Source organism: Carcharhinus amblyrhynchos, unplaced genomic scaffold (assembly GCF_965287045.1).
Source record: "Carcharhinus amblyrhynchos unplaced genomic scaffold, sCarAmb.v2.hapA chromosome_161, whole genome shotgun sequence".
Lineage (NCBI taxonomy): Eukaryota > Metazoa > Chordata > Chondrichthyes > Carcharhiniformes > Carcharhinidae > Carcharhinus > Carcharhinus amblyrhynchos.
The window spans coordinates 134,945-207,033 of NW_027649901.1; the positions used below are offsets into that span (position 1 = coordinate 134,945).

General features: G+C 49.1%; 2 protein-coding genes across 2 annotated transcripts; one reads left to right on the forward strand and one right to left on the reverse strand.

The window, feature by feature from the left end:
- Positions 1–8,514: 8,514 nt before the first annotated feature.
- Positions 8,515–9,048, forward strand: LOC145338746 (epidermal differentiation-specific protein-like). Its single transcript, XM_080183134.1, has one exon. It carries the CDS (start codon positions 8,515–8,517, stop codon positions 9,046–9,048), a length of 534 nt encoding a protein of 177 aa, XP_080039260.1.
- Positions 9,049–14,754: 5,706 nt separating this feature from the next.
- Positions 14,755–31,228, reverse strand: LOC145338747 (putative G-protein coupled receptor 139). Its single transcript, XM_080183136.1, is given in 4 exon segments — positions 14,755–15,550; positions 15,553–15,993; positions 24,622–24,669; positions 30,742–31,228. Coding segments are annotated over 4 exon segments (1,443 nt in total). The 3' UTR covers positions 14,755–15,083.
- Between the last annotated feature and the right edge of the window lie 40,861 nt (positions 31,229–72,089).

The window sequence follows — 72,089 nt, forward strand, 5'->3', positions numbered from 1 at the left end:
ATGCTGTTTGCTCTCTTACCTCGAGGTGAAAGGACACTTCGCAATTATTTTCCCATTGTCTGTTTCACTCGCTCCCTCCGAGCTTGACTGGTAAGGTTCTGGGATTAATATCCTTTCTAGAGCTGCGACCATCAACTGCCCAATCGAACATCAGCTCAGGATACGCTGTGCTCCTTCACCAATGACCGTCTGACAGTGAAACACACCCTGAGTATTGACCCTGTGTCAGTGCCACACACGCTGAGTACTGACCCTCTGATAGTGCAGAATACCCCCAGTAATTTCCCACTGACAGTGCAGCATTCCAGCATTGCAATCCCCCTGACCTCCTCAGGACTGATATTCCGACAGTGCAGAGCTCACTCAACACTGACCCTCTGACAGTGCAGCACTCCCTCAGCACTGACCCTCTGACAGTGCAGCACTCACACGGTACTGACCCTCTGACAGTGCGGCACTCAATCAGTACTGACACTCTCACACTGCAGTATTCTCTCAGTCCTGACCATTTGTCAGTGACGCACTCCCACTTCCCCCACTCAGTGCTGACTATCTGACAATTCAGCAGTCTGTCAGTACTGACAAGACGACAGTACAGCGCTACCTCAGCACTGACCCTCTGATCATGCAACAGTCCCTCATCACTGACCCTCTGACAGTGCAGCGCTCCCTCAGCACTGACACTCTGACAGTGCGGCACTCCCTCAGCACTGACCCTCTGACAGTGCGGCGCTCCCTCAGCACTGACCCTCTGACAGTGCGGCACTCTCTCAGCACTGACCCTCTGACAGTGTGGCACTCCCACAGCACTGACCCTCTGACAGTGCAGCACTCCCTCAGCACTGACCCTCTGACAGTGCAGCACTCCCTCAGCACTGACCCTCTGACAGTGCAGCACTCCCTCAGCACTGACCCTCTGACAGTGTGGCACTCCCTCAGCACTGACCCTCTGACTGACAGACAATAGTTCAGTACTGAACATCTGACATTTCAGTGCTCATTCAAGTACCTGCTCTGTGACAGTGCGGCACTCCCTCAGCACTGACCCTCTGACAGTGCCGCACTCCCTCAGCACTGACCCTCTGACAGTGCTGCACTCTCTCAGTACTGACCCTCTGACAGTGTGGCACTCCCTCAGCACTGACCCTCTGACAGTGCTGCACTCTCTCAGTACTGACCCTCTGACAGTGCGGCGCTCCCTCAGCACTGACCATCTGACAGTGCAGCACTCCCTCAGAACTGACCCTCTGACAGCGTGGCAGTCCCTCAGCACTGACTCCCTGACAGTGCGGCACTCCCTCAGCACTGACCCTCTGACCGTGCGGCGCTCCCTCAGCAATGACCCTCTGACAGTGCCACACTCCCTCAGCACTGACTCCCTGACAGTGTGGCACTCCCTCAGCACTGACCCTCTGACAGTGCACCACTCCCTCAGCAATGACCCTCTGACAGTGCACCACTCCCTCAGCACTGACCCTCTGACAGTGCGGCACTCCCTCAGCACTGACCCTCTGACAGTGTGGCAGGCCCTCAGCACTGACAATCCGAAGTGCGTTACACTATTCTACTGACCATCTGGCAAAGCAGGGGGTCCTCAGTACTGACCCTCTAACTCGGTGACAGTGCAGCGTCAGGATTGACGATTTAACAGTCCAGCGCTCCTGCAGTTCTGACACTCTGACAGTGTGGCACTCCCTCAGAATTGTCTCTCTGACAGTGCAGCACTCCCTCCGCACTCACCTTCTGAGAGTGCCACACTCCTGCAGTACTGACCCTCTGACAGTGCGGCACTCCCTCAGTCCTGCCCCTCTAACTGTGCAGTACTCATCATGAAGGATTCAGAATTCAGACCATTAGACCAGAAACATTTTGGAAGAATTTGAGAAATGATTTGATGCAGTGAGTTGCTGCGATCCTGAAATCAGATTCAACATTAACTTTCCAATGGAACGGTACAATCCAGAAGGAAAACATTGAAAAGGACATGTGGGTAGAAAAAGTGCAGCATTCCATCATTGCAATCCCTCTGACTTCCTCAGTACTGATATTCCGATAGTGTAGAGCTCCCTCAACACTGACCAACGACAGTGCAGCACTCACACCATACTGACCCTCTGACAGTGCAGCACTCACATGGTACTGACCCTCTGACAGTGCAGCACTCACACCGTACTGACCCTCTGACAGTGCAGCACTCACACCGTACTGACCCTCTGACAGTGCAGCACTCACACCGTACTGACCCTCTGACAGTGCGGCACTCACACCATACTGACCCTCTGACAGTGCGGCACTCCCTCAGTACTGACCCTCTGACAGTGCAGCATTCCCTCAGCACTGACCCTCTGACAGTGCGGCACTCCCTCAGCACTGACCCTCTGACAGCGCGGCACTCCCTCAGCACTGACCCTCTGACAGCGTGGCACTCCCTCAGCACTGACCCTCTGACAGTGTGGCACTCCCTCAGCACTGACCCTCTGACAGTGCGGCGCTCCCTCAGCACTGACCCTCTGACAGTGCGGCACTCCCTCTGCACTGACCCTCTGACAGTGCGGCACTCCCTCAGAACTGACCCTCTGACAGTGCGGCACTCCCTCACCACTGACCCTCTGACAGTGTGGCACTCCCTCAGCACTGACCCTCTGACAGTGCAGCACTCCTTCAGCACTGACCCTCTGACAGTGTGGCACTCCCTAAGCACTGACCCTCTGACAATGCGGCACTCCCTCAGCACTGACCCTCTAATTGTGCAGCACTCGTTGTGAAGGATTCCGAATTCGGATCACGAGAAAGGAAACAATTTGGGAAGAATATGGAAAATGATTTGATGATGTGAGTTGCTGCAATCCTCAAATCACATTCAACATGATCTTTCTCATCGGAATTCGGTGCAATCTAGCGGGGAAACATTGGAAAGGACATGTGGAGAGAAAAAAGGGATTGTGATTAATGTCATGGACATTTCACATAACCAGCACAGCTACAAAGGACTGCCGCACTGTCAGAGGGTCAGTGCTGAGGGAATGCTGCACTGTCAGAGGGTCAGTGCTGAGGGAGTGCCACACTGTCAGAGGGTCAGAACTGTGGTAGCGCTGTATTGTTAGATGGTCAATCCTGACGGAGCGCTGCACTGTCACCGAGTCAGAGGGTCAGTACTGAGGACGCCCTGCATTGCCAGATGGTCAGTACAATAGTGTTACACACTTCGGATTGTCAGTGCTGTGGGCCTGCTGCACTGTCAGATTGTCAGTATTGAGAAAATACAGCATTGTGAGAAAACCAATTCTGGGGGAGTGCTGCATTAAAGACAGTAAAAAGTCTGACAAAGTCTGACTGTGTTTACCCCAGTCCAACGCCGGCATGGCTACACCAGGAGTGCTGCATTGTCAGAGGATAAGAACATAAGAAATAGGAGCAGGAGTAGGCCATCTAGCCCCTCGAGCCTGCCCCGCCATTCAATAAGATCATGGCTGATCTGTCGTGGCTCAGTTCCACTTTCCCGCCCTCTCTCCATAACCCTTAATCCCCTCTCCTATCAAAAACCCATCAACCCGCGTCTTAAAAATATTTAGCGAGGCAGCCTCCACCACTTCAACGGGCAGAGAATTCCAGAGATTCACCACCCTTTGAGTGAAGAAGTTCTTCCTCAACTCCGTTCTAAACTGCACCCCCTTTATCTTGAGGCTGTGCCCCCTAGTCCTACTGTCCTTTCTGAGCGGGAAGAGTCTCTCCACCTCTATCCTATCCATCCCATTCACCATCTTATACGTCTCAATGAGATCTCCCCTCATTCTTCTAAACTCTGACGAGTACAAGCCTAGTTTATTCAGCCTCTCCTCATAGCTCAACCCCCTGAACTCCAGTATCAGACTAGTAAACCTCCTCTGCACTCCCTCCAAGGCCAAAATATCCTTGCGTAAGTACGGCGCCCAAAACTGCACACAGTACTCCAGCTGCGGCCTCACCAGTGCCCTATACATCTGCAGCAAGACCTCCCTACTTTTATATTCAATCCCCCTCACTATGAAGGCCAGCATCCCATTCGCCTTCCTGACCACCTGCTGCACCTGCAAGCTGGGTTTTTGCGACTCATGCACAAGGACCCCGAAGTCCCTCTGCACCGTCGCCTGCTGCAGTTTTTCGCCACGTAAGTAATAATCCTTCCTACCATTATTCCTACCAAAGTGGACCACCTCGCACTTGCCAACATTAAATTCCATTTGCCATTTCCTGTCCCATTCGCCCAGCCTATCTAGATCCTTCTGCAGACTCTCCACACCCTCCACACAATTTGCCGTTCCGCCAATCTTGGTGTCATCAGCAAATTTCGACACCATACACTCGGTTCCCTCCTCCAGATCATCGATATAAATGGTAAATAGCTGAGGCCCCAGCACTGACCCCTGGGGCACTCCACTAGTCACCAACCGCCAATCCGAATAGCACCCATTGACCCCCACTCTCTGCCTCCTATTTGACAACCAATCCTCTATCCACGCTAACACCCTACCCCCAACTCCATGTCCCCTGACCTTCTGTAATAACCTCTTGTGAGGTACCTTGTCAAACGCCTTCTCAAAATCAAGAAAGACCACATCTACCGGCTGTCCTCTATCCACCGCCCTAGACACATTCTCATAGAACTCCAGTAAATTTGTATCTGTAGTCTGTAGTCAAAGAGAACTGTTCGGTCAGACAGTCGCTACTGAGGGACATCTCCTGACCTTCTGTAGAACATGTCAGCTGAAGTCAGTGGGTCAGTACAGATGGGCTCCCACACTGTCAGAGGGTCAGTACTGAGGTAGTGCAGCACTGTCAGAGGGTCAGTGCTGAGGGAGTGCAGCACTGTCAGAGGGTCAGTACTGAGGGTGTGCCGCACTGTCAGAGGGTCAGTGCTGAGGGAGTGCCGCACTGTCAGAGGGTCAGTGCTGAGGGAGTGCCACACTGTCAGAGGTCAGTGCTGAGGTAGTGCCACACTGGCAGAGGGTCAGTGCTGAGGGAGTGCCGCACTGTCAGAGGGTCAGTGCTGAGGTAGTGCCGCACTGTCAGAGGGTCAGTGCTGAGGGAGTGCCGCACTGTCAGAGGGTCAGTGCCGAGGGAGCGCCGCACTGTCAGAGGGTCAGTGCTGAGGTAGTGCCGCACTGTCAGAGGGTCAGTGCTGAGGTAGTGCCGCACTGTCAGAGGGTCAGTGCCGAGGGAGTGCCGCACTGTCAAAGGGTCAGTGCTGAGGTAGTGCCGCACTGTCATTATATCCCTACTTTTATATTCCATATTTCTGACAATGAAAAAGAACATTCCATATGCCTTCTTTACCATCTTTTCTACCTGTTCTGCTACCTACAGGGACCTGTGCACCAGCATGCCAAACGCTTTCGCTTTATTTACCCCTCTCAATATTTTCCCGTTTATTGTGTACTCCCTTTTCCTGTTTGACCTCCCTTAATGTATTACCTTGTATTTATCAGAGTTGAACTCTATCTGCCACTTTTCTGCCCACTCCACCAATCCATTGAGATTATAGCTATCCTCTACACTATCCACCACACAGCCAATTTTTGTGCCATCTGAAAATTTCCCAATTTTGCCTTTCACGTCATGTCCATGTTGTTACCATATAAAACAAACAGTGGGTTCCCAACACAGAGCACTCCTGAACATCACCTGACACAGCCTATGTTCAGAGAATCATGGAAATTCTACAGTGCAGAAAGAGGCCATTTGGCCCATCGAGTCTGTACCGACCACAATCCAAACCAGACCCTACCCCCATATCCCTACCTATTTCCCCTCTAATCACTCTAATCTGCGCATCTCAGGACACTAAGGGGCAATTTTAGCATGGCCAATAAACCAAACCGTCTCATCTTTGGACAGTGGGGGGAAACCGGAGCACCTGGAGGAAACTCACGCAGACACGAGGAGATAGTGCAAACTCCAAGAGCCAGTGACCCAAGCCAGGAATCGAACCCAGGCCCCTGGAGCTGTGAAGCAGCAGTGCTAACCACTGTGCTACCGTGCCACCCATCCTATTCACAATAGCAGTCATCAACCACTACCCATTGTTTCCTGTTACTCAGCCAACTTTGGTTCCAATCCACCACATTACCCTGTTTCCCATGTCAAACACCTTACTAAAATCCATATAGACAACATCCATTGTTCTACCCTCATCGATCCTCCTTATCGTTTCCTTAAACAATTCAATCAATTTTGTACAGCCTGACCTTCCCTTAACAAAGCCACACTATCCCTGATAAGACCAGGTTTTTCTGAGTGAAAGTTTCTCCAATCTCTCAGGATTGATTCTAATAATTGGCCCATGACTGAATCAAGACTTTCTGACAAATCATTGATGGCAATTCTTTCATACCATTCTTAAACTATGGAACCATAGTTCCATTCTTCCAATCTTCCGGCATCTCACCTATGTTGAGTGATGATTGGAAATTCATCCTCAGAGCATCATTATCTCCAGCCTGACCTCCTACAAAATCTTAGGACACAATCCATCCGGCCCCGGCAACTGTTCCCCCTCCCTCCCCCCGCCACCACCCCACCACCCCCCACCCCCTGCCCACCCTCTCCGCTCACTCTCCCAGATCCTAAACACTCTTTTCTGGGTGAAGCAGTGTTTCACATGCACCTCCTTTAATCTGGTCTATTGTATTCGCTGCTCCCAATGCAGTCTACTCGACTATGGAGAGGCCCATTGCAGACAGGGTGACCTCTTTGCAGAACACCTTTGATACATTTCAACACACCACCCTCCTCTCCTGCCCACATGTCCATCGTTGGCCTTTTGCAATGTTCTTGTGAGCCCCAATGTAAACTGGAGGAACAGCACCTCACGTTTGGTTAGGCATTTTACAGCCTTCGGAATGAACATTGAGTTCAACACCTTCAGAGCCTGAACTTGTTCCTGCACCTTCACCACATTTCCATTTATTTTGTTTCACTTCATTTCATTTATTATTCTTATTGTTTGATTTCTTGTATTTAAATTTTCATTTCTTCCGTTGTTTCATTTTACCAATTCTTTCAAATCTCGCTTTCCAAATTATTCCCCTCCCCACCCCACTAGGGCAATCTGTTCCATGTCTCAAGTTGTCCTTTGCCAATCTGCTTACCTCTGTTCTGACATTTACACATTCTGATCTCTTCATGGCTGGTATTAGCACCCTTTTTAACTGTGGTAACTACTACTTACATCCCCTTTGCCTTTTTGTCTATAATATCTTTGACAATTAACACCCCTGCCTCCACCCCTTCATCCCTCACCCTAACAGTATAAACCTTGTGCTATTTTCTTCATCTTCAACTCTGACGAAGGATCATCCAGACGTGAAACATTGGCTCGATTCTCTCATCACAGATGCTGTCAGACCTGCTGAGGTTTTCCAACATTTTCTGTTTTTGTTTCAGATTCTAATAGCTGTAGAAATTTGCTTTCACCTAGAATCAGCTGCCTGAGCTGGGGCCTGCAAGACTGTGTAGGAGAGCAGATCTGGATCATATATCATTGTGTCCACATTCTAGGGCAGCTCCAGGATTCATCTGGAAGGCACTGATTAAAGCAACACCCTGGGCTGAAAAAGTTTCGCTTGTTTGATTCAATTGTGCAGGATTCATCATCACTGGAAAACTGAAGATTCTTATCTGATTTCAATAGACCTCTAATGGTCTGTTCCCCTCCCTCCCTGCTAGAATTCCTGTGCTGAGTGCGATGGGAGAATTAATATCTCACACTTCCAACTCCTCTGGAATGTGAATGGCAGCAATAGCTGAGCTGATTTACTCAGATTTTTAGCACAAGGTCTGACAGGTGGTGAGTGTTCAGGTTTGTCCAGCAGAGCTGTGACAGTGGCTGAATGTGTAAAGGAAAATCGGAGCATGGGGACTGGAGGAAAACCTCCCCCTGTCAGTTTCTCAAGCGCTTCCACATTCTCTGCTGTTATAGTGCTGTAACATTGTGGGCTAAACAGAGGTGAATAGCCACTTGTTAGTGACAAACTCGCCAACTTATTTTGAAGATTGTGACATGGTCCGACGCTGCCACTGTCCCCAGTACTTTCAGATCGACACAGACACAGGATCACAACACCAATGTTAAGGTGAAAGTGTGTAACTTTAATGCAGCCACCAACACAACAATTCACACATTCGGAACAGTTCACTAGACTCGCTCCCAGCCACCAGAGGGTGTCAAACAGTAATGAGCTTGGTTTCTGAGATGTGGGTTACCCAGGGTATGCTCTATTCTGAATTTTTACGGCATATCTGTTTCAGTTGTGAAATGCTCCAAGTAAAGGTGGGTCACCCTTTGGGAGTTTGTGTTTTGTGGGTGGATTCAGTAGCTGCTGATTGCCTATTGGGTGATGATTATTGATTATATCATGTTGAGTCAGCAGAGGGAGAGAGTATAAAAACCTCACTCTCACACCAAGAAACCATCGTTAGATTTCATTGCTGCTCATCGCACTGAAACCTGACAACAGAAACACAGCCGCTGACACCATGAACAAGATTGTGCTGTACGAAGAGCCAGGTTACAATGGCAAAAGTAAGGAGTTGACAGACAGTGTCTTCAATCTCGAGACTGAGATATTCGCTAAAACTGCTCGCTCCCTGAAAGTGGAGGGCAAACACTGGGTTGCTTACAAGGACAAAGACATGAAAGGGGATTTCATGGTTTATGGGCCAGGTGAACACAACAACCTTGGCTGCATGGACAGAGAGATTATGTCATTGCGCCTGGTGAAGGAGGAATTAAGAAGTCCTCACATCATGCTATATGGAGATGTAATATTTCAGGGTGAACCTCGAAACATCCATGATCGTGCTGATGATCTGAGGAGAGCTGGTTTCAACAACCTGGTCTCATCCCATAAGGTGAAGGAAGGTGTGTGGATTCTATACGACGACTTCAATCAGACTGGGAGACGCATGATTACATTTAAGGGTGAGGATTGTTCTGACTACAGGCAGTTCGGCTGGGATGGCAAACTATCTTCCCTCAGACCCTTACTGAATAGAGATTATGAAGTGTGAATACTTCACCTTGTGAAGAGTTTGAGCTGGTCTATCCCAGGCTGATCTGCTTTGACTGCTGCCTACCCGCTGGTGATAGACTGCCCTCCCTGTCGTAGCCGCACTGTCTGTAAGAGAGACTGAGCCTGCACCGAAAACCTGTACTCAAACAACCTGCTGCTCCCAGCAAACTGATTTCAAATCCATATCACCCTGAAAAAGCGAATCCTTGTTGTTCCTCGGTGCAAGATGAATTATATTCCTTTGTTTTTATATTCTGTAACACTGCTTTGCTCTGTCAGTGAATAACCAATCAAATAAAATTCAAATGCTGCAAACTCATTGTTAATGTTTCTGTTTGTTAGTCTCCAATTTCCTGGAAATCTTTGGTTAAAGTAACAGGAAATGTGTGAAATTTATGATTAAAGGCTGTGATAGTAATCAGTAATCTCTAAACTGTCTGTGCTTTATATGCTCTGTCTGAGGCCAGAACTCTCCATTCACCTGACGAAGGGGCTAACCCCAAAAGCTTGTGAGTCTATTATCAAATAAATCGGTTGGACTAAAACCTGGTGTTGTCAGACTTTTTACTGAGTTTTTGCAGTGACAGAGTATCTTTAATAACCAGATACAGATGGGAGTCAAAGGTGAAGAATTACATCCGGGGACAGGATCCTCACTCTCTGAGCTGATGAAGCTCATTCCAGAGACATTGAGCCACAAGACTGGTCTCTCTAACATGATCCTCTTTCTAATTTATGTTTTATCTGAACAACAATATTTAAACTAACTTCCTCCAGACCCAAGCAGAGGGAATCTGTGGTGAGATTTATTAGAGGGTTTAAAATGAGAAAGGATTTGGGGGAAAGATTGGGTTTGTTAATTGAGAGAAGAGGTCATCAATTATAAACTTGTCATTGTGACTGAGGAGAGACACAGAGGGTGTGGTCTCCTCCATTCAGACCTCCAACAATAAGTGCGAGGATCGTGCAGAACACTCCCAGAAATTTCCCACTGACAGTGCAGCATTCCAAAGAACAAAAAACAACCCAGCACGGGAAACAGGCCCTTCGGCCCAACGAGCCCACGCCGCCATTTTAACAAAGCATTTTCCTACACCTACCCTGCCCCGTGTGTATGTGAATGGTACCCCTATTGTAGCCAGATTCAGGGGAGAATAGTGTAGGGTCAAGTTGGTACACCAATCAGCCTAAGAGCACAGCTTTGGGGTGTGCGAGGAAACCGGAGCACCCGGAGGAAACCCACGCAACCACAGGGAGAATGCGCAAACTCCCACAGACACAGGCCCAAATCCATGTATCTGCACAGCTAGCAGTGATAGTCACTGAGCTGTTGTGGTGCCCGTCTGCTGGTCCAGGTTTAAGCACACACAACGACACGAAGTACTAGGCCACTCTCGAAACATCCAACAGCAGCCCACGCACGACCCACCGTGTGCACGCCCCTCGTTTGACAACAAGGTGGACCGACACCTGTGGACTAAAGGAGACAAAACATTAACATGTAGTATTACATTTCCAGTATCGACCTGAGGCTCTGACCCTTTTTAAAACCGTCTCCTATAACCCTCCATCCCTGTTTCACTCCTGTGTCTATCTAAATAAACCTTAAGCAAGTCCAGCGTGCCTGCCTCCACCACCTTACTTGGTAGTACATTCCATACCCCCACGACCCTGTGTGAAAAACCTCCCTCTAGTATCCAAATTATACTTCTGCCCCCTCACCCTTAGATCGTGACCTCTCGTGATAGTTGTCTCCAATCTAGGGAAAAGCCTGCCACTATTGACTCTATCTATACCCTTCATTATTTTATACACCTCTATCAGATTCCCCCTTAATCTCCGTCTTTCGAAGGAGAAGTGCCCCAATTTTCCCAATCTTTCCTCATAACCCAGTCCTGCCATACCAGGCAGCATCCTGGTAAACCTCCTCTGCACCCTCTCCAGGGTCTCCACGTCCTTCCGGTAGTAAGGTGACCAGAACTGGACGCAGTACTCCAAATGCAGTCCAACCAACGTTCTGTACAACTGAAGCATTAGACAACAGCTGTTGTACTCTTTACGCCTTCCTATAAAGGCTAGCATTCCATAAGCTTTCTTTGCAACCTTCTCCACCTGTGTTGACTTCTTCAGAGACTTGTGCACTTGCACTCCCAGGTCCCTCTGCATTTCTATACTCTTAATTGGTCTACCTTTTATCATGTAACTCCTTCCTTCACTATTCCTTCCAAAATGCATCACCTTGCATTTATCAGGATTAAATTCCATCTGCCATCTATCTGCCCAGTACACCAAACTATCTATATCCTGCTGTGTCACCTGACAATTTTCCTCAGTATCCACCAATCCTGCCATCTTGGTGTCATCTGCAAACTTGCTGATCACACCACGTACGCTCTCTTCCAAGTCGTTTATATATATTACAAAAAGAGGTCCCAGTACTGAGCCCTGCGGCACACCACTGGTGACAGACCTCCAGCCAGAAAAGGACCCTTCCACTACTACTCTCTGTCTCCTGTCGCCTAGCCAGTTTTCAATCCATCTAGATACCTGTCCTTGTATCCCTCTGCATTGTATTCCAGCATTGGAATCCCTCTGACTTCCTCAGTACTGATATTCCAATAGTGCAGAGCTCCCTCAACACTGACCCTCTGACAGTGCGGCACTCTCGCGGCACTGACCCTCTGACAGTGCGGCACTCCCTCAGTTCTGACCCTCTGACTGTGCAGCACTCCCTTAGCACTGTCCCTCTGACAGTGCAGCACTCCCTCAGCACTGACCCTCTGACAGTGCAGCACTCCCTCAGTTCTGACCCTCTGACTGTGCAGCACTCCCTTAGCACTGTCCCTCTGACAGTGCAGCACTCCCTCAGCACTGACCCTCTGACAGTGCAGCACTCCCTCAGCACTGACCCTCTGACTGTGCAGCACTCCCTCAGCACTGACCCTCTGACATTGCAGCACTCTCTCAGCACTGACCCTCTGACAGTGCGGCGCTCCCTCAGTTCCGACCCTCTGACAGTGCAGCGCTCCCTCAGTAATGACCCTCTGACAGTGCAGCACTCCCTCAGTACTGAACCTCAGACAATTCAGCAATCTCTCACTACTGGCAATACGACAGTGCAGTGCTACCTCGGTAGTGACCCTCAGACACAGCAGCTCTATTTCAGTACTGACCATCTGAGAGTGAAACAGAGAGAAATCCCACAACACCAGCTTAAGGTCCAACACATTTATTTGTAGCAAATCCCGCAAGCTTTCGGAAGAGGCTGTCCCTTCGTCAGGTGGCTGGGAGTTCTGATCACAAACAGGGCACAAAGACATAAACTCAATTTACATGCATAATGATTGGAATGTGAGTCTTTACAGCTAATCAATTCTTAAAGGTTCAGACAATGTGAGTGGAGAGAGCATTAAGCGCAGGTTAAAGAGATGTGTATTGTTTCCAGACAGGAAAGTTAGTGAGATTTTGCAAGTCCAGGCAAGTTCCGCACACGTGAGAACGGCCTCAACCGGGAACTTGGGTTCATGTCACACTATCTGTAACCCCCACAACTTCCCCACAACCAAACAATTTTCCAGTCTCCCCAATGTGAACTGGAGGAACAGCATCTCATCTGCCCTTTCCGCATTTTATAGCCTTCGGGGCTCAACATTGAGTTAAATAACTGCAGAGCCTGAACTTTCTCCACCATCTTCATCCAACTTCCATTTATTTTATTTCATTTCATTTCTTATTTTTATTAGTTTATTTCTGTAGATTTAAATTTTCATTTCATTTTACCATTTTTTAAAATATCGCTTTGCAACTTATTCCACCCCCCGCACAACCAAACAACCCCCGCACCACCCCCCTCCCAATCTGTTACATGTCTCAAGTTGTCCTTTGCCAATCTATGAACTCGCTTCTGGTATTGGCACCCTTTCTAACCATGGTAACTACCACTTGCATCCCCTTTGCGTTTTTCCCTATATCCTTGACAATTAACCCACCCCCTACCCCCCACCCCTCCCCCATTCCTCACCCTAACAGTATAAATCTTGTCCTATTTTATTTTTCTTCAACTCTGCCAAAGGATCATCCAGACGTGAAACATCGGCTCGATTCTCTCACCACAAATGCTGTCAGACTGAGATTTTCCAGAATTTTGTTTCAGATTCCAGCATCTGCGGAATTTTTCTTTCACCTCGGATCAGCTGCCTGAGCTCGGGCCTGCAGGGCTAGGGTGGGAGAACCATTCTGGGCCATATATCATTGTGTCCACGTTCTGGGGCAACTCCAGAATTCATTCCAAAGGCAGTGATTGAGACAGTGCAACTTGTGAAGAGTTTGGGCTGGTCTATCCCAGGCTGATCTGCTTTGACTGCTGGCCACTCTCCAGTGATAGACTGTCCTTCTGTTATAACCACACAGTCTGTAAGAGAGAGACATAGAGACAGAGGGAGAGAGACAGAGAGAGAGACAGAGAGAGAGAGAGAGACAGAGAGAGAGAGACAGAGAGAGAGAGAGACAGAGACAGAGAGAGACAGAGACAGAGAGAGAGCCTGCACCAAAAATCTCAACTCAAATAACCAGTCACTCCCAGCAAACTGATGTCAAATCCATGTAACCCTGAAAAAGCAAATGCTTGTTGTTCCTCGTGCAAGGTGAATTATATTACTTTGTTCTGTAACGCTGTTTTGCTCTGTCATGAAATAACCAATCAAATAAAATGCCAATGAGTTGAAAATGTCTCTGCTTGTTTAGTCTCCGATTTCCTGGAAATCTTTGTTACAGTGCAGCAAGATACCATTCGGCCCATCGAGTCTGCACCAACCACAATCCCACCCGAGCACTATCCCCACAAACCCATGCATTTACACTAGCTATTCCCCCTGACACTAAAGGGCAATTTAGCATGGTGAACCCACCCAACCCACACATCTTTCAACTGTGCGAGTACATCAGAGCTTCCCATAAATGTTCATTCCCTGACCAGGAATCAAATCCGGGCCACAGCGGTGAGAGTGCCCTATCCTAACCACTAGACCATCAGGGAGAAAGGCAGGTTTTGCTGTCATCTCCCCTTCATGCACTCCCTGAGTTGGTCTGGACAATGAGACCCGCTTCTTGCCCTGTTCAGCCTGTATCTGACCATCCACTGAGCACCCATTGTCACCGAGCACTCACTGAGCTGTCAGGTGAACGTGTCCCAGGCACGGCTTCCTTTCCAGGATGAGCCCCTCAGCTCCTTTTTGCAGATGTATATTTATCAATACAGAGAGGGAGGCAGGGAGAAAAGAGAGACATAGAGAATATTATAAAGAGATATGTGTGTGTGAGAGAGAAGGAAATGGCAATGTATGGGCGGGGTCATTGATAGGAGATGGAAACAACATAACATCCTGCAGAAAACGATGAGAAGAAATTAGAACATAGAACATAGAACACTACAGCACAAACAGGCCCTTCGGCCCACGAGTTGCGCCGACACATCAACACCTACCAATCTATAGACCTATCTATAACCCCCAATCCCATTAAACCCCATATACTCATCCAGAAGTCTTTTAAAAGACCCCAGTGAGTTCGCCTCCACCACCACTGACGGCAGCTGATTCCATTCACTCACCACCCTCTGAGTGAAAAACCTACCCCTAACATCACTTCTGTACTTTCCTCCCCACATCTTAAATCTGTGTCCTCTCGTAGCGACCATTTCAAACCGGGGAAATAGCCTAGGGAAATTCTAGTAACAAGGGTTTTTTTTGCATCTGCAGAATTCCCCGTTTTCTCAAAATAGAAAGAAAGCAAAATCGTCACTCCTTGAGTGTGAGAGATGATCCGAGAGTTGAAACGGTGGACACGAATGAGTGACTGCCACTGTGCATCCAGTCAGGTGGTGCTCTAACGCTGCTCTTCCCTCCTTTCAAACATGTCCTACATCTTCCTCTTATCCAATGGTATGCTTTTATTTCATGTTGGTACTGAAGGCCTGGTGATCAATATTCCATCTATTGACTGGACAAGATTAGGGAAGCTGCCTCTCGGGCACTGTCAGCTGTATTTTTTATTTATTAGCTGAATAATTGATATAAATCGATATTTCACCACATTCTTGATCTGTTCTCTGAATTTGGACTGAGTTACACCATAAATAAATGTGTTTGTGCAGCAGCTCAAATTCCACAGCAACACCCCTACTTGTGGAAATATATATTCAGAGTCATTGTAAAATAGGGGATCTGCTCTTCGAATGGTATAATATAAAAAATCTATTACAGTTAACAACCACGGAAATACGAAGCTGCCAGATATGGTGAAGAGTAAAATCATAGATTTCCTTCTGCTCTCCATCTCTGGGTCACTGTGATTCTCTCCATTGCTCTGACCCTTCAGTACTTTACGGACTCGACTGGCCACTAAAATGTGTCTGACTGTCAGAGCATTGAGCAACAGAATTAATGCAAATGGAAGCAAAGGTGTTAAAACTGTATTGAACCAATCAAATCCTACCCATGAGAGTCAGTATAATAGCTTAACTTTGTGGTACAACACAACGGTACATTATCAATTATCATTCCAGGTTGATATACAAAATAGAAAGGGATGTTTTTTGAACAGAGCAGAAAGCAGGTTGTTGCTGGAACTGTTGATGCTGTTTTCTTGGTGCAATAATTTGTTCTCAGCTTCTGGAAACAAATGGCAACAAATCTATCAAAGGTGAACACGACAGTAAACCAGACAGAGCAGTCTGTTGATGCCCGGCGCAGCACAGTTACGAAACTACAGACAGGTGTGATATACAGGAAAGATATTGGGAAAAAATAAACGTTGATGTTCTTCAATAGAACGTCAGTGACCAAGACGAGGAGATCCACTATTGCCATGACAACCAGGTAACGTGTGGTGCAGGTGGAGAGGCCGCACTTCCCACGAGTCAGGATCCCAATCGCCAATACATTAACTGGAACAGAGAGAGTAGGGAAACGAGACTGGCAGTTATGAATCAAACATTATCTGTGTCTGCTGCAGGTATTAGTAACCAGACTGGAGCAGCAAGAAAGAAAAGGTTTGAGGCAGGTAACTGTTGAAAATCTAATGAAAAGTCGGAACGCCGGTATGAAGTCACCTCCATCCATCCATCCACTGAAGCTTTAATTGAAGCAGTTCAGAGGGCAGACAGGGAACCTTTCCCATAGAATGTGCTGGCAATCTGAATTAAAAGGATGGATGTATTTGACTAAATCTGATTAAGCCTCCCCAAGTATGGACCCTCCCCAGCATCAGATTGAGACTTTCACCAAGTTTAAACCCTTGTACGGAGTACACCCTCCCCAGTCTACCACAATTCCATGTTCAGATCATCCCCAGGTTTGGTCACTCAGGGATTGAACCTTCCCAGATTCAGATTGTCCTAAACATTGAGCCCATCCCAGGATCAGATTTGCAGCAATATCCAACTTTAAAGCTTCGTTCTTTACGTCTCCAGCAATGCACTCACGGGATCAGAATCTACGCTTTCCAGAAACAACAACAGTGGTAGAACCAACTAACGATTGACTAATTCCCAAATCACCCAGCAGACCGCTCAGTACCAAGACTGCAATTATCACCCATGTTGCTCGGTGATTTCCCACGCTGATCATCTCCAGAAATGGATGAAATTCATTCATTTTATTGCCCGACGCTAACTGCCCTCGAGTCACATGTAGGTCAGACCAGGTAAGGAGGGCGAAACTCCTTACTTGTAGAACATTATTTCTGCAATAATCAATGCTGGTTTCATCGTTATCACCGGTGATTTCATTTCAATGTTTTATTGATTTTAAATTTCACCATCTGCCTTGGTGGGATTTGAACCTGGTTATTCCTCTGGGTCTCAGCATTACTAACTCAGTGAAAATGCCACTGTACCACAGCTAAAGCACGACAGCCATTGTAGACGATCCAATGGCCAAGAGCAGAGAGAGGGGAAGCGAGCACCAACCAACTGAGTTTTAAAAATATTGTCCATCAAACCCCACACCAATCACCACCTAATACTCTGACAAACAACTCCCCAGCTGAACTGCCAAATGACACAGTATCCCTGCCCAATGACGGTGGAAATTCCTCCAGTGCCCATCCTTTGCAAACACCCCACCCAGGCAACTGACATTCCTACCTTATCCCTGTCTTTTCAAACTGTCTGAACCATTGGACTTGACGGTTTAACAGCATGGAAAACCTTTACGAAAAGGAAGAAGGCGGCTCATTAGCATCGATTCATGCTCTCACCGACTGAATTCCATTTTCTCTCTCCATCCTTTATCCGCACTTTTTCTCCCTGATTTTCTCCACACTCTATCACTTCCCCTCCCATTCTCTCTTCCTTTTTACCATTTCCTCTCCTTTTTACTGCTGCCTTTCCCATAACCTCTCCATCCCCCTTTCCATTACACTGTCTCCATCTCTCTGCAATGCAGCTTCTGCCTCCATCTTCACTCCTGCAAGATCTAAATTCTGTCCCACTAGCTGTCAAACTCCCCTTCAGACTCTCCCACTTCCATTGTCTATTCTGCCTACTCACACCCCCTTTAGGAGGGAGTTAAAGAGTGAGTTAAGAAGGGCTAAAAGAGGACATGAGAAGACTTTGGCTGATAGGGTTAAGGAGAATCCTAAGGCGTTCTATAGATATGTTAAGAACAGAAGATTGGTTAGGGAAAGATTAGGGCCAGTTAGAGACAGCAGTGGGAGGTTATGTGTGGAACCGGAAGAGACTGGAGAGGCATTGAACCAATATTTCTCTTCGGTATTCACGCAGGGGGACATAAATGTAGCTGTGGAGAACACTGGGCTACAGGGTTGTAAACTGGATAGTATTGCAGTTGATAGGGAGGATGTGCTAGATATTCTTGAGGGTTTGAAAATAGATAAGTCCCCTGGGCCGGACGGGATTTACCGTAGGATTCTCTGGGAGGCAAGAGAGGCGATTGCAGAGCCTCTGGCTCTGATCTTCAGGTCGTCGTTGGCCACAGGTATAGTGCCAGAAGATTGGAGGATAGCGAATGTTGTCCCATTGTTTAAGAAGGGGAACAGAGACTTCCCCGGGAATTATAGACCGGTGAGTCTTACTTCTGTTGTGGGCAAGGTTTTAGAAAAAATTATTAGGGATAGGATTTATGGTTATTTAGAGAGTAATGAATTGATTGGAGATAGTCAGCATGGTTTTGTGGAGGGTAGGTCGTGCCTTACTAACCTTAGAGTTTTTTGAGAAAGTGACCAAAGAGGTGGATGGGGGTAAGGCAGTTGACGTGGTATATATGGACTTTAGTAAGGCGTTTGATAAGGTTCACCATGGAAGGCTTCTGCAGAAAATGCAGAAGCCTTCCATGGTGTATGGGATTGGGGGTGATTTAGGTAACTGGATCAGGAATTGGCTAGCAGATAGGAGACAGAGGGTGGTGGCTGATGGTAAGTATTCGTCATGGAGTTCACCTTGAGCCCGTGACCCCTCGTGATCTTCGCCTCCAACCAGGGAAAAAGCTTCCCACTGTTCACTCAATCTATACCCTTCATAATCTTATACACCTCTATTTCAGGACAGGCTAAAGCAGAAGTCAACTGTTAATTATTACAAATAGATCACTTTTCCCAGTTTGGCATCAATCCTTTCTTCAGCGATTTCTCCCCTCTTTTCCCACTCCAGCAACCTTTAACTGTCCTGTGGGGAAAGACATTGTGGCACACACATAACGATCTGAGCTTGTGGTGACTATTGTTGTGAAGGGGAGGTTGACCTCCTCTCTGAGAACTAACATGCAACCACTCAAAGAGAAGTAACTTCCTTTACAAACCATTGAAGACTATGTGAGAAGGGGTAATATCTCCTTCAGCAACTTTTAGTGGTAAAATCAATAACTTCCTGAGATTCCTTTCAGAAAAACAAGAAGTAACATTTTATTTTTCTAACTAATAGTAAACAGGTTAACTAAACGAATAAAGATATCAAATAAACACTATTCTAATGGAATGCTGTTTCGATAAATGCAACATATTAATTAACCAAAAGAAATAAAATTTTAGTCAATCAAATTCCAATCAAGTTTATCATCTTCTCAGACCTTCTTCCTTTACTGATTTTCTTCTGTCTTCTATTGATATCTTTACAATTGAGATGAAGCTTTCTTTTGAGACATACATGTGGCTGGTATGCTGTTAGAGACAGTTGCTGTCTGTGTCTCTCTCACAAGCTGTGATTGTGGCAAATGCCGACAGGCAGTCTTCTGGTAGTTCTCTAGAGCTAGGAGCTGGTTTTATTTCCTTGATGACATTCCAAAAACCCCCACAATAGGATTGGTTTACAGGCTTTCAAAACATCAAATTCAATCTGATAGTCTGCTGCTATTCAAATGCCTATTTCAAATTGATTGGTTAAAATTCAAAAACAACCTGTCTTCTTGGCAGCATTTCTGCCCAGTGTCGCAACACAATGTTTCACTCTAGGCTCTCTGTGTACTGCACACCTGTGCCTCCTTAATTCTCTAAGCATAGCAAAAAAACCTGTCTTTATTTTCATCAGACTCTCTACATTTTTACATTTTTTTAAATTTTACAAACACTAACTTCACAACACAATCCATCTCCCTCTGTCTCATTCCCAGCACTTCACTTCAAATAGCTTGAGTTGATAGTTCCTCATCCTCTTGACCCACAGTAAATCTTCACTTCCTCATCAGCTCTGAGTTGGAAAATAAAATGAATATCTCGAACTTTGCTAGTACTTTTCTGCAAATTATCTCTCTGTGGATATCTGGTGTAAACATTTTGAGATGCATTAATTGTGCGGTTGTGTCAACTTGGCAGTGTCCAGCTCGGCTGATGTTGTGTAGCGTGAGGGGTGATTCAGGAGGGAATAGACAGATCCAGACTAAGAGGTGTTTTCCTTAGTTTGGTTCGGGTGTCATGATTGGCATGGCCTTAGAGGGCCCAAAGGCCTGTTCTTGAGCTGTATTTTGAACTTCTTCCTGTTTCATTTCCACAATCTGATAGTAATCGAAAGTGTCCCCCATAAATATTCACAACCCACAACACCACCCACCCAAAAACAACGTGTTCTTGTCAACCTGTTACATTTCCAACAGCTGCAGCTCATTGCAGGTGAAGGTTCATTCAGTGAAATAAGGCTGGATTTTATAACTGAACCCATTTATTTAATGATAGCTAGTGAGCCATTCTTCTTTAAATTCATAGTGACAGACACTCTCAGTAATACTTCATTACCGGGGTCACATGTTCTACAGCATGTGTACCATTTGGACTAATATCTACTCCCTCTAACACATCACGAGCAGCGTCAGATCTATCTGTCTTGTGAGTGACACCCTCTCGGTCTGCTTTTACTCCGTCTCCAATTAAATCCTTCCTGCAGACTTTTTGCTTTCCCCGAGTTCTGATGTAACATTAAATGTTACTTCACCAATTATAATTTGGAGCACGTGTGAGTTTTAAACAGTGACTTAGTGTTGAATGATGAAATATAATGCAACGCTTGAAGGTAAGTCAAGTTATTTGATTAAATAAATTGCATCGCTGATCAATGCCTGTATAACATATCAACGAAAAAAACGAACAATAAATGCATTTTCCAAAGCATATGTGTCATTCATTATCAGTGTGAAATGATCTTGCCCTTCGTGGGACAGGCAATCTCTCCCTACTGATCTGATTCGATGCATTCCCAAACAGCACTGATCACTCTGGTTACACTGAAGTAGCATTTTTCAAAATATATGAATAAACAAACATCATTTGAACTTTTTTTAACATTTGAGGTCCCACTTTTCAATTTGTGTCCTAATCTTTCATGTATATGGAGGATAAGGAGTATATCCTTCATGCACAGCCTTATCCATTTTAACTATGTTGGTACCAATATTAACCACAACCACTGACCGTTTAATCCTGATCTTTAGAATGTCCCATAGCATCTTTAAGGAAAGATTGCTGCAAACCATTTTTAAGCAGCAATGTGTTGTCAATGCTCTCAGCAGCAAAGTCTTCCCCCTCCCTTCAAAAGGCAGCAGCTCCAGGGACAGAAAAGTGTATGTGTTTGATTCTGACAGTATCCAGCAGAAGGCAGGTTGGTAACAGCGTGCCTTCCCCTGTGTCTCTGTGAATGGCTCCAAGCCTCTCCTCAAACTTCTTTCGCTACCTTGTGATTAAAGTGAAACAATGCTACTGTTTGCTGGTGACTCACAGCTACTGCAAGTGATGCAGTCTGTTCGCCTCAGAGAAGTTCAGTAACCCCCATGCCTGCAGCTGGGAACCGATTGCTGAAGTGCGAATATTGAACAATATTATCAGGGATTGAAATTTGCAGCAGAACCTTGGGCTAGTTTATTCTTCCATTTATCACTAGACACTGTACACGAATTCTGTCAGTTATCCCCCATGGGAGATATTGTCTATAATCTCAGACTGGAACGTGTACATTTGGTACAGATACCAGACACTAATCCCGTTCAGAATGGGAGTGGGGAAACTCTGCAATTCCTCTGCCAGACATTGTCAGTGGTTAATCTGACACAGTGGACCTTACTGAATGTTTCTTTTTAACGTGTCCAAGATAATTGTCGCAATTTCACGGACCAATTCTTTGAACATTGAAAACACAATTATTTACGCAGCAGAATGTTTTACGTATTGACAGCCTTATTCCCATTGTTCCCAAAAGATCAAAAAAAAATTCCCATCCTGCAGCATCTGTTCCACAGGTTACATTTACCCTGCCAGTTATAAACCTCAACAATAGTTCACACATATTAACCAGGGAAAGGTTCAATGTTGACTCTGGTGAAACAGGAGGAACATTCCCTAATACGGAGAAGAACAGTAAGAAGTTTCACAACACCAGCCTAAAGCCCAACAGATTTACTTGGATCGCGAGCTTTTGGGGCACTGCTCTTTCATCAGGTGAGTCTCTGATCAGCTCTCACCTGAGGAAGGAGCAGCGCTCTGAAAGCACGTGATTCCAAATAAACCTGTTGAACTTTAACCTGGTGTTGTGAGACTTCTTACTGTGCCACCCCTGTCCAAAGCCGCCACCTCCACATCACAGACAAGAACATAAGACATAGAAGCAGGAATAGGCCACCAGGTCCTTCAAGCCCGCCCCGCCATTCAATATGAACATGGCTGATATATGCTTGCATCTGCCCCTTTTCTGTGTCATTTCTACTCCTCCACCTACCAAATATTTAACCAGCTCTACTTCAAAAACTTCTAATGATCCAGCCTCCACTGCTGAATTTCAGAGATTCACCACTCTCTGTGAAAAGAAATTTCTACGCAGTTCGGTTGCAAATGACTGGCCCTTTTTCTTGTCATTGTGTTCCTTTGTTTGAGACGCTCCCACGAGTGAAAACATCTCACTGTCTATCCGGTCAAGCTCCATCAGGATTATATTTAAATAAGGTCATCCCTCGCTCTTCTAAACACCAAAGAATACAGGCGCAGATAAATGCACAGAGGGTACATGATACTGTGATTATTTCTGGGACTGTTTACATATAGAATGCACAGGTCAGTTAATGTGATTCTGTCCCAAAGGTGAAAAGTGTTTATGCTTTATAACCTCAATCTCACACAGATACTGGCACAAAGACACAGAAAGAAACACATAATTGCACAAACACATGCACAAATACACAGACACACAAGCACACATTTGCATCCTGCACTCGCCACCCACACCGATAAACATTCCCCCACAGACACAAACACACCACACACCTGGACAGTTATCCCCAAACACCTACAGACACAAGCTGACACACAGATACTGACACACACGCACACAGGCAGACATAAATCAACACAGACACAAACCAACACACGTGCACATTCTCACCACGCACTGACACACAGAGATGCATGCAGGCAAATACAGAATCACTCTCAAACACACACAGGCAAACAGCCATAGACATGACACACTCTATCAACAAGCAGACACAGGCAGAAACAAAGAAACACAGACTATCTTACAAGCACACTCATATTCAGAAAGACACATAGATAGATCAAAGAGGATTATAGGCCGGTTAGTTTAACGTCTGTGATAGGTAAAATGTTAGAATCTGTCATTAAGGAGGAAATTGCGAGGCATCTTGAAGGGAATTGCTTGATAGAGCAGACGCAGCACGGTTTCATTAAAGGGAAGTCGTGTCTGGCAAATTTACTGGAGTTCTATGAGGATGTGTCTAGGGCGGTGGATAGAGGAGAGCCGGTGGATGTGGTCTTTCTAGATTTTCAGAAGGCGTTTCACAAAGTGCCTCACAAGAGGTTATTGCAGAAGGTCGAGGGACATGGAGTTGGGGGTAGGGTGTTAGCGTGGATAGAGGATTGGTTGTCAAATAGGAGGCAGAGAGTGGGGGTCAACGGGTGCTATTCGGATTGGCGGATGGTGACTAGTGGAGTGCCCCAGGGGTCGGTGCTGGGGCCTCAGCTTTATAACATTTATATAGATGATCTGGAGGAGGGAACCGAGTGTATGGTGTCGAAATTTGCTGATGACACCAAGATTGGGGGAATGGCAAATTGTGCGGAGGGTGTGGAGAGTCTGCAGAAGGATCTAGATAGGCTGGGCGAATGGGCCAGGAAATGGCAAATGGAATTTAATGTTGGCAAGTGTGAGGTGGTCCACTTTGGTAGGAAAAATGGTAGGAAGGACTATTACTTACGAGGCGAAAAACTGCAGCAGGCGACGGTGCAGAGGGACCTCGGGGTCCTTGTGCATGAGTCGCAAAAACCCAGCTTGCAGATGCAGCAGGTGGTCAGGAAGGCGAATGGGATGCTGGCCTTCATAGCGAGGGGGATTGAATATAAAAGTAGGGAGGTCTTGCTGCAGCTGTATAGGGCATTGGTGAGGCCGCAGCTGGAGTACTGTGTGCATTTTTGGGCGCCGCACCTGCGCAAAGATATTTTGGCCTTGGAGGGAGTGCAGAGGAGGTTTACTAGGCTGATACCGGAGTTGAGGGGGTTGAGCTATGAGGAGAGGCTGAATAAACTGGGCTTGTACTCGTTAGAGTTTAGAAGAACGAGAGGAGATCTCATTGAAACGTATAAGATGATGAATGGGATGGATAGGATAGAGGTGGAGAGACTCTTCCCACTCAGAAAGGATAGTAGGACCAGGGGGCACAGCCTCAAGATAAAAGGGGGGCGGTTTAGAACGGAGTTGAGGAGGAACTTCTTCACTCAAAGGGTGGTGAATCTCTGGAATTCTCTGCCCGTTGAAGTGGTGGAGGCTACCTCGCTAAATATTTTTAAGACGCGGGTTGATGGGTTTTTGATAAGAGAGGGGATTAAGGGTTATGGGGAGAGGGCGGGAAAGTGGAACTGAGCCACGACAGATCAGCCATGATCTTATTGAATGGCGGGGCAGGCTCGAAGGCCTAGATGGTCTACTCCTGCTCCTATTTCTTATGTTCTTATGTTCTAGGATGAATATCAATCTAACTCTCATCATCTTGGAGTTCACCGGAAGAATAACACAATCAAAGTTAAAATTGTGTCAGTATTATTCTGAAATTAGATAATGTGGATATACCTGCATGGAGCGGCCGCCGTCTTGGAATGACGTCAGGCCAACCGCCGTCTTGGTGACGTCAGGCCAACCGCCGTCTTGGAGTGACGTCAGGCCAACCGCCGTCTTGGAATGACGTCAGGCCAACCGCCGTCTCGGAGTGACGTCAGGAACAACCGCCATCTTGGAGTGTCGTCACAGGAAACGTCACGTTGGAGTGACGTCAGAGCGAACGCCCCATTTCCCCAAATGTGCATTTTGTTTTTAAATTCTGACCCAGGAAAAAAAAATGAAGAAAGGAGATTAAATCCTGAGCCGGACATCACCCCCCCCACCCCCGGGAGGAGAATTGACAGAACAAAACGGAAAGAATAGTTCTCGATTTTGAATGAACTGCTGAAGAACGCATGCGCGCTGGGGTGTCCCAGGGTGCACCGCGCGGGCCAACCGCCAACGGAAAACAAATTCAAATCTCAGGAATGGAATCAAAACCTCGGAAGCGGCGGCTCAAAACTCAGGCGGAAGGGAAAGCCTGACGGCAGAGCATGTGAGCAATAACAATCAGTGTTTACATCAATCAGAAAGATTCTTGTGGCAGTGTTTTAATGCGTTCCGTCTGGAGCCGGGCTGAACAGAGTAAGTGCAGATATTTCAGTGAATAAATTCACTTTGTATCTCCCAGACTAAGAACCTTTTCAAGTGGTACAGAGAGAGAGAGAGAGAGATGGATTACAATTTAGACCAGTTATTTTCAACCCAGCTTCTGTGGCAACCTGGAGTTCCAGGAGAATGTTTAATCGCAGAACCTGACAGTGCAGAAAGAGGCCCTTCGGCCCATCGAGTCTGTACCGAACACAATCCCACCCAGGCCCTGTCCCCATATCCCTACACATTTACCCTCTAATCCCTCTAACCTACACATCTCAGGACACTAAGGGGCAATTTTCAGCACGGCCAATCAACCGAACCCGCACATCTTTGGACTGTCGGAGGAAACCGGAGCACCCGGAGGAAACCCAGGCAGACACGAGGAGAATGTGTAAACTCTACACAGACAGTCACCCGAGCCTGGAATCGAACCCAGGTCCCTGGAGCTATGAAGCAGCAGTGCTAACCACTGTGCTACCGTGTGTATTCCTCCACAGTGTAAGTTGACAATTATTAAATCTGATTCCAAAAGAGGCCCAGAACAGACAACGGGCAACAAACATTGAGTGGCACAGTAGTTTGCACTGCTGCCTCACAGCACCAGGGACCCAAGTTCGATTCAAGCCTTGGGTGACTCTCTGTGTGGAGTTTGCATGTTCTCCCTGTGCCTGTGTTGGTTTCCTCCAGGTGTTCCTGTTTCCTAATACATTTGGGTCATGGTAAATAAGCAGGTATGAAGCTCGGACCAGGGATGTGGGCTAGGATAAGATGGTCTTTCAGAGGGTTTGTGCAGACTTGATGGGCTGAATGACCACCTTCTGCACTGTAGGGATTGTATGATTCCACAGCCTGCAGTCATGTCTCATTCGTGGTGGACTTTTTCTTCCTGTTGAAGAGATAATGGACATATTGTGAACCCTATTCCAGATGGCACTGGAGCAAAGTGACTTCTTGCAAGGTGTGCCTAGCATACCTTTGAATTCTATTTTTTACTCTTGTTCTATGTTTCGAAATCTTTATTCGAAGTCTTTTAAACTCCCTAACAATGCTCTAATTCACTTCCTCTATACCCTAGTTATGAATGTGACACATCATTCTGCACTCTCTCTCCTTTCCTTCTCGATGTACAATATGATAAACAAAGAAAACAAACAACACAGCACGGGAAACAGGCCCTTTGGCCCAATGAGCCTGCGCCGCCATTTTAAAATTGAGTGCCCTCCTCTACCCATGACCTTTGTCTACACCTTTTGGGGAAGATTGAGGGAAGACTAATTTATGGACAATTTGTTACATCATTCGGCCTAAGAGCACATTTTTGGGATGTGGGAGGAAACCGGAGCACCTGGAGAAAACCCACGCAATCACGGGGAGAATCTGCCAACACCCGCAGACACTGGCCCAAATCCATGTACCTGCACAGCAAACAGTGATAGTCACTGAGCTGTTGTGTTGCCCGTCAGATGGTCCAGTTTAAGCCTACGCTAACTACGTGAAGCACTAGGCAACTCTCGAAGCAACATCCAAGAGCACAACCACTGCGTGTATGCCCCTTGTTGGTCAACAAGGCGGACCGAATGTCCTGTGAAGTAAAAGAATGCTTTGGCTGTATAACACGCAAGAAACAATACTTTCACTGTCTACTAATACAATAATAAATCAAACTATATCTTCTCCATAACCATTTCACTGTCCAGTGAGCAGTAACTCGCTGCAGGCAGGACCTCTGCCCCTCACTGCGTTAGGGCTCTGCTGGCCAACTGGCTAGTCCCTGAAGTCACAACAGCCACAATGGACAAAAGAGGTAGTAGTGCAACATACAAGAACCTTGGTCCCGGGACCATATGGCAAGGTAGGGTTTAGGCATGTAGGGGTAGGGAGGGCAAAGAGGATCGAGGGAAGGAGTTAGATAGCTGATTGAAGTTTTGGGGAGACTGATTGGATTGGGTCGGGAGGTCCGGCAGTTATGGAACATTATTGGAGTGTGACCAAATGGGGGCCTCCCCTACTTCACCCCCTGCCTCCAAGCCCACCTCTCCTTCCCGCCTAAGATCTAAGCCTGTTCGTTTTTAGGACTATTAATCCTGCCATCAGTCCAAACATTGAGGGTTAGGTGGGAAAATGCCCGAAATTGGCAAGTAATTGATCACAATTTGGAGAAAGGATAAGGAGTAAAATTGATGTGAGGCAGGATGGGTGAGAAGCCAGAGGGAATCCATTCCTTCAATTTCATGCTCAGTCCCTCTGCTTAAAGACCATCACTGGGGAAATGTGAAATTCGGGCCACTGTCTCACAAATAACAACACAGATTGTAGACTCAGAACACAAGCAATCTCCACATCAGTGACAATCCATAGGTGACGTGAGCTACAGTGGGTAGTGGCCAGTGAGAAACTCAGTGGATATGCACATTTTCTGCCCAGTGCACTGTTTGAATTTCAATCTGTGTTTCTTTTTCTGGGGAACGAGTCGAGGATCAGTACTTGATAGTTTGAAGAGGTGGCGATATTCCCAACAAGACCTGGAGTGAAAGGTTTGAAATTGATTGTTGTTATTTATCCAGCTTTTAAGCAGAATTGGGATTCCTTCCCTGCCTTTAAAATGGAGGGAGTCTTTTCAGGAGTATGTAATAAGCAGGATGAATAAAGGGGAACCAGTAGATGTGGTGTAATTGGATTTCCAGGAGGCATTACATAAAGTGCCACTTGAAATTTTACTGCAACAGATCAAACCTTACAGTGCTATATTAGCCAAGATAAAATATTGGCCAAACATCAGAAAACAGGCAGCCAAATCTACCTTGGAGTGGTAATCACTATCAGTTTGCCGTTCAAATCCTTTTCAGGTACCCTAGAGAAGTGACAGATGTGCAGACAATCAGCCTCAGGGGTCCCTTCAGTGCAGTGCGTGATCTCTAGGGGTCATGAAGGTTTGTTTTTAAGGCACTAACCAAGAAGTTGAAAGGCCTCCATTAGGAGATAATGTGAGTGTGTAAGGCTAATGAGGTGGATATGTCAGGGGAGTGATTTCTCTAAATGGAGGGTCTGGAGATTGTGCCTGTTGGAGGTGGTTAGGAAGTAATTGGGCAGTGGGGGTGGTTGTATGTTCAGAGAGGGGAGGGTTACTGGAGTGATTGGGGTAGTTAAGTGGAGTCTGGTTGTCATGGTGGGTGGGTGTGGGGCGGGTGGCGTTATGGGTTAGTAGGGTGGTTGACGGAAGTGTGAAAGCCAAACGGGGTAATTGGGTGTCACTGGGGATGGGCAGATGTTGGGGTTGTGAGAGAATTAGTGGGGTGGTCAGGGAGTGGGTGGGGTAGTGGGGTAATCAGGTAGATTGGTAGGTGATCAAGGAGATGGAGTGAGAGATAGTTTAATGGTCGTGGGGTGGGTGATAGTCAGATGGTTGGGGATGTGGTGGGTAGTCGGGGACAGGGTTTGATGTGGTGGTCCGGGAGGTTGTTGGTATAGTTGGGATTTTAAGAGGTGATAGGAAATTTGGGGGATGGGGAGCAGTAATGTTGGAGAAGTTGCAAATTGAAGGGCTAATCAGGTGGTCCGATATGGGGTGTTGTCATGATCAGGCAGCAGGCGAGGTGGGGGAGGCAGTTAGGGTTAGGGAGATTTTGGGTGGTTGGGGTGTTTTGTCAGGAGGGGGGATTTGGGTGGTAGACTGCAGAACAGTGATGTTCAGAGACATCTGGGTATCCCCTTCATGAAACACAAAAAAAGTTAACCCAAAGGTGCAGCAAGTGAAATGGAAGCCAAACTGAGATTTGGAGCTTTAATTCAAGGGGGTAGAAAGTTGGGAAGTTTTGCTACAAGTGTACAGGGTATATTGTTGAGCCCATACTGAGAGTGCTGCACACAGTTTTGGTCTGTTGATTTAAGGAGGGATGTATTACATTAGAAGCAGCTCAGAAGGTTCAGTAATGTTTTCCCGGAGTTGGAATGTCCAATACTTGAGGGCACACACGTAAGGAGAGAGTTGGAAGTTCAATTTTTTTTTACACACAGACAGTTTGGAATGTGCTGTCAGGGGTGGTGGAGGAGGCAGATACGATATGAGCTTTTAGATATGCAAGGTACAGAGGGATATGGACCAAAGGCAGACAGAAGCAGTTCATACAATTTGGTGTCATGTTCAGGATGACATGATGGGCTGAATGGCCTGTTCCTGTGTTGTATTGTTCTACGTTTGGCCTGAGTGGGGTTATTTTTGTGGTTATGCTCATTGGCTCAATGTTGATTGTGTTTAAAAGGACAAGACGTGTTACCAAAATCAGTCAAGGGACAGCAAGATGTACTGAGTAACAGTAGCTGCTCAGTGACAGTGGGCCCTCAGTGACAATGGGTGCTCAGTGAGTGCTAAATAGCAGTGGGTGCTCAGTGGCTTCTCAGTGGCAGCGGGTTCTCAGCGGCAGTGGGTGCTGAGGGAGGAGGGAGATGGGCGAGAAACTGGATGAAGATGTGAATTCCGGGCCAGGTCAGTGGGAGCAGTGGAGAAGTTTAGTCCTGTGAGCGAGGGGGAGGGAGAGGAGAGGCAGTTGGTCAGATGTTCCCCATGGGTGAGAAGATTCCTGCAATCCTAGACTTATTATTGGAAGTCAGGGTGGAGTAGACCACACTCCCCATTTCTCTCCTCAGTCACAATGACAAGTTTATAATTGATGACCTCTTCTCTCAATTAACAAACCCAATCTTTCCCCCAAATCCTTTCTCGTTTTGAACCCTCTAATAAATCTCACCACAGATTCCAATACCACTTTGAAAAAATCCCTCTGCTTGGGTCTGGAGGAAGTTAGTTTAAATATTGGTGTTCAGATAAAACAAATTAGAAAGAGGATCATGTTACAGAGACCAGTCTTGTGGCTCAATGTCTCTGGAATGAGCTTCATCAGCTCAGAGAGTGAGGATCCTGTCCCCGGATGTAATTCTTCACCTTTGACTCCCATCTGTATCTGGTTATTTAAAGATAGTTTTTGCAGTGACAGAGTATCACAGCCTTGAATCATAAATTTCACTCATTTCCTGTTACTTTAACCAAAGATTTCCAGGAAATTGGAGACTAACAAACAGAAACATTAACAATGAGTTTGCAGCATTTGTATTTTATTTGATTGGTTATTCACTGACAGTAAAGCAGTGTTACAGAATATAAAAACAAAGGAACATAATTCATCTTGCACCGAGGAACAACAAGGATTCGCTTTTTCAGGGTTATATGGATTTGAAATCAGTTTGTTGGGAGCAGCAGGTTATTTGAGTACAGGTTTTCGGTGCAGGCTCGGTCTCTCTTACAGACAGTGCGGTTACGACAGGGAGGGCAGTCTATCACCAGCGGGTAAGCAGCAGTCAAAGCAGATCAGCCTGGGATAGACCAGCTCAAACTCTTCACAAGGTGAAGTATTCACACTTCATGATCACTATTCAGTAAGGGTCTGAGGGAAGATAGTTTGTCATTCCAGTCAAACAGACAGTAGTTGGAACATTTCTCACCCTTAAATGTAATCAGGCGGCTCTTAGTCTGATTGAGACCTTTGTGTAGAATCCACACACCTTCCTTCACCTCATGGGATGAGACGAGGTCATTGAAACCAGCTCTCCTCAGATCATCAACAGGTCCATCGATGCTTCGAGATTGACCCCGAAACTCGACATGTTCATATCGAACGATTTCAGGATTTCTTAATTCCTCCTTCACCAGGTGCAATGACATAATCTCTCTGTCCATGCAGCCAAGGTTGTTGTGTTCACCTGGCCCATAAACCATGAAATCCCCTTTCATGGCTTTGTCCTTGTAAGCAACCCTGTGTTTGCCCACCACTTTCAGGGAGCGAGCAGTTTTAGCAAATGACTCAGTCTCTAGCTTGGAAACACTGTCTGTAAACTCCTTCCACTTGCCTCTGCAATCTGGCTCTTCGTACAGCACAATCTTGTTCATGGTGTCAGCGGCTGTGTTTCTGTTGTCAGGTTTCAGTGCCATGAGCAGCAGTGAAATCTAACGATGGTTTCTTGGTGTGAGAGTGAGGTTTTAATACTCTCTTCTTCTGCTGACTCAACATGATATAATCAATAATCATCACCCAATAGGCAATCAGCAGCTTCTGAATCCACCCACAAAACACAAACTCCCAAAGGGTGACCCACCTTTACTTGGAACATTTCACAACTGGAACAGATATGCCGTAAAAATTCAGAATAGAGCACACCCTGGGTGACCCGCATCTCAGAAACCAAGCTCATTACTGTTTGACACCCTCTGGTGACTGGGAGCGAGTCTAGTGAACTGTTCCGAATGTGTGAATTGTTGTGTTGGTGGCTGCATTAAAGTTACACACTTTCACCTTAACATTGGTGTTGTGATCCTGTGTCTGTGTCGATCTGAAAGTACTGGGACAGTGGCAGCGTCGGACCATGTCACAATCTTCAAAATAAGTTGGTGAATTTGTCACAAACAAGAGGATATTCACCTCTGTTTAGCCCACAATGTTACAGCGCTATAACAGCAGAGAATGTAGAAGCACTTGAGAAACTGACGGGGGGAGGTTTTCCTCCAGTCCCCATGCTCCGATTTTCCTTTACACATTCAGCCACTGTCACAGCTCTGCTGGACAAACCTGAACACTCACCACCTGTCAGACCTTGTGCTAAAAATCTGAGTAAATCAGCTCAGCTATTGCTGCCATTCACATTCCAGAGGAGTTGGAAGTGTGAGATATTAATTCTCCCATCCCGCTCAGCACAGGAATTCTAGCAGGGAGGGAGGGGAACAGACCATTAAAGGTCTATTGAAGTCAGATAAGAATCTCCAGTTTTCCAGTGATGATGAATCCTGCACAATTGAATCAAAGAAATGAAACTTTTTCAGCCCAGGGTGTTGCTTTAATCAGTGCCTTCCAGATGAATCCTAGAGCTGCCCTGGAATGTGGACACAATGATATATGATCCAGATCTGCTCTCCGACACAGTCCTGCAGGCCCCAGCTCAGGCAGCTGATCCGAGGTGAAAGCAAATTTCTACAGCTATTAGAATCTGAAACAAAAACAGAAAATGTTGGAAACCCTCAGTAGGTCTGACAGCATCTATGATGAGAGAATCGAGCCAATGTTTCACGTCTGGATGATCCTTCGTCAAAGTTGAAGACGAAGAAAATAGGACAAGGTTTATACTGTTAGGGTGAGGGATGAAGGGGTGGAGGCAGGGGTGTTAATTGTCAAAGATATTATAGACAAAAAGGCAAAGGGGATGTAAGTAGTAGTTACCACAGGTAAAAAGGGTGCTAATACCAGCCATGAAGAGATCAGAACGTGTAAATGTCAGAACAGAGGTAAGCAGATTGGCAAAGGACAACTTGAGACATGGAACGGATTGCCCTAGTGGGGTGGGGGGGGGGGGGGGGGGGTGGTGGTGTGGAGGGAGGAATAAGCTGGAAAACGAGATTTTAAATAATTGGTAAAATGAAACAATGGAAGAAATGAAAATTTTAAATACGAGAAATCAAACAATAAAAGTAATAAATGAAATGAAGTGAAATAAAATAAATGGAAATGGGGTGAAGGTGGAGGAACAAGTTCAGGCTGTGAAGGTGTTGAACTCAATGTTCATTCCGAAGGCTGTAAAATGCCTAACCGAACGTGAGGTGCTGTTCCTCCAGTTTACATTGGGGCTCACAAGAACATTGCAAAAGGCCAACGATGGACATGTGGGCAGGAGAGGAGGGTGGTGTGTTGAAGTGGATCAAAGGTGTTCTGCAAAGAGGTCACCCTGTCTGCAATGGGTCTCTCCATAGTCGAGTAGACTGCATTGGGAGCAGTGAATACAATAGACCTGATGAAAGGAGGTGCATGTGAAACACTGCTTCACCCAGAAAAGAGTGTTTAGGATCTGGGATAGTAAGCGGAGAGGGTGGGGAGGAACAGTTGCCGGGGCTGGATGGATTATCCCCTAGGATGTTGTAGGAGGTGAGGCAGGAGATAATGATGCTCTGAGGATGAATTTCCAATCATCACTCAACATAGGGTGAGATGCCGGAAGATTGGAAGAATAAGAACATAAGAAATAGGAGCAGGAGTAGGCGATCTAGCCCCTCAAGCCTGCCCCGCCATTCAATAAGATCATGGCTGATCTGTCGTGGCTCAGTTCCACTTTCCCGCCCTCTCCCCATAACCCTTAATCTCCTTGCCTATCAAAAACCTATCAACCCGCGTCTTAAAAATATTGAGCAAGGTAGTCTCCACCACTTCAACGGGCAGAGAATTCCAGAGATTCACCACCCTTTGAGTGAAGAGGTTCCTCCTCAACTCCGTTCCAAACTGCCCCCCCTTTATCTTGAGGCAGTGCCCTCTAGTCCTACTGTCCTTTCTGAGTGGGAAGAGCCTCTCCACCTCTGTCCTATCCATCCCATTCAACATCTTATACGTCTCAATGAGATCTCCCCTCATTCTTCTAAACTCTAACGAGTATAAGCCTAGTTTATTCAGCCTCTCCTCATAGTTCAACCCCCTCAACTCCGGAATCAGCCTAGTAAACCTCCTCTGCACTCCCTCCAAGGCCAAAATATCCTTGCGTAAGTGCGGCGACCAAAACTGAACACAGTACTCCAGCTGCAGCCTCGCCAGTGCCCTATACAGCTGCAGCAAGACCTCCTACTTTTATATTCAATCCCCCTCACTATGAAGGCCAGCATCCCATTCGCCTTCCTGACCACCTGCTGCACCTGCAGGCTGGGTTTTTGCGACTCATGCACAAGGACCCCGAGGTCCCTCTGCACCGTCGCATGCTGCAGTTTTTCGCCACGTAAGTAATAGTCCTTCCTACCATTATTCCTACCAAAGTGGACAACCTCAAATTTGCCAACATTAAGTTCCATTTGCCAGTTCCTGGCCCATTTGCCCAGCCTATCTAGATCCTTCTGCAGACTCTTCACACCCTCCGCACAATTTGCCGTTCCACCAATCTTGGTGTCATCAGCAAATTTCGACACCATACGCTCGGTTCCCTCCTCCAGATCTACATAAATGGTAAATAGCTGAGGCCCCAGCACCAACCCCTGGAGCACTCCACTAGTCACCAACCGCCAATCCAAATAGCACCCATTGACCCCCACTCTCTGCCTCCTATTTGACAGCCAATCCTCTATCCACGCTAACACCCTACCCCCAACTCCATGCCCCCTGACCTTCTGTAATAACCTCTTGTGAGGCACCTTGTCAAACGCCTTCTGAAAATCAAGAAACACCACATCCACCGGCTCTCCTCTATCCACCGCCCTAGACGCATCCTCATAGAACTACATTCGTCAGACACGACTTCCCCTTAACGAAACCGTGCTGCGTCTGCTCTACCAAACAATTCTACTCAAGATGCCTCGCTATTTTCTCCTTGATCACGGATTCTAACATTTTTCCTACAACAGATGTTAAACTAACCAGCCTATAATTCCCCGCCTTTTGCCTGCCACCCTTCTTAAACAACAGCGTAACATTAGCCCTTTTCCAATCTTCCGGCACTTCCCGGAATCCAGCGATGTTTGGAAAATAATCACCAAGGCATCCACTATCACCTGCACCATTTCTTTCAGAACCCTTGGATGCATTCCATCCAGTCCTGGGGACTTGTCCACACTCAGTCCCTCCAGTCTGTCAAGCACCGCCTCTCTAGTAACAATAATGTCATTCATGCCCTCCACTCCTACCATCTTTCCACCGTTAACACCCGGCAAATTATTCACATTCTCCTCCGTGAAGACCGAAACAAAAAAGTTATTCAGGGCCTCAGCCATTTTCCCATCCCCTACCACTAAGTACCCCCTCTCATCCTCTAAGTTCACCCTAGCCAGCCTCTTCCTTTTTATGTATTTATAAAAACTCTTGCTATCCTTTTTTATATTAAGCGCTAGCCCAGCTTCATAGTTTATCCTACCCTTCTTTACCAACTTCTTTGTCATTCTTTGTTGACATTTAAACCTCTCCCAATCCTCTTCTCGCCCACTACTCTTAGCTACTCTAAATGCATCCGCTTTTAATTTAACACTTTCCTTTACCTCCTCCGTTATCCACGGCTGATTATCTCTCCTCCTATGATCCTTTTTAACCATCGGAATAAATTTCTGCTGAGCACCAAGAAAGATCTCCTTAAAGATCCTCCACTGTTCCTCAGCAGACCTACCTTCCAACGCGCTCCCCCAATCAACATTTGCCAATTCCTCTCTCATCCTACCATACTCCCCTCTGTTCAAACAAAGGACACATGTCTGGGAACCCACTTTCTCCTCCTCCATCTGCATCAGAAACTCCACCGTACGATGATCACTCTTCCCAAGAGGATCCTTCACCACAAGGTCCCTAATTCTACCCGCCTCATTACATAGCACCAGATCCAAGATAGCTCGCTCCGTCGTCGGCTCCAACACACACTGTTCGAGGAAACTATCCCAGCAGCATTCCAAGAACTCCTCCTCGAACCCACTGCGTCCAACATGGGTCGACCAATCAATATGTAGATTGAAATCCCCCATAACTATCACCGTCCCATTCCTGCACGCCGCATTTATTTGCGCGTTAACAGCCCGCCCCACCTGCAGATCATAATTCGGGGGCCTATAGACGACACCCACCAGCGTCTTCCTCCCTTTGCTGTTCCTAATCTCCACCCACAACGATTCCACGTTCTGCTCTTTGGTTCCTATATCATCCCTTACTACCACCCTGATGCTATCCTTAATCAGCAGAGCTACGCGCCCCCCCACTTTTCCCTCCCGCCTATCCTTCCTAAACACTTGATAGCCCTGTACATTCAGCTCCCAGTCCCTGTCACCTTGCAGCCACGTCTCTGTAATGGCCACCAGATCATATCCATTTGTGCTGATCTGCGCCACCAGCTCATCCACTTTATTCCGAATGCTTCGTGCATTCAGATAAAGTGCCTTTATCCCAGCCTTCACCTGTACCCTATTTGCCAGAACGCCACCAACCATACTCACGCCCCCTACTCCTTTTATCATTGGGACATCCTTGGCCTCCTCCCTTACCTGCACCCTCTTCTTTTACTTTAGACCCCGTAATGTCACTTACCCTCACATCCCCCCCCCCCCCCCCCACCCCCCACCAACTAGTTTAAAGCCCTAACTACAGTCCTATCTACACGATTTGCCAGGACTCTGGTCCCAGCACGGTTCAGACCAACTCCATCCCACCCGAACAGGTCCCACCCACCCCAATACTGATACCAATGTCCCATAAATTCAAACCCATTCCTCCCACACCAATCCCTCAGCCACCCATTCACTTCCTTAATCTTATCAACCCTACGCCCGTCTGCACTCGGTTCAGGCAGTAGTCCAGAGATAACCACCCTGTCGGTTCTACTTTTTAATTCCATTCCCAGCTTTTCAAACTCCCTCCCCAGATCCTCAGTTTGCATTTTGCCTACGTTGTTGGCACCCACATGTACAACAACGACCGGATTCTCGCCCTCCCACTCCAGGTTCCTCTGCAGCCCAGATGCGACATCCTGGACCTGAGCACCAGGCAGAGAACACACCCTTCTGTGCACTTTGTTATTGTGACAAAGGACAGTGTCAATACCCTTAACCGCACTATCCCCAATTACTACTACGTTCCTTTTCACCTTCTCTTTGCCTATGACCTGTGTCTGCATCACTGTACCATGTGCAGTTTGCTCACCAAGCTCACAGCCCTCGTTCTCGTCCAGACTGGAAGCAAGAACCTCAAACCTGTTATGCAGATTGAGAGGCTGAGGCATTTGGTCCCCACCCTCCTTCCTCTCAGCAGCCCCCTCCTGTTCCTGACCCTTAGAGTTAGCCAGTCTGGGGGGGTGGTGGATGTCTCTTGCACCCCATTGACAATGGCACCCTCCCTCCCCCTGATGAGCCTCAGTGTCTGTAGCTCAGAGGCCAGCTCATCTACCTTGAGCTGGAGCTCCTCCAGCAACCAGCACTTACTGCAGACATGGTCACATGGAAGGACCCTGTGGTCCACCAGCTCCCACATCATACAGAAACAGCACATCACATGCCCCTCCATTATTCCCTGTAGTAATATTGAACAAATTCAACGCAAACTTACCTGGCCCTTTTCTCCCAAGCCCTTTGATCCGAAGCCTTAGTAGCTCACTCTGCTTCCCTCTCACTCTGCTGCCCACTCCGACGCTGCCCGCTGTCTACACCAAGCCTCCTTTTAAACCTGGCGCTGTTTAAAAGCCTGCTTACCCACACATTCCTGCTATCCACTCCCTTTGAATTCTTAAAGCGGTAAACACAAAAAGCCCGCGAAAATGCTTTTAAATAATTTAAACAGTTCTACAAGGTAAGTTCTAACTACACACTAAAAAGACCGCAAAAATGCTTTAAACTTATTTAAACAGGTAATTTCTTAGAGTGAGTGGTTGGGTGTTTGGGTGTGGGATATGTCAGTATTACAGCGAGTAGGAATGTGATATATCAATGAGAGGTGTGGAATATATCAGAGTGTTACAGCGAGGGGTGTGGGGTATGTCAGTGTTACAGCGAGGGGTGTGGGGTATGTCAGTGTTACAGCGAGGGGTGAGGGATATGTCAGTGTGACAGCGAGGGGTGAGGGATATGTCAGTGTGACAGCGAGGGGTGAGGGATATGTCAGTGTGACAGCGAGGGGTGAGGGATATGTCAGTGTGACAGCGAGGGGTGAGGGATATGTCAGTGTGACAGCGAGGGGTGAGGGATATGTCAGTGTGACAGCGAGGGGTGAGGGATATGTCAGTGTGACAGCGAGGGGTGAGGGATATGTCAGTGTGACAGCGAGGGGTGAGGGATATGTCAGTGTGACAGCGAGGGGTGAGGGATATGTCAGTGTGACAGCGAGGGGTGAGGGATATGTCAGTGTGACAGCGAGGGGTGAGGGATATGTCAGTGTGACAGCGAGGGGTGAGGGATATGTCAGTGTGACAGCGAGGGGTGAGGGATATACAAAGAACAACACAGCACGGGAAACAGGCCCTTCAGCCCAACGAGCCCATGCCGCCATTTTAACATTGTGAGTTCCCTCTTCCACCCATGATCCTTGCCTACGCTTATGGCACTCCACATTGGAAACCTGTTTGTGGGGAGACTAATTTAGGGACAATTTGTTACACAATCAGCCTAAGAGCACATCTTTGGGGTGTGGGAGGAAACTGGAGCACCCGGAGAAAACCCACGCAAGCACGGGGAGAATGTGCAAACTCCCATAGACACCGACCCAATTCCATGTATCTGCACAGCAAACAGTGATAGTCACTGAGCTGTTGTGTTGCCCGGCATCTGGTCCAGTTTAATGTACACTAACGACGTGAAGTACTAGGCTATTCTCGAAACAACCAAGAGCAGCCCTCGTACGACCCATCGCGTGTATGCCCCTTGTTGGACAACAAGGCGGACAGAAGCACCTGTGGATTAAAAGAGAAAAACATCAATAACATGCACATCCTTATACAAATATTCAAGGGAATCCCCAGAAGCTCAAAAGGAAAACAAGTGAGCCAGAAAATATGTTGGAAGGTCCATAGGAATCAGTTGATTCCCAGGAACGTCCCAAAGCTCCTGAACCTTATTTAAAACAGTCTCCTATATCCCCCCATCTCCACCCCGCTCATGTGCCTATCTAAGTAACTCTTAAACCAGTCCAGCGTGCCTGTCTCCACCACCTTGCTTGGCAGGACATTCCATACCCCCACTACCCTCTGTGTGAAAAACCTCCCTCTAATATCCGAATTATACCGCCCCCCCCCGCCCTCACCCTAAGCCTGTGCCCCCTTGTAATGTGCGTTTCCAATCTAGGAAAAAGCTTACCACTGTTTACTCCACCTATACCCTTCATAATATTATACACCTCTCTTAGATCTCCCCTCAGTCACCGTCTTTCAAGGGAAAACAGCCCCAATTTGCCCAATCTTTCCTTATAACCCAGTCCTTCCATACCAGGCAGCATCCTGGTAAACCTCCTCTGCACTCTCTCCAGGGTCTCCATGTCCTTCCAGTAGTAAGGCGACCAGAAGTGGACGCAGTATTCCAAACGCTGTCTAACAACATTCTATACAACTGCAACATTAGACGCCAGCTCTTGTACTCTATACCCCTTCCTATAAAGGCTAGCATACCATAAGCTTTCTTTGCAACCTTTTCCACCTGTACTGCCACCTTCAAAGAATTGTGCACTTGTACCCCCAAGTCCCTCTGCGTTCCTATACTCTTATTAGGTCTACCCTTTATCATATAACTCCCCCCTGCATTATTTCTTCCAAAATGCATCACCTCACGTGGATAAATGTGTAGTCGTCCACTTTGGCAGAACCAATGGGATGAACAAGTACACTATCAAGGGCAGGAGTCTTAGTAGTGTTGAAGAGCAGAAGGATCTTGGGGTCCGGGTCCACAGGACTCTTAAATCGGCCTCGCAGGTGGAGGAGGTGGTCAAGAAGGCGTATGGTGTACTGGCCTTCATTAATCGAGGGATTGAGTTTAGGAGTCGGGAGGTAATGCTGCAACTTTATAAGACCTTTGTCAGGCCTCATTTGGAATACTGTGTGCAGTTCTGGTCGCCTCACTATAGGAAAGACGTAGAAGTTATTGAAAGGGCACAGAGGAGATTTACAAGGATGTTGCCTGGACTGGGAGGCATGCCTTATGAAGTTAGGTTGAGGGAGCTGAGACTGTTTTCCCTGGAGAGACGAAGGTTGAGAGGCGACCTGATAGAAGTTTATAAAATGTTGAGAGGAATAGATAGGGTGGATTCTCAGAGGCTATTTCCCCAGGTTGAAATGGTCGCTACGAGAGGACACAGATTTAAGGTGCGGGGAGGGAAGTACAGAAGTGATGTTAGGGGTAAGTTTTTCACTCAGAGGGTGGTGAGTGAATGGAATTGGCTGCCGTCAGAGGTGGTGGAGGCGAACTCGCTGGGGTCTTTTAAAAGACTTCTGGATGAGTATATGGGGTTTAATGGGATTGGGGGTTATAGATAGGTCTATAGATTGGTAGGTGTTGATGTGATCGGCGCAACTCGTGGGCCGAAGGGCCTGTTTGTGCTGTAGTGTTCTATGTTCTATGTTTTCACATTTATCTGGATTAAATTCCATCTGCCATTTATCTGCCCAATATACCAGCCTATCTATATCCTGCTGTATTGCCTGACACTGCTCCTCACTGTCCGCAAATCCAGCCATCTTCGTGTCATCTACAAACTTGCTGATCACACCATGTACTCCCTCTTCCAAGTCATTTATGTATATTACAAATAGAAGAGGTCCCAGTACTGAGCCCTGAGGCACACTACTAGTGACAGACCTCCAGCTAGAAAAGGACCCCTCCACTACTATTCTCTGTCTCCTATTACCAAGCCAGTTATCAATCCATCTAGATACCTGTCCTTGTATTCCATGAGCCTTAAACTTTTCAACCAACCTACCATGAGGGACTTTGTCAAACACCTTACTGAAATCCATATAGACGACATCAACGGCTCGTCCTTCGTCGACCGTCTTTGTCACCTCCTCATATAGTGAGGGATATGGGATATATCAGTGTTATAGTGAGGGGTGTGGGATATATCATTGTTACAGTGAAGGGCGTGGAATATATCAGAGTGTTACAGTGAGGAGGTGTGGGATTAATCAGTGTAATATTGAGGAGGGTGGGATATACCAGAGAATGTTACAGTGAGGGTTGTGGAACATATCAGTGTGTCAATGAGGGTTGTGGTATATATTAGAGTGATGGTGAGGGTTGTGGGATATATCAGTCTTATAGCTGGTGGTGGGGGGGGGGGGTGGTGTGGGATATATCAGTGAATGTTACAGTGCGGGTTGTGGAATCTATCAGTGTAACAGTGAGGATCGTGGGATATATCAGTCTAATGGTTAGGGGTGTGGGATATACAGTGTTACAGTGAGAAGGTGTGGAATATATCAGTATTACAGTGAGTGGTATACTGAGGGACTATGGAATATATCAGTGTAACGGTGAGGGGTATGGGATGTATCAGTGTTACAGTGATGGTGTGTGGGATATTTCAGTGTTACAGTGAGGGCACATGGCACAATCAGTATAACAGTGAGGTTGTGGGATATATCAGTGTAAAAGTGAGGGAGGGGGTGTCGGATTTACCAGTGTAACAGTGAGAGGTGTCGGATATACCAGTATAACAGTGAGAGGTGTCAGATATACCAGTGTAACAGCGAGAGGTGTCGGATATGTCAGTGTAACAGCGAGAGGTGTTGGATATACCAGTATAACAGCGAGAGGTGTCAGATATACCAGTGTAACAGCGAGAGGTGTCAGATATACCAGTGTAACAGCGAGAGGTGTCAGATATGTCAGTGTAACAGCGAGAGGTGTCGGATGTATCAGTATAACAGTGAGAGGTGTCAGATATACCAGTGTAACAGCGAGAGGTGTCAGATATGTCGGTGTAACAGCGAGAGGTGTCGGATGTATCAGTATAACAGTGAGAGGTGTCAGATATACCAGTGTAACAGTGAGAGGTGTCGGATATGTCAGTGTTTGTTTGCTGGAGCAGACGAGTGAAGGAGCAGAAAAACCTGTTTAAATAAGTTTAAAGCACTTTGTTCTTTGTAGAACTGTTTAAAGCATTTATTTATTGTATTTACTGCTTTAAGAATTCTGAGGGAGTGGTTAGTAGGAGTTGTGGGCCAGCCAGCTTTAAATCAGCGCCAGGTTTAAAAGGAGGCCTGGTGTAGATAGCGGGCAGCGTCTGAACAGGCAGTAGAGTGAGAGGGAAGGAGAGTGAGCAATTAGGGCTTAATATCAAAAGGGCTTGGAAGAAAAAGGGCCAGGTGAGTACGTGTGGAAATTTTCAAAATTACTGCAGTGAATAATGGAGGGGCATGTGATGTGTGGTTTCTGTATGATGTGGGAACTGGTGGACCCCAGGGTCCTCCCCAGTGACCATGTCTGCAGTAAGTGCAAGTTGCTGGAGGAGCTCCAGCTCAAGGTAGATGAGCTGGCCTCTGAGCTACGGACGCTGAGGCTCATCAGGGGGAGGGAGGGTGCCATTGTCAATGGGGTGCAATTAACATCCACCCCCCCTAAACTGGCTAATTCTAAGGGTCAGGAACAAGAGGGGGCTGCTGAGAGGAGGAAGGAGGGTGGGGAGAGGAGGCCTCAGCCTCTCAAGCTGCATAATAGGTTTGAGGTTCTTGCTTCCAGTCTGGACGAGAACGAGGGAGGTGAGGTCGGTGAGCAGACTGCACATGGTACAGTGATGCAGCAGGCCATAGGCAAAGAGAAGGGGAAAAGGAACGTAGTTGTAATTGGGAATAGTGGGGTGAAGGGTATTGACACTGTCCTTTGTCACAGTGACAAAGTGCACAGAAGGGTGTGTTGTCTGCCTGGTGCTCGGGTCCGGGATGTCACATCTGGGCTGCAGAGGAACCTGGAGTGGGAGGGTGAGAATCTGGTCGTAGTTGTTCATGTGGGTGCCGACGACGTAGGCAAAATGCAAACTGAGGATCTGGGGAGGGAGTATGAAAAGCTGGGAATGGAATTAAAAAGTAGAACCGACAAGGTGGTCATCTCTGGGCTACTGCCTGAACCGAGTGCAGACGGGCGTAGGGTTGATAGGATTAAGGAAGTGAATGGGTGGCTCAGGGATTGGTGTGGGAGGAATGGGTTTGAATTTATGGGGCATTGGCACCAGTATTGGGGTAGGTGGGACCTGTTCAGGCGGGATGGGGTTGGTCTGAACCGTGCTGGGATCAGAGTGCTGGCTAATCGTGTAAAGAGGACTGTAGACAGGGCTTTAAACTAATTAGTTGGGGGGGAGGGTGTGAGGGTAGGTGACATTACGGGGTCTAAAGTTAAGGAGACGGTACAGGTAAGGATAGAGGCCGAGGATGTCCCAATAATAGAGGGAGTAAGGGGCGTGAGTATGGTTGGTGGCGTTCCAGCAAATAAGGTCCAGGTGAAGGCTGGGATGAAGGTGCTTTATCTGAATGCGCGAAGCTTTCGGAATAAAGTGGATGAGTTGGTGGCGCAGATGGTTATGATCTGGTTACCATTACAGAGACGTGGCTGCAAGGTGACAGGGACTGGGAGCTGAATGTACAGGGGTATCAAGTGTTTAGGAAGGATAGGCGGGAGGGAAAAGGGGGGCGCGTAGTTCTGCTGATTAAGGATAGCATCAGGGTGGTAGCGAGGGATGATATTGGAGCCAAGGAGCAGAAGGTGGAATCGTTGTGAGTAGAGATTAGGAACAGCAAAGGGAGGAAGACGCTGGTGGGTGTCGTCTATAGGCCCCCCAATAATGATCTGGAGGTGGGGCGGGCTGTTAACGCGCAAATAAGGACGGTGTGCAGGAATGGGACGGCCGTAGTTATGGGGGATTTCAATCTGCATATTGATTGGTCGACCCATGTTGGACGCGGTGGGCTCGAGGAGGAGTTCTTGGAATGCTGCCGGGATAGTTTCCTGGAACAGTGTGTGTTGGAGCCGACGAGGGAGTGAGCTATCTTGGATCTGGTGCTATGTAATGAGGCGGGTAGAATTAGGGAACTTGCGGTGAAGGATCCTCTTGGGGAGAGTGATCATTGTATGGTGGAGTTTCTGGTGCAGATGGAGGAGGAGAAAGTGGGTTCCCGGATACGCGTCCTTTGTTTGAACAGAGGGGAGTACGGTAGGATGAGAGAAGAATTGGCGAATGTGGACTGGGGGAGCGCGTTGGAAGGTAGGTCTGCTGAGGAGCAGTGGAGGATCTTTGAGGAGATCTTTCTTGGTGCTCAGCGGAAATTTATTCTGATGGTCAAAAAGGACCGTAGGAGGAGAGGTAATAAGCCGTGGATAACGAAGGAGGTGAAGGAAAGTGTTAAATTAAAAGCGGAGGCGTTTAGAGTAACTAAGAGTAGTGGGCGAGAAGAGGATTGGGAGAGGTTTAAATGTCAACAAAGATTGACAAAGAGGTTGATAAAAGAGGGTAGGAGAAACTATGAAGCTGGGCTAGCGCTTAATATAAAAAAGGATAGCAAGAGTGCTATTCGGATTGGCGGATGGTGACTAGTGGAGTGCCCCAGGGGTCGGTGCTGGGGCCTCAGCTTTTTACCATTTATATAGATGATCTGGAGGAGGGAACCGAGTGTAGGGTGTCGAAATTTGCTGATGACACCAAGATTGGGGGAACGGCAAATTGTGCGCAGGGTGTGGAGAGTCTGCAGAAGGATCTAGATAGGCTGGGCAAATGGGTCAGGAAATGGCAAATGGAATTTAATGTTGGCAAGTGTGAGGTGGTCCACTTTGGTAGGAAGAATGGTAGGCAGGACTATTACTTACGTGGCGAAAAACTGCAGCAGGCGACGGTGCAGAGGGACCTCGGGGTCCTTGTGCATGAGTCGCAAAAACCCAGCTTGCAGGTGCAGCAGGTGGTCAGGAAGGCGAATGGGATGCTGGCCTTCATAGCGAGGGGGATTGAATATAAAAGTAGGGAGGTCTTGCTGCAGCTGTATAGGGCATTGGTGAGGCTGCAGCTGGAGTAGTGTGTGCAGTTTTGGGCGCCGCACCTGCGCAAAGATATTTTGGCCTTGGAGGGAGTGCAGAGGAGGTTTACTAGTCTGATACTGGAGTTCAGGGGGTTGAGCTATGAGGAGAGGCTGAATAAACTAGGCTTGTACTCGTTAGAGTTTAGAAGAATGAGGGGAGATCTCATTGAGACGTATAAGATGATGAATGGGATGGATAGGATAGAGGTGGAGAGACTCTTCCCGCTCAAAAAAGACAGTAGGACTAGGGGGCACAGCCTCAAGATAAAGGGGGGGCGGTTTAGAACGGAGTTGAGGAGGAACTTCTTCACTCAAAGGGTGGTGAATCTCTGGAATTCTCTGCCCGTTGAAGTGGTGGAGGCTGCCTCGCTAAATATTTTTAAGACGCGGGTTGATGGGTTTTTGATAAGAGAGGGGATTAAGGGTTATGGGGAGAGGGCGGGATTGTGGAACTGAGCCACGACAGATCAGCCATGATCTTATTGAATGGCGGGGCAGGCTCGAAGGCCTAGATGGCCTACTCCTGCTCCTATTTCTTATGTTCTTAAGAGTTTTTATAAATATATAAAAAGAGGCTGGCTAGGGTGAACGTTGGTCCCTTAGAGGATGAGAAGGGGGACTTAGTGGTAGGGGATGGGGATATGGCGGAGGTCTTGAATAACTTTTTTGTTTCGGTCTTCACGGAGGAGGACGTGAATAATTTGCCGGATGTTAGAGATGGAAAGGTGGTAGGACTGGAGGGTCTCGATGACATTACTGTTACTAGAGAGGTGGTGCTCGACAGACTGGAGGGGCTGATTGTGGACAAGTCCCCAGGACCGGATGGAATGCATCCGAGGGTCCTGAAAGAAATGGCGGAGGTGATAGTGGATGCCTTGGTGGTTATTTTCCAGACGTCGCTGGATTCCGGGGAAGTGCCGGAAGATTGGAAAATGGCTAATGTTACGCCGTTGTTTAAGAAGGGTGCCAGGCAAAAAGCGGGGAATTATAGGCCTGTTAGTTTAACGTCTGTTGTAGGTAAAATGTTAGAATCCGTCATCAAGGAGGAAATAGCGAGGCATCTTGAGGGGAACTGCTTGATAGAGCAGACGCAGCACGGTTTCCTTAAAGGGAAGTCGTGTCTGACAGATTTACTGGAGTTCTATGAGGATGTGTCCAGGGCGGTGGATAGAGGAGAGCCGGTGGATGTGGTCTTTCTGGATTTTCAGAAGGCGTTTGACAAGGTACCTCACAAGAGGTTATTACAGAAGGTCAGGGGGCATGGAGTTGGGGGTAGGGTGTTAGCCTGGATAGAGGACTGGTTGTCAAATAGGAGGCAGAGAGTGGGGGTCAATGGGTGCTATTCGGATTGGCGGATGGTGACTAGTGGAGTGCCCCAGGGGTTGGTGCTGCGGCCTCAGCTATTTACCATTTATATAGATGATCTGGAGGAGGGAATCGAGTGTAGGGTGTCGAAATTTGCTGATGACACCAAAATTGGTGGAAAGGCAAATTGTGTGGAGGGTGGGGAGAGTCTACAGAAGGATCTAGATAGGCTGGGCGAATGGGCCAGGAAATGGCAAATGGAAGTTAATGTTGGCAAGTGCGAGGTGGTCCACTTTGGTAGGAATAATGGTAGGAAGGATTATTACTGACGTGGAGAAAAACTGCAGCAGGCGACGGTGCAGAGGGACCTCGGGGTCCTTGTGCATGAGTCGCAAAAACCCAGCTTGCAGGTGCAGCAGGTGGTCAGGAAGGCGAATGGGATGCTGGCCTTCATCGCGAGGGGGATTGAATATAAAAGTAGGGAGGTCTTGCTGCGGCTGTATAGGGCATTGGTGAGGCCGCAGCTGGAGTACTGTGTGCAGTTTTGGGCGCCGTACTTACGCAAGGATATTTTGGCCTTGGAGGGAGTGCAGAGGAGGTTTATTAGGCTGATGCCGGAGTTGAGGGGGTTGAGGTATGAGGAGAGGCTGAATAGATTAGGCTTGTACTCGTTAGAGTTTAGAAGAATGAGGGGAGATCTCATTGAGACGTATAAGATGATGAATGGGATGGATAGGATAGAGGTGGAGAGACTCTTCCCGCTCAGAAAGGATAATAGGACTAGGGGGCATAGCCTCAAGATAAAGGGGGGGCGGTTTAGAATAGAGTTGAGGAGGAACTTCTTCACTCAAAGGGTGGTGAATCTCTGGAATTCTCTGCCCGTTGAAGTGGTGGAGGCTGCCTCGCTAAATATTTTTAAGACGTGGGTTGATGGGTTTTTGATGAGAGAGGGGATTAAGGGTTATGGGGAGAGGGCGGGAATGTGGAACTGAGCCACGACAGATCAGCCATGATCTTATTGAATGGTGGGGCAGGCTCGAAGGGCTCGTTGGCCTACTCCTGCTCCTATTTCTTATGTTCTTATGTAACAGTGAGAGGTGTCGGATATGTCAGTGTAACAGTGAGAGGCGTCGGATATGTCAGTGTAACAGTGAGAGGTGTCGGATATGTCAGTGTAACAGTGAGAGGTGTCGGATATGTCAGTGTAACAGTGAGAGGTGTCGGATATGTCAGTGTAACAGTGAGAGGTGTCGGATACGTCAGTGTAACAGTGAGAGGTGTCGGATATATCAGTGTAACGACGAGGGTGTGGGCTACATCAGTGTTATAGTGAGCTTGTCCACCTGATACACTGCAGGAAAGGATGTCCCGAGACATGGTACACAGGGGACACCATGCAGACACTTCGAGAATGGATGAATGAACACCACTCGACAATCACCAGACAAGACTGTTCTCTTCTTGTTGGGGAACACTTCAGCGGTCACTGGCATTCGGCCTCTGATCTTTGGGTAAGCGTTCTCCAAGGTGGCCTTCGCAACAGACGACAGAACAGAGACTGATAGCCAAGTTCCACACATGAGGACGGCCTCAACCAGGATCTTGAGTTCATGTCACACTATCTGTAACCCCCACGACTTGCCTGAGCTCGCAAATCTCACTAACTATCCTGCCTGGAGACAATGTACATCTTTTTAACCTGTGGTTAATGCTCTCTCCATTCACATTGTCTGTACTTTCAAGACTTCGTTACCTGTAAAGACTCGCATTCTAACCATTATTTTGTAAGTTGAGTTTGTGTCTTTATATGCCCTGTTTGTGAATAGAACTCCCATTAACCTGATGAAGGAACAGCCCTCCGAAAGCTGGTGGCATTTGGTACCAAATAAACCTGTTGGACTTTAACCTAGTGTTGAGGCTTTTTACTGGGCTGCAGTAGCGACATTGCAACTGCAGAGGGTGATGTCGATCAATGTTTAGAATTATAGTATAGCATCCCTAAAGTGCAAAAGGAGACTGTTCGGCCCATTGAGTCTGTACCAACAAGAATCCCACCAAGACCCTGTCCCCGAAACGCCATGCATTTCTCCCCTGAAACTAAGGGGCAATAAGCATGGCCAATCTTCCTATCCTGCACATCTTTGAATTGTGGGAGGAAACCGGAGCACCCAGAGGAAACCCACACAGAGATGGGGAGAAGGTGCAAACTCCGCAGGACAGTGACCTGAGGCCAGATTGAACACTGGCCCTAGCGCTGTGAGGCAGCAGTGCTAACCATTGTGCCATCGTGCTGCCCCGCGAACTAAAGCATGATCAATAGGCCATCCTGCTCTATACAATCCATCTCCCAACTCCTCTTTCTCTCATCACATTGATATCTCTTTCTGATCCTTTCTCCCTCATGGCTTTATCCAGCTTCCCCTGAAATATATCCACACTATTCACCTTTGCCACTCTCTGAGGGAACGAGGTGCACATTCTCAGCAATCTCTGAGAAACTCCAGATTTCCCCATTGCGTTTGTTACATCTTTCTTGTACTAATGACACATTGTCCAAAGGTTTGGTGGGATTGTTGCTTCAGAGCCTACATCATTCACATAGAGATTGTGCATGTTACTGTATAACCTTGCATGGGAAATAGATGTATCAACAATCTGCTTCTCAGAAACAACCTGTTCTACACATTGCCCAGGCAGAGTTTATTTGAAGGGAGCACTTTGGGCAGTGTTATTGAGTGAAGGCAGATAAGGATTAGTTAATAAATGAAATGTTAAAACAAGAATGTTGTTTGCTCGCTTCCGTTGATATTAAAGGCCCTTTGCCTATTATTTTCGTTGTGTGATTCACTCGCTCTTTCCGAGCTTGACTGGAAAGGTTCTGGGTTTCATACTATTTCTAAAGCTGGGACCATCAACTGCCCAATAGAACATCAGCTCAAAGTACACTGTGTTCCTTCACTGCTCACCCTCTGCCAGTGAAACACATGCTAAATACTCACCATCTGACAGTGCAGCACAAGGTCAGTACTGACCCTCCCACAGTGACACACAGCCTGATCACTGACCCTCCCAGAGTGACACACAGCCTGATTATTGACCCTCCCACAGTGACACACAACCTGATTACTGACCCTCCGACAGTGAAGCACACCTTCAGTAATGACACTCTGAACATTCTGCATCCCGAGAGTTAAACTGAGAATGCTGTTTGCTCTCTTACATCGACATTAGAGTCCATTCGCTTATTACTTTCATGTCTGTTTCACTCGCTCTCTCTGAGATTAATAGGTCACGTTATGGGTTTCATATACTTTAGACCTTGTACCATGAACTGCCCAAGATAATACTAGCTCAAACCATACTGCATTTCTTCACTACTGACCCTCCGGCAGTGAAACACACCTTCTGACAGTGCAGCGCTCCCTCAGCACTGACCCTCTGACAGTGCGGCGCTCCCTCAGCACTGACCTGCAAGGTGCAACAGGTGGTCAGGAAGGCAAATGGGATGCTGGCCTTCATAGCGAGGGGGATTGAATATAAAAGTAGGGAGGTCTTGCTGCAGCTGTATAGGGCATTGGTGAGGCCACGGCTGGAGTACTGTGTGCAGTTTTGGTCACCGCACTTACGCAAGGAAATTTTGGCCTTGGAGGGAGAGCAGAGGAGGTTTACTAGGCTGATACCAGAGTTGAGGGGGTTGAGCCATGAGGAGAGGCTGAATAAACTAGGCTTGTACTCGTTAGAGTTCAGAAGAATGAGGGGAGATCTCATTGAGACGTATAAGATGATGAATGGGATGGATAGGATAGAGGTAGAGAGGCTCTTCCCGCTCAGAAAGGACAGTAGGACTAGAGGGCACAGCCTCAAGATAAAGGGGAGGGCGGTTTAGAACGGAGTTGAGGAGGAACTTCTTCACTCAAAGGGTGGTGAATCTCTGGAATTCTCTGCCCGTTGAAGTGGTGGCGGCTGCCTCGCTAAATACTTTTAAGACGCGGGTTGATGGGTTTTTGATGAGAGAGGGGATTAAGGGTTATGGGGAGAGGGCGGGAATGTGGAACTGAGCCACGACAGATCAGCCATGATCTTATTCAATGGCGGGGCAGGCTCGAAGGGCTGGATGGCCTACTCCTGCTCCTATTTCTTATGACCCTCTGACAGCGCAGCGCTCCCTCGGCACCGACCCTCTGACAGTGCGGCGCTCCCTCGGCACCGACCCTCTGACAGTGCGGCGCTCCCTCGGCACCGACCCTCTGACAGTGGCGCTCCCTCGGCACCGACCCTCTGACAGTGTGGCGCTCCCTCGGCACCGACCCTCTGACAGTGCAGCGCTCCCTCGGCACTGACTGTATCACTCACTGTCTGCGTCTGCCTCTCTCCGTCTCTCTCTCTCTACTCAGTCTAGTTTTCTAATCCTGGCCAACATTGGACAGGCCTGATCCCAGAGAGAAACGCAGATGGATGAATCCCAAAATTGTTTCAGTTTGGAAACACAGGAGTTTGGTTACTGAACAAGTTCACACGAGTTCACTGATGAACTTTTCATACAAAGGATAAAATGTTTCAGAAAGACCAACTGGTGAACCTCACTTCACCGGAATGAAGTTGGAAAGATCTTCCTTACGCTCCAGCATTGATTCAAATATAACTTAATTCCTTTCATCCATAAATACCCTTCCAGACACAAAAACCCAGTGAAGATTTACCATTATCTCAACACCATGGGCTGGCTCAGTTCCAAATCATCTTGTTCCAGTGGATTCCTGAGAATTCACTGGATGCTTTCTGATGTGAGGTTTCCCACTTTGGGAGCAGTAATCGGGAGACAGATTATTACTGGAACGGGTGTAAATTGAGAGGCGGATACTCAGCGAGACCTTGGAGTCCTCATGTATCAGTCACTGTAAAGGAAGGATGGATGTGCTGGCCTTGGAGAGAGTCTGGAGGAGGTTCGCAAGGTCCCGGGAATGAAAGGTTTGGAGTTTGGGGAACATTTGAGGGCTCAGGGTCTGTACTCAATGGAGTTTCGAAGGATGGGGGGGAATCTTGTTGAAACTTACAGAATACTGAGAGGCCTGGATAGACTGGACGTGGAGATGTTTCCATTAGTCGGAGAGTCTCGGATGCGAGGGCACAGCCTCTGAGTGAAGGGCTGCTTTGTCCTGGATGGTGTCGAGTTTCTCGAGTGTTGTTGGGAGCCGCTCCCATCCAGGCAAATGGAGAGTATTCCATCACACTCCTGACTTGTGTCCTTGTAGATGGTGGACAGGTTTTGGGAAGGTGTCAGGAGGTGAGTTACTCTCAGCAGGATCCCCAGCCTCTGACCTGCTCTGGGAGCCACTGTGTTTCTATGGCTGGGTCCCAGTTCAGTTTCTGGTCAGTGATAACCCCCAGGATGTTGATTGTTGGAGGAGGGGGATGGAATTCACCGATGGTTATACCATTGAATATCGAGGAGGGGGGAGATGGTTAGACTGTTCCTTGTTGCAGATGGTCAGTGCCTGGGGCCTGTGTTAATGTTACCTGCTGTTTGTGAGCACAGAACCGGGATTAGGAGGAATTTCTTCAGCCAGAGGGTGGGGAATCTGAGGAACTCTTTGCCACAGAGGAGGCCGGGTCACTGAGTGTCTTTAAGACAGAGATAGATAGGTTCATGATTGGTAAGGGGGTCAAAGGTTACGGGGAGGAGAATAGGGTTGAGAAACTGATCAGTCATGGCAGAATGGATTTGATGGGCCGAATGGCCCAATTCTCCTCTATCTGATGGTCTCATGATGGTTCCACACTGCTCTCTCCCTTGTATCTCCCGATTTTTCACGTATTCTTGGGATGTTGGTTGCATCTTGCAAAGTATCTGTTCAACTCTCTCTAGTTCTCTGTTTGCCATAATTACTCCCACACTCTCACACTTCCAGGAGTTATTTTCTTTTGTACTGAGGCTATAATTTCGAGCTAACGTTCTCTCTCAGACTCTAATTTCTCCCTCCATGTTATTTGTTTAGTCACTCATCACTGCATTCTAAAATCAGTCTCAAACATCCCGCCTTTGCCACTAACCTTTGCGATCCCGTCGACCTTTTCCTTCGATTTGACACCTTCCTTGACTTGCTCAGACGGTGCATTTATTCCAGAGTCTTTCTTTTGGAAAGAATCCATCTTTGCAGAGTGGATTTAAATAATCAACGAATCTCCACCCTCCCAACCTTTAAACTATTTACCCGCTTCCTCCGCCACCTCTGTCTTTATGTCCATTTCGTTATTTCGGTTTAAGGCACTCAGCTCAGACCCACGTTTCTCACCCTCAAACTGAATGTGAAGGTCGAGCGTGTTGTGATCGCTCTTGCCGAGAGGAACCACGTCACTGGGGGTCATTCACAAAAACATGACGCTAAAGCAGGTCAAAAATTCCACAATTGTTTACGATTTACTTCGATGATTCGGAGTTGGAGACCAAGTGTAGCGTGTGTCACAACTCACAGACGACACTAAGATGAGCGGAAGGGCAAAGTGTGCAGAGGATGCTGGAAGTCTGCAAAGGGATATAGATAGTCTAAGTGAGTGGGCGAGGGTCTGGCAGATTGAGTACAATGTTAGTAAATGTGAGGTCATCCATTTTGGTAGAAATAACGGCAAAATGGACTATTATTTAAATGGTAAAAAATTGCAGCATGCTGCTGTGCAGAGGGATCTGGGTGTCCTTGTGCAGGAATCTCAAGGAGTTGGTTTGCAGGTAATGAAGAAGGCAAATGGGATTTTGTCCTTCATTGCTAGAGGGATGGAGTTTAAAAACAGTGAGGTTATGTTGCAGCTGTATAAGGTGCTGGTGAGGCCACACCTGGAGTACTGTGTACAGTTTTGGTCTCCTTACTTGAGAAAGGATATACTGGCACTGGAGGGGCTGCAGAGGAGATTCACTAGGTTGATTCTGGAGTTGAGGGGGTTGGCTTATGAGGAGAGACTGGGGCTATACTCATTGGAATTCAGAAGAATGAGGGGAGATCTTATAGAAACATATAAGATTATGAAGGGAATAGATAAGATAGAAACAGGGAAGTTGTTTCCACTGGTGGGTGAAACTAGAACCAGGGGCATGGCCTCAAAATAAGGGGGAGCAGATTTAGGACTGAGTTGGGGAGGAACTTCTTCACACAAAGGGTTGTGAATCTGTGGAATTCCTGGCCCAGTTGAGGCTCCCTCATTGAACATTTTTAAGGCAAGGATAGCTAAATGTTTGACCTGTAAAGGAATGAAGGGTTATGGTGAGCGGGCGGGTAAGTGGAGCTGAGTCCATGAAAAGATCAGCCAAGATCTTATTGAATGGGGGAGCAGGCTCAAGGGGACCAATGGCCTACTCCTGCTCCTAGTTCTTATACAAACAAAAAACGTTACTGATTTAAGTCTGGCAAGCCCCGAGAAACTGAACAAATATTTCTAAATGAACTCATTCTCTCAGGTGAACATTGCGATTACATTTTAACAAAACTATTTAAAGATAAATATTACCCCTGATATTTGTGGAATCTTTATTAAAAAACACCCCTAATGTTTCATCAACTCGACACAAAATGTACTCCCAAAATTAATTCCAACGTTTCACCTTCACTAACGACATTCTGATTTTAACTAAATTCACAGAGTCAGTGCCGAGGGAGCGCTGCACTGTCAGAGGGTCAGTGCTGAGGGAGTGCCGCACTGTCAGAGGGTCAGTGCTGAGGCAGCGCTGCACTGTCAGAGGGTCAGTGCTGAGGGAGCGCCGCACTGTCAGAGGGTCAGTGCTGAGGGAGCGCCGCACTGTCAGAGGGTCAGTGCTGAGGGAGTGCTGCACTGTCAGAGAGTCAGTGCTGAGGGAGTGCCACACTGTCAGAGGGTCAGTGCTGAGGGAGCGCCGCACTGTCAGAGGGTCAGTGCTGAGGGAGTGCTGCACTGTCAGAGAGTCAGTGCTGAGGGAGTGCCACACTGTCAGAGGGTCCGTGCCGAGGGAGTGCCGCACTGTCAGAGGGTCAGTGCCGAGGGAGCGCCGCACTGTCAGAGGGTCAGTGCCGAGGGAGCGCCGCACTGTCAGAGGGTCAGTGCCGAGGGAGCGCCGCACTGTCAGAGGGTCAGTGCTGAGGGAGTGCCGCACTGTCACAGAGTCAGTGCCGAGGGAGTGCTGCACTGTCAGAGGGTCAGTGCTGAGGGAGCACCGCACTGTCAGAGGGTCAGTGCTGAGGGAGCGCCGCACTGTCAGAGGGTCAGTGCCGAGGGAGCGCCGCACTGTCAGAGGGTCAGTGCTGAGGGAGCGCCGCACTGTCAGAGGGTCAGTGCTGAGGGAGTGCCGCACTGTCAGAGGGTCAGTGCTGAGGGAGCGCCGCACTGTCAGAGGGTCAGTGCTGAGGGAGCGCCGCACTGTCAGAGGGTAGTGCTGAGGGAGTGCCACACTGTCAGAGGGTCAGTGCTGAGGGAGTGCCGCACTGTCAGAGGGTCGGTGCCGAGGGAGTGCCGCACTGTCAGAGGGTCGGTGCTGAGGGAGTGCCGCACTGTCAGAGGGTCAGTGCCGAGGGAGTGCCGCACTGTCAGAGGGTCAGTGCTGAGGGAGCGCCGCACTGTCAGAGGGTAGTGCTGAGGGAGTGCCACACTGTCAGAGGGTCGGTGCTGAGGGAGTGCCGCACTGTCAGAGGGTCAGTGCCGAGGGAGCGCCGCACTGTCAGAGGGTCAGTGCTGAGGGAGCGCCGCACTGTCAGAGGGTAGTGCTGAGGGAGTGCCACACTGTCAGAGGGTCGGTGCTGAGGGAGCGCCGCACTGTCAGAGGGTCAGTGCCGAGGGAGTGCCGCACTGTCAGAGGGTCAGTGCCGAGGGATGGAGTTGGGAAGCGGGAGATTTATGAAAAGCGGGGGAGAATAGCTTACCCGAGATGTCGGAATGAGGGGACAAAGACTGTTCTCCGTTAGCTGATGGTCGCTGGTGTCCTGTGCGTGTTGCAGGGAGCAGTAATCTCTGGTTCTCCTGTGTCTCTGAGGCTCTTTTCTCTGTGTGTGTGTGAGGGTTTGTGTCCTCCTCGCTTCGTCGAACGCTGTGAGAGATGTCAGATCGTCCCGATAGGAATAAAACCTCTTTCCAGAGAGCATTCCCACCAGGACCACTGCCAAGATTCCTCTCTCCAACACCTACTGAGCTAGAACATCTCCCTCGTTATCAAATATCTGACTTACTCTGCACAGATTAGGGTCTCCTTACCTCTGGCAGGGCTCGTTCACTCCGACAGGAGAGATTCTCAACACAATCTGACCATCTTTCCGTGATGTCCAATGATCTCACCATTGCTAAATCCCCTTCCCCCACATGCTGAGTGTTACCATTTCCTCTTCCACAGGGCTGTACCCGGGATGCCAACATCAGTGCCCATCCTCACTTGCCCCTTGACCATTTCAGAAGGACACTTCGTAATCAAGCACATGGCTGTGCATCTTGGGTCACTGCGAGGCCAGACTGGGTCAGGGCAGCAGGTTTCAGAATCCCGACAGTGTGGAGAAGGCCATTCGGCCCGTTGAGTCAGCACAGACTGTCTGACAGGGCATCTTGCCCAGATCCCTGTAACCAAACACATTTCCCATGGCCAATCCACCCTAACCTACACATCTTTGGACTGCGGGAGGAAACCGAGCACCCGGAGGAAACCCAAGCAGAGATGGAGAGAACTTGCAGACTCCACGTAGTGACCCAAACCCGGAATCAAACCCAGATCCCTGGCGCCGCAATGCTAACCACTGTCCCACTCTGAAGGGAACATTCATCAATGGGATGGGGTGTTTTACAACAAATCGATGACAGTTTACTGGTAAGATTTTATTCGTTTGAGCTGCACAGGCTGAGATTTGAACCTGCGTCTCACAGGGGAGAGGGGGGGAACAGAATGGTCTTTTTGATAGAGTGGATAAAGGGATCAAAGGTTATCGGGAAAAAGGTGGGAGAGTCTGAGTTGATTTGATTTATTATTGTCACGTACTGGGACACAGTGAAGAGTATTGTTTCTTGTGCACTATACAGACAAAACATACTGTTCGTAGAGTACATGGGGAGAAGGAAAGGAGAGGATGCAGAATGTAGTGTTACAGTCAGAGCTAGGGTGTAGAGAAAGATCAACTTCATATAAGCTCAGTCCATTCAAACGTCTGACAGCAGCAGGGAAGAAGCTGTTCTTGAGTCGGTCGGTTCGTGACCTCAAACTTTTGTATCTTTTTCCTGACGGAACAGAGAATGTCCGGGGTGCATGGGGGTCCTTGCTTATGCTGCTGCTTTTCCCGAGGCAGCGGGAGGTGTAGGCAGAATGGTGTTGAGAAACTTATCAGCCATGGTTGAACAGCAGAGTTGATCTGATGGGCTGAATGGCCTTATTTTGCTCCTCCATCTAATGCTCTTAGCTTATACAGAGGGAAGGCTTCCCTGTTTTGTTTGAGGAGGAGCAGAACCGAGTCACACATCAGCCTCTTTATTTAAGGATAGATGTGAATGTGTTGGGAGTGGTTCAGAGTTTTCCCAGACTAATCCCAGGAGAGGGTGGGGTGTCTGCTGGGGACAGGTTGGAGAGGTTGGGATTGTATCCAGTGGAGTGAGCGAGAGGTGGCTTGAGTGAATCCTGTCAGATCCTGAGGGGGTGGGTGTGGATTACAAAGCAAAGGGTAAAGAGGTTGTGACTCCACTCATTGGAATTCAGTTCTTGTGGAAGAATCTAGAACGAGGTCGGGGGGGTCGCTGTTTAAAAATAAGGGGCGGCTCATTGCCGATGGAGAGGGGGAGAAATATTTTCTCTCGCAAGATAAAAGAGTAGGCCATTCGGCCCATCGAGTTCACCCTGCCATTGCTGATACATTTCTCTACCCCATCCTCCTGCCTTTTCCTGTAACCTTTGGCCCTCTTACCAATCAAGAACCTATCTATCTCTGTCTTAAAGACAATGACCCGGCCTCCTCTGTTCAAATGAATTCCACACATTCCCCACCCTCTGGCCGAAGAAATTCCTCCTCATCTCTGTTTTAAAGGGTCGTCCCTTTACCCTGAGGTTGTGCCCTCTGGTTCTAGTTTTTCCCACTAATGGAAACATCCTCTCCATGTCCACTCTATCCAGGGCCTCGCAGTATCCTGTAAGTTTCAATAAGATCCCCCCCACCATCCTTCTAAACTCCAACGAGTATCGACCCAGAGTCCTCAACCCGTTCCTCATCCGACAAGCTCTTCATTCTGGGAATCATTCTTGTGAACCTCCTCTGGACCCTTTCCAAGGCCGGCACATCCTTCCTTAGATACGGGGCCCAAAACTGCTCACAATTCTCCAAATGGGGTCTGACCAGAGCCTTATACAGTCTCAGAAGTCCATCCCTGCTCTTGTATTCTACTCTGAGTATCCATTCCTCAAAAGGCACTAGAGATAGTCTTCTCCACAGAGGGAGATACTGGATAAACAGTGAGGGTGGAAGGTTACAGAGTGGGGGGAGGGAGGGAGAAGGTGAGAGGTTACAGTCAAAGCAGCCATGCTGTTATTGACTGGAGCAGGGCCGAATGGCCACACTCCAGAAAAAGATGGCGCCCTTCTGAATAACCTCAACCTGGACAGGAATCGAACCCGCGCAGTTGGCATCGCTCCTGCATCACTAACCAGCACTGCTGCCTCAAAGCGCCAGGGACATGGACTCGATTCTCAGCCCAGGTCACTGAGTGGAATCTGCACATTTTCCCCGTATCTGTGTGGGTTTTCTTCACACGCTCCGGTTTCCTTCCACATCCCAAAGATGTGTAGGTTAGGGTGGATTGGCCATGCTAAATTGCCCCTTAATGTCCAAAGATGTGCAGGTTAGGGGGATTGGCCATGCTAAATTGTCCCTTAGTGTCCAAAGATGTGTAGGTTAGGGTGGATTGGCCATGCTAAATTGCCCCTTAATGTCCAAAGATGTGCAGGTTAGGGGGATTGGCCATGCTAAATTGCCCCTTAGTGTCCAAAGATGTGTAGGTTAGGGGGATTGGCCATGCTAAATTGTCCCTTAGTGTCCAAACATGTGTAGGTTAGGGAGATTGGCCATGCTAAATTGTCCCTTAGTGTCCAAAGATGTGTGGGTTAGGGGGATTGGCCATGCTAAATTGCCCCTTAGTGTCCAAAGATGTGTAGGTTAGGGTGGATTGGCCATGCTAAATTGTCCCTTAGTGTCCAAAGATGTGTAGGTTAGGGAGATTGGCCATGCTAAATTGTCCCTTAGTGTCCAAAGATGTGTAGGTTAGGGGGATTGGCCATGCTAAATTCACCCTCAGTGTACAAAACAGACCTCGGAGTGAGGCGACTAGGGGATTTTCACAGTAACTTCACTGTGGTGTTTGCTTGTGGCTAATAAATTTTTAAAATCAGATAAACTGGGCGTGTGGAATGGTAAGAGAATTAAAGGGGTAGGGCAGGGGACTGGGATATCCACTGCCGGCTGTCCCTCGCTCCCTCTCCCTGTGATAGCCCCTTTAAAGCAGGTATGCCACAGTGGGGGGGGGGGGGTCGGTGAGAGGGACAGTGGCTCTGCGACCTTGGGGATGGTGGGTTGGCGTTAAACTTAGTATCAATCAGCAAGCCCTGTAAACCACTTTAAATGGACAGACCTTCTGAATCAAACGCGCTCATTAATCAGGTGAACAGGGGGGGCTGTCATCACACTGTCTGTCCAAGCACTCAGTCAGCGCCCTCAGACACAGGCTCGCTCGATGGCCGGTTAAACGAGGCAGACACTCTCCCCTACGGCGCGCCCATCCATCACCCAGGCTTGTCAACAGCCCATTGGGACATTCCATTCGGCAAATTAAAGGCTCATCAACAAGCTTCCCGCTGACAGACGGGTGGGATGGACCTCTTGTTTATCCAGCTGCTCGCTGAGCAGTTCCTGGCAGACAGGACGTCTCTGAATAAAAACACTGCCTCAGCTGTGTGTCGGGGTGCTCAGGACTCCGGCGTGGGGAGGGAGGGGCCCTTCCCAGTGTCCGATCGAGGATTTAACCCCACTCTGCTGCCCCCACGTTCGACGACGAGATCTCTCCCTCAGCCTCCTACCCAAGCCGCTGAGCCGTGGCCGCCACTCTCGGAGGAGGAGGTGGCACAGTGGATTAACACCGCTGTCTCTCAGCGCCAGGGAGCCGGGTTCAATTCCCCGCCCAGGTCACTGTCTATGTGGAGTCTGCACCTTCTCCCCGTGTCTGCGTGGGTTTCCTCCGGGTGCTGTTTCCTCCCACAGTCCAAAGATGTGCAGGTTAGGGTGCATTGGCCATGCCTCATTCTCCCTCATTGGACCCAAACAGGCACCGGAGTGTGTGGCAACTAGGGGATTTTTCACAGTAACTTCATTGCGGTGTTAATGTAAACCTATTTAAGAACATAAGAAATAGGAGCAGGAGTAGGCCATCTGGCCCTTCGAGCCTGCCCCACCATTCAATAAGATCATGGCTGATCTGTCGTGGCTCAGTTCCACTTTCCCGCCCTCTCCCCATAACCCTTAATCCCCTCGCTTATCAAAAACCCATCAACCCGCGTCTTAAAAATATTTAGCGAGGCAGCCTCCACCACCTCAACGGGCAGAGAATTCCAGAGATTCACCACCCTTTGAGTGAAGAAGTTCCTCCTCAACTCCGTTCTAAACCACCCCCCCTTTATCTTGAGGCTGTGCCCCCTAGTCCTACTATCCTTTCTGAGTGGGAAGAGTCTCTCCACCTCTATCCTATCCATCCCATTCATCATCTTATACGTCTCAATGAGATCTCCCCTCATTCTTCTAAACTCTAACGAGTACAAGCCTAGTTTATTCAGCCTCTCCTCATAGCTCAATCCCCTCAACTCTGGAATCAGCCTAGTGAACCTCCTCTGCACTCCCTCCAAGGCCAAAATATCTTTGCGTAAGTACGGCGCCCAAAACTGCACACAGTACTCCAGCTGCGGCCTCACCAATGCCCTATACAGTTGCAGCAAGACCTCCCTACTTTTATATTCAATCCCCCTCGCTATGAAGGCCAGCATCCCATTCGCCTTCCTGACCACCTGCTGCACCTGCAGGCTGGGTTTTTGCGACTCAGGCACAAGGACCCCGAGGTCCCTCTGCACCGTCGCCTGCTGCAGTTTTTCGCCACGTAAGTAATAGTCCTTCCTACCATTATTCCTACCAAAGTGGACCACCTTGCACTTGTGACACTAACAGATAAAACTTTACACTTCAAAACATTCAAAGATTCTACTTCACTGTTCAAAGTCTCTCAGCTGTCACCGAGAGACATTCCCCTCATCTCCTGACCTCTTTTTTTAAAAACAGCGGCCTCCAAGTAACCAGCACATCTTTCAGACTGTGGGAGGAAACCGTAACACCCAGAGGAAACCCACGCAGACACGGGGAGAATGTGCAAACTCCACATCGGCAGTGACCTCCCCCGAGAGGAAACAGTCTCCCCCACATGCACTCTGTCAACACCCTGTCAGGCTGGGGCCGAGGCATCTCACACTCTGTTAAACTGCAGCAGAGTCAGATACTGATCGATCGCGACTCCCGGGCTCGTTACAGGAGGGCCACACTAACCGGTAACTGGCACTTACTAACACAGTGAGGGGGCAGGGTTACAGATACCGCCTGTGTGTGTGTGTGTGTGTGTGTGTGCGCACGCGTTTGGGGGAGAGAGCACTCTTCCCCTCTCAGCTAATGTCACTGGGCCCAAACGCAAGCCACAAAAGCTCGACCGCAAACTACACTTCCGCAAACTTTTATTCTTAGAAAAAAAACAGAAATCACACGCGGCCTTCACAGTACTCTGCAAATGAACAGAACGGAGCGACGCTCAGCCCTGCCGTCCGTACCCTCCCCCTCAACACTGAATCTATACTCACACCTCACTCTCCTCGCTGGGGGGGCTGGGGGCAGGACTCACACCCACTTCCCCCGCCATCGCTGCTGCCGGGAGGTGAACCAGAACCAGGCTTAAGACCAGTGGTTTCAGGAAGGCCAAAGGAGCAGCGACCATCTCGAGATGCCAGGGTTGTGGGGAGGAGGGGGAGGGAGTGAGAGATCGTCAGGGCTCCGGATGAGGGGGAGACTGAGAGAGACACAGAGAGAGGGGCAGGAGGAATGGGGAGTAGAGATGGAGGGGGGAGAGAGAGAGAGAGAGAGACAGACAGACAGAGAGAGAGAGGGGGGGAATGGGGAGTAGAGATGGAGAGGGGGAGAGAGAGAGAGAGAGGTGGAGGGTGGGGAGTAGAGATGGAGAGGGAGGGAGAGAGAGAGAGAGAGAGGTGGAGGGTGGGGAGTAGAGATGGAGAGGGGGAGAGAGAGAGAGAGAGGTGGGGGGTGGGGAGTAGAGATGGAGAGAGAGAGAGAGACGGATGGAGGGCGAGGGAGAGAGATGGAGAGGGGAAGAGAGACAGAGAGACAAGGGGGTGGGGGGGATGTGGGGGGAGGGAGAGAGAGAGAGACTGAGCAGTGAGAGAGAGAAAGAGAGAGACGGGGGGGCGGAGAGAGACAGGTGGGGAGAAAGAGACAGACAGAAAGACGGAGGGTCTGTGTGAGAGAGAGAGACACGGGGAGAGAAAAAGAGACATGGGGCAGGGGAGAGAAGGAGAGAGACAGAGTGCGGGAGAGAGGGAGGGGGGGAGAGGGACAGAGAGAAAGACAGAGTTTGGGGGGTGGGGGGGGAGAGAAAGAGAGAGCGAGAGAGAGACGGGGGTGTGTCGGCAGTCTCTGGGCGGGCTCTATGGGGGAGGGTGGGGGGATTTCAGCGTTCTCTGGGTGGGTGGGAAGGGTGGGGGCGGGCTCTATGGAGAAGGGTGGGGGGATTTCAGCGTTCTCTGGGTGAGTGGGAAGGGTGGGGGGCCTCTATGGGGGAGGGTGGGGGGATTTCAGTGTTCTCTGGGCGGGAGGGGAAGGTGGGGGGGCTCTGTGGGGGAGGGTGGGGGGATTTCACTGCTCTCTGGGTGGGGGGATTTCAGCGTTCTCTGGGTGAGTGGGAAGGGTGGGGGGCCTCTATGGGGGAGGGTGGGGGGATTTCAGCGTTCTCTGGGTGAGTGGGAAGGGTGGGGGGCCTCTATGGGGGAGGGTGGGGGGATTTCAGCGTTCTCTGGGTGAGTGGGAAGGGTGGGGGGGCTCTATTGGGGAGGGTGGGGGGATTTCAGCGTTCCCTGGGTGAGTGGGAAGGGTGGGGGGGTCTCTGTGGGGGAGGGTGGGGGGATTTCAGAGTTCTCTGGGTGAGTGGGAAGGGTGGGGGGCCTCTATGGGGGAGGGTGGGGGGATTTCAGAGTTCTCTGGGGGGAAGGTGGTGGGGGGATTTCAGAGTTCTCTGGGTGGGGGGATTTCAGCGTTCTCTGGGTGAGTGGGAAGGGTGGGGGGGGCTCTATGGGGGAGGGTGGGGGGATTTCAGCGTTCTCTGGGTGAGTGGGAAGGGTGGGGGGGCTCTATGGGGGAGGGTGGGGGGATTTCAGCGTTCTCTGGGGGGAAGGTGGTGGGGGGATTTCAGAGTTCTCTGGGTGAGTGGGAAGGGTGGGGGGCCTCTATGGGGGAGGGTGGGGGGATTTCAGCGTTCTCTGGGTGGGGGGATTTCAGCGTTCTCTGGGTGAGTGGGAAGGGTGGGGGGGCCTCTATGGGGGAGGGTGGGGGGATTTCAGCGTTCTCTGGGTGGGGGGGTCAGAGCGTTACAGTGAGATTGGAGCGGTTACAGGCTGTACAGTTTGAGACTGCGATCCATACTGCTGGAAGCGAGAAATCGCGAATGTTCACCAAATGATACACCCGTGGTCTGTCCGGTGTGCTCTGGGGGACAGAGAAAATCAGAATTAACATCCCGAGAGAGAGAGAGAGAGACCCCGAGAGAGAGAGAGAGACAGACCCCGAGAGAGAGAGAGAGAGAGAGACCCCGAGAGAGAGAGAGAGAGACCCCGAGAGAGAGAGAGAGAGACAGACCCCGAGAGAGAGAGAGAGAGAGACCCCGAGAGAGAGAGAGAGAGACAGACCCCGAGAGAGAGAGAGAGAGACAGACCCCGAGAGAGAGAGAGAGAGCGAGGGAGTGCCGCACTGTCAGAGGGTCAGTGCTGAGGGAGTGCCGCACTGTCAGAGGGTCAGTGCTGAGGGAGTGCTGCACTGTCAGAGGGTCAGTGCTGAGGGAGTGCCGCACTGTCAGAGGGTCAGTGCTGAGGGAGTGCCGCACTGTCAGAGGGTCAGTGCTGAGGGAGTGCTGCACTGTCAGAGGGTCAGTGCTGAGGGAGTGCCGCACTGTCAGAGGGTCAGTGCTGAGGGAGTGCCGCACTGTCAGAGGGTCAGTGCTGAGGGAGTGCCGCACTGTCAGAGGGTCGGTGCTGAGGGAGTGCCGCACTGTCAGAGGGTCAGTGCTGAGGGAGTGCCGCACTGTCAGAGGGTCAGTGCTGAGGGAGTGCCGCACTGTCAGAGGGTCGGTGCTGAGGGAGTGCCGCACTGTCAGAGGGTCGGTGCTGAGGGAGTGCCGCACTGTCAGAGGGTCGGTGCTGAGGGAGTGCCGCACTGTCAGAGGGTCAGTGCTGAGGGAGTGCCGCACTGTCAGAGGGTCGGTGCTGAGGGAGTGCTGCACTGTCAGAGGGTCGGTGCTGAGGGAGTGATGTATCACCCACTTCCTACATGTGATGTGATAATAGACAACAATCTGGGTGGTTTTTGGATACCTGGGTGTGGGAGCTTGCTGCATGCTGATTGATTGCTGCATTATAGAACTTTCCGGAAGGCTTTTGTCCGTGGAGCCCATGTGGGTGTTGTGGTCAGTTTGAGAGTATCTCTGTCTCTGCCATTGGCTGCCTTGAATAAACCGTGAACCCAGAACAAGTCAGCACCAATCTGCCTGACTGGGAATGGAAACCCCCCCCCCACCACCCCGCCCAGCCCTGAGCTCGAGACGTGACTCTTTCCCCCCACTCCCACCCCCTCCCCCTCCCCTGAGCTCGAGATGTGGATCCGCCCCCACCCCCAGTCCCCCACCCTGAGCTCGAGGCGTCACTCTGTCCCCCCCCCCGAGCTCGAGGCGTGACTCTCCCCCCCACCCCACAGCTCGAGACGTGACCCCCTCCAGCCCTCTCTGTTTCTCTCTGAGCTGCTGTGTTCTACCTTCATGGGCAGAGTGTTTGCTCAGGGCCAGTCTCCGCTGACCCAGGGCCCCGGGAGAAATTCCCTCTGTCCTTTCTGCCCCCAATTACGAGGAGTGGCGCGGCTGGACATTATTGGTCTTACCCACCCTCACCTTTGAACTTTGCTCCCCTGCAGGTGAAATGCTTGACCTTTGACCAGAGTGGCACCTACCTGGCCGTGGGTGGCACTGATATCCGGGTGTACGTGTGTAAGCAGTGGGCAGAGGTCTTACACTTCACAGGTAAGGGCTGACACAGCACAGAGTGCTGCTCTGCAAACTTCCCTCGCATTCTCCCCAACGCACTCTCCCTCCCCTGAACCCCTGCACGCTCTCTCCTCCCTGACCCCCCCAGATGTGCCACCTCGTGCGCTGGGTCTCTCTCTCTCTCGGGGTCTCTCTCTCTCTCTCTCTCTCTCTCGGGGTCTCTCTCTCTCGGGGTCTGTGTCTCTTTCTCTCTCGGGGTCTGTCTCTCTCTCTCTCTCGGGGTCTGTGTCTCTTTCTCTCTCGGGGTGTCTCTCTCTCTCGGTCTCTCTCTCTCTCTCTCTCGCTTGGGGTCTGTCTCTCTCTCTCTCTCGGGGTCTGTCTCTCTCTCTCTCTCGGGGTCTGTCTCTCTCTCTCTCTCTCTCAGGGTCTGTCTCTTTCTCTCTCGGGGTGTCTCTCTCTCTCTCTCTGGGTGTCTCTCTCTCTCTCTGGGGGTGTCTCTCTCTCTCTCTCTCGGGGTGTCTCTCTCTCTCTCTCTCTCGGGGTGTCTCTCTCTCTCTCTCTCTCGGGGTCTCTCTCTCTCGGGGTCTCTCTCTCTCGGGGTCTCTTTCTCTCGGGGTCTCTCGCTCTCTCTCGAGGTCTCTCTCTCTCTCTCTCGGGGTCTGTCTCTCTCTCTCTCGGGGTCTGTCTCTCTCTCTCTCTCGGGGTCTGTCTGTCTGTCTGTCTCTCTCTCGGGGTCTGTCTCTCTCTCTCGGAGTCTGTCTCTCTCTCTCTCTCTCTCTCGGGGTCTGTCTCTCTCTCTCTCTCTCGGGGTCTGTCTCTCTCTCTCTCTCGGGGTCTGTCTCTCTCTCTCGGGGTCTCTCTCTCGGGTCTCTCTCTCTCTCGGGGTCTGTCTCTCTCTCTCGGGGTCTGTCTCTCTCTCGGGACTGAGGGAGTGAGGTACTCAGGGAGTGAGGGAGTGAGGTACTCAGGGAGTGAGAGAGTGAGGTACTCAGGGAGTGAGGTACTCAGGGAGTGAGGTACTGAGGGAGTGAGGTACTCAGGGAGTGAGGTACTCAGGGAGTGAAAGAGTGAGGTACTGAGGGAGTGAGGTACTCAGGGAGTGAGAGAGTGAGGTACTCAGGGAGTGAGGTACTCAGGGAGTGAGAGAGTGAGGTACTCAGGGAGTGAGGTACTCAGGGAGTGAGGGAGTGAGAGAGTGAGGTACTCAGGGAGTGAGGGAGAGGTACTCAGGGAGTGAGGGAGTGAGGTACTCAGGGAGTGAGGGAGTGAGGTACTCAGGGAGTGAGGTACTCAGGGAGTGAGGGAGTGAGAGAGTGAGGTACTCAGGGAGTGAGGTACTCAGGGAATGAGGGAGTGAGGTACTCAGGGAGTGAGGTACTCAGGGAGTGAGAGAGTGAGGTACTCAAGGAGTGAGGGAGTGAGGTACTCAGGGAGTGAGAGAGTGAGGTACTCAGGGAGTGAGGTACTCAGGGAGTGAGGTACTCAGGGAGTGAGGGAGTGAGGTACTGAGGGAGTGAGGTACCGAGGGAGTGAGGTACCGAGGGAGTGAGGGAGTGAGGTACTCAGGGAGTGAGGTACTCAGGGAGTGAGAGAGTGAGGTACTCAGGGAGTGAGGGAGTGAGGTACTCAGGGAGTGAGGGAGTGAGGTACTCAGGGAGTGAGGGAGTGAGGTACTCAGGGAGTGAGGGAGTGAGGTACTCAGGGAGTGAGGGAGTGAGGTACTCAGGGAGTGAGGGAGTGAGGTACTCAGTGAGTGAGGGAGTGAGGTACTCAGTGAGTGAGGTACTCAGGGAGTGAGAGAGTGAGGTACTCAGGGAGTGAGGTACTCAGGGAGTGAGAGAGTGAGGTACTCAGGGAGTGAGAGAGTGAGGTACTCAGGGAGTGAGAGAGTGAGGTACTCAGGGAGTGAGGTACTCAGGGAGTGAGGGAGTGAGGTACTCAGGGAGTGAGGTACTCAGTGAGTGAGGTACTCAGGGAGTGAGGGAGTGAGGTACTCAGGGAGTGAGGTACTCAGGGAGTGAGGGAGTGAGGTACTCAGGGAGTGAGGGAGTGAGGTACTCAGGGAGTGAGGGAGTGAGGTACTGAGGGAGTGAGGTACTGAGGGAGTGAGGTACTGAGGGAGTGAGGTACTGAGGGAGTGAGGTACTGAGGGAGTGAGGGAGTGAGGTACTCAGTGAGTGAGGGAGTAAGGTACTCAGTGAGTGAGGTACTCAGGGAGTGAGAGAGTGAGGTACTCAGGGAGTGAGGTACTCAGGGAGTGAGGTACTCAGGGAGTGAGAGAGTGAGGTACTCAGGGAGTGAGGTACTCAGGGAGTGAGGGAGTGAGGTACTCAGGGAGTGAGGTACTCAGTGAGTGAGGTACTCAGGGAGTGAGGGAGTGAGGTACTCAGGGAGTGAGGGAGTGAGGTACTCAGGGAGTGAGGGAGTGAGGTACTCAGGGAGTGAGGTACTCAGGGAGTGAGGTACTCAGGGAGTGAGGTACTCAGGGAGTGAGGGAGTGAGGTACTGAGGGAGTGAGGTACTGAGGGAGTGAGGGAGTGAGGTACTCAGGGAGTGAGAGAGTGAGGTACTCAGGGAGTGAGGTACTCAGGGAGTGAGGGAGTGAGGTACTCAGGGAGTGAGGGAGTGAGGTACTCAGTGAGTGAGGTACTCAGGGAGTGAGAGAGTGAGGTACTCAGGGAGTGAGGTACTCAGGGAGTGAGAGAGTGAGGTACTCAGGGAGTGAGGTACTCAGGGAGTGAGGTACTCAGGGAGTGAGGGAGTGAGGTACTCAGGGAGTGAGGGAGTGAGGTACTCAGGGAGTGAGGGAGTGAGGTACTCAGGGAGTGAGGTACTCAGGTCTATACAATCACTGTCCCCCCACAATTCCCCACACCCTCCAGGAAATTTGTCTCTCAGTTCCTGGAAACAGGAATGTGTCACACTAATGTGAATATATGTCTGACAGGCTCTGACTCTGCATCTGCCTCAGTCTCTCTCTCTCTCTCTGTCACCCTGCCTGTCTGTCTCTCTCTCTCTCTCTGTCACCCTGCCTGTCTCTCTCTCTCTCTCTGTCACCCTGCCTGTCTGTCTCTCTCTCTCTCACCCTGCCTGTCTCTCTCTCTCTCTCTGTCACCCTGCCTGTCTCACTCTCTCTCTCTCTGTCACCCTGCCTGTCTCTCTCTCTGTCACCCTGCCTGTCTCTCTCTCCGTTACCCTGCCTGTCTCTCTCTCTCTGTCACCCTGCCTGTCTCTCTCTCTCTCTCTTTCTATTGCTCTGTCTCTCTCTCTCTCTCTTTCTATTGCTCTGTCTCTCTCTCTCTCTCACACTGTCTCTCACAGATGAGTTGTTATTGGTTGTGCTGTGAGGTTTTTGCTGTATGGTGCAGGACTGCTGCTGCTGTGTGTGTTGTAGTCTGGGGGAAGCTGTGGTGTATTGAAGCTGACAGAGGGACAGTAAGGTTCAGGGGCTGCAGCTATCAGAGGAAGTGTAACCGTTCAGCAGTAGCCTGTCCCTGCGCTGCCTGATGGTGTGAAATTATCTCTCTGCAAATCATCGTTGCACAAAATAAACGGCACTCCCTCGGCACTGACCCTCTGACAGTGCGGCGCTCCCTCAGCACTGACCCTCTGACAGTGTGGCGCTCCCTCAGCACTGACCCTCTGACAGTGCGGCACTCCCTCAGCACTGACCCTCTGACAGTGCGGCGCTCCCTCGGCACTGACCCTCTGACAGTGCGGCGCTCCCTCGGCACTGACCCTCTGACAGTGTGGCGCTCCCTCAGCACTGACCCTCTGACAGTGCAGCGCTCCCTCAGCACTGACCCTGTGGCACTCCCTCAGCACTGACCCTCTGACCCTGTGGCGCTCCCTCGGCGCTGACCCTCTGGCAGCGCGGCGCTCCCTCGGCGCTGACCCTCTCTGATTTGAGGATCGCAGCAATTCACTGCATCAAATCATTTCCCATATTCTTCCAAAATGTTTCTGGTCTAATGGTCCGAATTCTGAATCCTTCATAATGAGTACTGCACAGTTAGAGGGGCAGGACTGAGGGAGTGCCGCACTGTCAGAGGGTCAGTACTGAGGGAGTGCCGCACTGTCAGAGGGTCAGTGCTGAGGGAGTGCCGCACTGTCAGAGGGTCAGTACTGAGGGAGTGCCGCACTGTCAGAGCGTCAGTGCTGAGGGAGCGCCGCACTGTCAGAGGGTCAGTACTGAGGGAGTGCCGCACTGTCAGAGGGTCAGTGCTGAGGGAGTGCTGCACTCAGTAATCAGGCTGTGTGTCACTGTCGGAGGGTCAGTAATCAGGCTGTGTGTCACTGTGGGAGGGTCAGTAATCAGGCTGTGTGTCACTGTCAGAGGGTCAGTAATCAGGCTGTGTGTCACTGTGGGAGGGTCAGTAATCAGGCTGTGTGTCACTGTCGGAGGGTCAGTAATCAGGCTGTGTGTCACTGTGGGAGGGTCAGTGATCAGGCTGTGTGTCACTGTGGGAGGGTCAGTGCTGACCTTGTGCTGCACTGTCAGATGGTGAGTATTTAGCATGTGTTTCACTGGCAGAGGGTGAGCAGTGAAGGAACACAGTGTACTTTGAGCTGATGTTCTATTGGGCAGTTGATGGTCCCAGCTTTAGAAATAGTATGAAACCCAGAACCTTTCCAGTCAAGCTCGGAAAGAGCGAGTGAATCACACAACGAAAATAATAGGCAAAGGGCCTTTAATATCAACGGAAGCGAGCAAATAACATTCTTGTTTTAACATTTCATTTATTAACTAATCCTTATCTGCCTTCACTCAATAACACTGCCCAAAGTGCTCCCTTCAAATAAACTCTGCCTGGGCAATGTGTAGAACAGGTTGTTTCTGAGAAGCAGATTGTTGATACATCTATTTCCCATGCAAGGTTATACAGTAACATGCACAATCTCTATGTGAATGATGTAGGCTCTGAAGCAACAATCCCACCAAACCTTTGGACAATGTGTCATTACTACAAGAAAGATGTAACAAACGCAATGGGGAAATCTGGAGTTTCTCAGAGATTGCTGAGAAGGTGCAACTCGTTCCCTCAGAGAGTGGCAAAGGGGAATAGTGTGGATATATTTCAGGGGAAGCTGGATAAAGCCATGAGGGAGAAAGGATCAGAAAGAGATATCAATGTGATGGGAGAAAGAGGAGTTGGGGGATGGATTGTATAGAGCGGGATGGCCTATTGATCATGCTTTAGTTCGCGGGGCGGCACGATGGCACAATGGTTAGCACTGCTGCCTCACAGCGCTAGGGCCAGTGTTCAATCTGGCCTCAGGTCGCTGTCCTGTGGAGTTCACACCTTCTCCCCATCTCTGTGTGGGTTTCCTCTGGGTGCTCTGGTGCAGGATAGGAAGATTGGCCATGCTTATTGCCCCTTAGTTTCGGGGGAGAAATGCATGGCGTTTCGGGGACAGGGTCTTGGTGGGATTCTTGTTGGTACAGACTCAATGGGCCGAACAGTCTCCTTTTGCACTTTAGGGATGCTATACTATAATTCTAAACATTGATCGACATCACCCTCTGCTGTTGCAATGTCGCTACTGCAGCCCAGTAAAAAGCCTCACAACACTAGGTTAAAGTCCAACAGGTTTATTTGGTACCAAATGCCACCAGCTTTCGGAGGGCTGTTCCTTCATCAGGTTAATGGGAGTTCTATTCACAAACAGGGCATATAAAGACACAAACTCAACTTACAAAATAATGGTTAGAATGCGAGTCTTTACAGGTAATGAAGTCTTGAAAGTACAGACAATGTGAATGGAGAGAGCATTAACCACAGGTTAAAAAGATGTACATTGTCTCCAGACAGGATAGTTAGTGAGATTTGCGAGCTCAGGCAAGGCGTGGGGGTTACAGATAGTGTGACATGAACTCAAGATCCTGGTTGAGGCCGTCCTCATGTGTGGAACTTGGCTATCGGTCTCTGCTCTGTCGTCTGTTGCGAAGGCCACCTTGGAGAACGCTAACCCAAAGATCAGAGGCTGAATGCCAGTGACCGCTGAAGTGTTCCCCAACAAGAAGAGAACAGTCTTGTCTGGTGATTGTTGAGTGGTGTTCATTCATCCATTCTCGTAGTGTCTGCATGGTGTCCCCTGCGTACCATGTCTCGGGACATCCTTTCCTGCAGTGTATCAGGTGGACAAGCTCACTATAACACTGATGTAGCCCACACCCTCATCGTTACACTGACATATCCGACACCTCTCGCTGTTACACTGACATATCCGACACCTCTCGCTGTTACACTGACATATCCGACACCTCTCGCTGTTACACTGACATATCCGACACCTCTCGCTGTTACACTGACATATCCGACACCTCTCGCTGTTACACTGACATATCCGACACCTCTCGCTGTTACACTGACATATCCGACACCTCTCGCTGTTACACTGACATATCCGACACCTCTCGCTGTTACACTGACATATCCGACACCTCTCGCTGTTACACTGACATATCCGACACCTCTCGCTGTTACACTGACATATCCGACACCTCTCGCTGTTACACTGACATATCCGACACCTCTCGCTGTTACACTGACATATCCGACACCTCTCGCTGTTACACTGACATATCCGACACCTCTCGCTGTTACACTGACATATCCGACACCTCTCGCTGTTACACTGACATATCCGACACCTCTCGCTGTTACACTGACATATCCGACACCTCTCGCTGTTACACTGACATATCCGACACCTCTCGCTGTTACACTGACATATCCGACACCTCTCGCTGTTACACTGACATATCCGACACCTCTCGCTGTTACACTGACATATCCGACACCTCTCGCTGTTACACTGACATATCCGACACCTCTCGCTGTTACACTGACATATCCGACACCTCTCGCTGTTACACTGACATATCCGACACCTCTCGCTGTTACACTGACATATCCGACACCTCTCGCTGTTACACTGACATATCCGACACCTCTCGCTGTTACACTGACATATCCGACACCTCTCGCTGTTACACTGACATATCCGACACCTCTCGCTGTTACACTGACATATCCGACACCTCTCGCTGTTACACTGACATATCCGACACCTCTCGCTGTTACACTGACATATCCGACACCTCTCGCTGTTACACTGACATATCCGACACCTCTCGCTGTTACACTGACATATCCGACACCTCTCGCTGTTACACTGACATATCCGACACCTCTCGCTGTTACACTGACATATCCGACACCTCTCGCTGTTACACTGACATATCCGACACCTCTCGCTGTTACACTGACATATCCGACACCTCTCGCTGTTACACTGACATATCCGACACCTCTCGCTGTTACACTGACATATCCGACACCTCTCGCTGTTACACTGACTTATCCGACACCTCTCGCTGTTACACTGATATATCTGACACCTCTCGCTGTTACACTGACATATCTGACACCTCTCGCTGTTACACTGATATATCTGACACCTCTCGCTGTTACACTGACATATCTGACACCTCTCACTGTTACACTGATATATCTGACACCTCTCGCTGTTACACTGACATATCCGACACCTTTCACTGTTACACTGATATATCTGATACGTCTCACTGTTCCACTGGTATATCTGACACCCCCTCACTTTTACACTGATATATCCCACAACCTCACTGTTATACTGATTGTCCCATGTGCCCTCACTGTAACACTGAAATATCCCACACA

What these genes read in the sequence shown, in the direction of transcription:
- LOC145338746 (XM_080183134.1), top strand. Translation starts at nt 8,515, where the DNA reads ATGAACAAGATTGTGCTGTACGAAGAGCCAGGTTACAATGGCAAAAGT.